This window comes from Tachysurus fulvidraco, chromosome 15 (assembly GCF_022655615.1).
Source record: "Tachysurus fulvidraco isolate hzauxx_2018 chromosome 15, HZAU_PFXX_2.0, whole genome shotgun sequence".
Taxonomy (NCBI): Eukaryota; Metazoa; Chordata; class Actinopteri; order Siluriformes; family Bagridae; genus Tachysurus; species Tachysurus fulvidraco.
The window spans coordinates 10,582,074-10,654,162 of NC_062532.1; the positions used below are offsets into that span (position 1 = coordinate 10,582,074).

The 72,089-nt window shown below is 36.9% G+C and overlaps 3 protein-coding genes and 1 long non-coding RNA gene across 6 annotated transcripts; all 4 read left to right on the forward strand.

Annotated features, from left to right (window-relative positions):
• The first annotated feature begins 9,445 nt into the window (after positions 1–9,445).
• On the forward strand, positions 9,446–14,600 carry fscn2a (fascin actin-bundling protein 2a, retinal). The gene is made up of 5 exons (XM_027141611.2): positions 9,446–10,508; positions 12,838–12,994; positions 13,338–13,459; positions 13,586–13,753; positions 13,900–14,600. Exons 1-5 carry the CDS (start codon positions 9,686–9,688, stop codon positions 14,103–14,105), a joined length of 1,476 nt encoding a protein of 491 aa, XP_026997412.1. The 5' UTR covers positions 9,446–9,685; the 3' UTR covers positions 14,106–14,600.
• Positions 14,601–21,571: 6,971 nt separating this feature from the next.
• Positions 21,572–25,951, forward strand: LOC113639481. The gene is made up of 2 exons (XR_003439843.2): positions 21,572–21,834; positions 25,624–25,951. It is a non-coding gene; the product is annotated as an uncharacterized LOC113639481 (long non-coding RNA).
• A 2,983-nt stretch (positions 25,952–28,934) lies between these two features.
• Positions 28,935–42,933, forward strand: LOC113639462 (baculoviral IAP repeat-containing protein 5-like). 2 transcript variants are annotated; one of them, XM_047801271.1, is made up of 4 exons: positions 28,935–29,192; positions 29,882–29,991; positions 32,950–33,067; positions 39,023–39,179. In XM_047801271.1, the coding sequence occupies exons 1-4, from the start codon at positions 29,088–29,090 to the stop codon at positions 39,047–39,049; spliced, it is 360 nt and encodes a 119-aa protein (XP_047657227.1). In that variant the 5' UTR covers positions 28,935–29,087; the 3' UTR covers positions 39,050–39,179. The 2 variants fall into 2 exon arrangements, with proteins under 2 accessions (XP_047657227.1, XP_026997100.1); XM_027141299.2 differs by lacking the exon at positions 39,023–39,179 and adding an exon at positions 41,728–42,933 and having other exon boundaries at positions 28,944–29,192.
• A 771-nt stretch (positions 42,934–43,704) lies between these two features.
• On the forward strand, positions 43,705–54,873 carry LOC113639647 (transmembrane protein 235). Of its 2 annotated transcripts, XM_027141666.2 has the most exons (5): positions 43,706–44,051; positions 45,206–45,283; positions 45,871–46,008; positions 51,597–51,889; positions 54,528–54,873. In XM_027141666.2, the coding sequence occupies exons 1-4, from the start codon at positions 43,877–43,879 to the stop codon at positions 51,839–51,841; spliced, it is 636 nt and encodes a 211-aa protein (XP_026997467.1). In that variant the 5' UTR covers positions 43,706–43,876; the 3' UTR covers positions 51,842–51,889; positions 54,528–54,873. The 2 variants fall into 2 exon arrangements, with proteins under 2 accessions (XP_047656505.1, XP_026997467.1); XM_047800549.1 differs by having other exon boundaries at positions 43,705–44,051; positions 51,597–54,873.
• The last annotated feature ends 17,216 nt before the right edge of the window (positions 54,874–72,089 follow it).

Here is a 72,089-nt window from a genome sequence, read left to right on the forward strand (position 1 = left end):
ACACACACACACACACACACACACACACACACACACACACACACACACACACACACAATGAGACATTCCTTTTACTTATAAAACCCGAAGATAAGATACTCTAAGGTTCTCATTCTTATAACCCTTTTGTAATGGTTTCTTCTTTTAAGGAAGGCTTGCCTGACTTAAAATTATTTGCTCCTTACTTTCCTGACAAGGGTGTATTTTATTCATGTGTCAGAAAACAACATTTTATTTAACATCAGTTGTACTCTAATTACTGATCATGGCATGTTAATGTATACCTGTTCATTTTTCAAACAATGGTGTATTTTAATTGAGCACGAAAGGCGCCATACCGTCTTAATACACCATGGATAAAACTTTATCAAACTTTACATCTAAAAGTTTGATAGCTAAACCACGCCCACAGACACCTGAAACAAAGGGAGTTTTTTCCCTCCAAAATCCAAGGCCATAGCATTGGCCATTTCCCCAAAGATGGGTGGAGTTCGTGACCTTTAAATTGTCACAACCACCAATCCGTGGTCAGACTTTCGGAACAGCTTCAAGACGACTCCATCTTCCTTCAAAGAAGTTCCAGCAAGCTTCACTTCCAAGAACAACAACTGCTCTGATCTTCAGGAGAACTTGGAAGAACGTCTGACCCCACCCTAACTGACTCTTCAGAAATTTCTCTGTTGCATCCGGACTCTTGTGCAGTAAGCCAATGCAAGTAACCATTCCCTTTACCAATCAATTTAGATGCGTAATTTTAAGTAGGAATCTTTCATTGAATCATAAGGTGAATTTAAGTTTCCGGTGACGATTTCCCAGTTAGGGTGTGATTAATTTTTGAGTCTAAGCTTGCCATTCCTTTCCTTCCTTGCTCTAATTTCTTCTTTCCAGTCTCTTCCTCCCTTTCCCCAATTTTAATTTCTTTTGTTTTATTTTATTTTCATCTTCGTTTTCCCAATTTCTTTTGTTTGTTTGTGTAGTTAGTTTTATGTTGTGTTTGTCTCATTCATTTTTGTGCCAAATAAGTGATTGTCTCTGAGTATCGCTCACAAATTAAGGTACCTGCAACATCTGGTCTGAACTACATGCTCTATTAAGTTAATTTAATTTAAATTACGGTATAAAGTAAAAGGGAAGCGAATCTTTCTTGGCCGGGAAGATACCACCTTCATAGAATTAATAAAGGTTACACGGACTGTTCGCCGGACGAACAGACCAAATAAGTGTAACGTTAATAGCATTACCGTTAATTTCAACTTAGGTTAAAATATTTAGAGTCACTATAACGTGTTATAATTACTCATAAATATTTACCTTGCTTTGCGAGCCAAAATCGCTACACATATCAGATTTTTATGACTAACATCAGAAAGTGAGTCACAAATGCAGAAATTCTCTGCAGAAGTAGAGCATCAGGTTGAAACAGGTAGGTCTGAAGGGCAGGAGGAGCCACAATAGGCAAGCCAGAGCTAGTTTTACTCTATTGACTGTAGATATGGTAAAAATTTACATCCACTAAACTTCTGTCTATAAAATAACTGAAAATAAGCTTGTTAAATTACTTTGCACATGATGGAAATGAGTAACAATAATACAATTTTCAACATACAACACGATTTGAACTTTTATTTCCAAATCCTACACTGAGCTCAGACTCAAACGTAACGCTGGTGTTTTGCAACAGACACATTACAACTGCACTATGATACCATACATGCCTTAATTGCTTAGTTATAATTCTCCTCAGTTGAACATCCTCATGGAATTTCACAGTGTAAGTGATTTATGTTATTACTACATTAATTGACCAACTTCACTCTACATCCTTCAAAAGTAATTAGAAACTTCAAAATAAGTTTAGTATAAAAATGAAATCAAGTTTTGCTGAGAAACATAATATTTTTATGTAGCCATTTATTTTCAGTGCAGAATCTCTCTCTAATTTTGTATATCTTGATGCATTTTTTTAAACCTATAAGAAAAAGAGGTAGGTAATCTGCAGAGGATATAAAGGTAAGACAAAATAAATTAAGTCAAGTATATGTGCATGTTTTATGGACCTCTAATTTGCCTCGTCCGCAGTCAAGCTGTTTCATTAAATAAAATGGAGATCGGAACAGACAGAAAAGTGGAAAGAAGAAATGAATATTTTAGGAATAGTGTGTGAGTGACAAAGCAGAGTGCTTGGCCTTGGCTGAACCAGCAAATGACAGTATTTCCACCCTGATAGTGCACAGTATTGCAATCAGAAGAAAGAAGTTTAAGAGATTTCTAAGGCAGTCCACAATCGCACTCTAAGTTACAGACAAGAACATTCTACCTATGCAAGAAGTGACAGCAGAAGAGTTCCTGATATGTGATGATAAGGAATTAACATTATTACAGGAACAACCAGAACTGAAGAAATCTAAATAGACTAAAAACACTACCTGTTTCATTAGTGGTAATTAAGCATCACAAATTGTTAATATTATTTCTGTGCCAATGTAGTCAACATGGCTTCTGCCTCTTAATTGTTCATTATTTAAATAATTAACTTGCAATGCAATTAAACTTGAAAAAAAAAAAACTTTTATGTTTTTCTGTATAATTTTCTCTTTTCCCTTAATGCTATATATGTAAAATTGATTTATGCTAAATTGTTATTCTTATTCTTATTATTGATTGTAGCAAGTATTGATTCTTAATACTGTTACTTAAACCCGTACAATTCTTTAATTTTTTTGTATATTTTAATTGCATTTTAAGTATTTGCTTGGAACATGCTAGCTTTTAATTTTGGCTAACATAATTGAAACATCAGCTATAAATTAGCTAGTTTTATATACAGTCAAGATGAACTTGGCTTAATAATGTACCTGCATCACCTGAAAGTGCAGCATGGTGTAAGGTTTGAAAAATCATCCATATAAGTATATATAAGTCAACAGGCTACTGTTTTTGTGCTAGATTAATTACATTTTTATTCTAGATACTAGACACCTAGTTAGCTACATTAATCCAGTTCAATTACATCAATAAGTGGAACCAAGAAAGTGGACAAATTGACTAAATCTAATTCATTACCATTCATTTCGTATCATTGTTTTAAGTCTAATTTTCCTCTTTTAATTTTTGATTAAATAGATATGAAAAGACATGATTGCACATTGCTTCATCATAAATAGCATTAGATGGCCTTCTAAAAAAAAAATCCTGGACACTCCAGCTATAGCTTATACCTGTATTTCTTTTAGTTTAGAAAGTTTATCTGATTTGCTTAGATTTCTTTTGTCTAATTTCTTTTTCTTTTCTTATTTTTGATGATGTTTTGGCCCACACAGCAGGTAACATCTTGCCCTAAATATTCTGACTTGCTGAGTACTGACAACAGTATTGTAGTAAATGAAACGTTACATGAGTGTGTGTACTTATAGTTGAACTTCTACCAAAAGATATCTTCACCTGAATACTGTACTGTACAGACTATTGGATAAGGTTAATATAAGCAGAATAAATAAAGCCTTGTTCACCAAAATCTGAAACATTGTGAAACAGTAATAGTGATTATAATGTAATTACTCATTAAAAGTAAAGCAATTTAATTGAGCACTTCAGATCATCCATGATGGCATTACTGACCAATGTGTTAGTAAGTCAGTAAATACAGTGTCGGTAGTCAGGATTATGCCTAGGCCAAGTTTTGAATTTAAGGAAAATAGGCGAAACCTTTAAGCAACGCTGCTACTTTGCAATTCAAGTAGCTCCATCTGCATTAATTATCCACTCCTTTTCACACTTGTGTCTCCTTCAGAAATGCATGCACACACATACACATACACACACATGTATACACACCAACAAACACACACATGTATGCACAAACACAGACATGAACACATACAGTACACATGCACAAATGCACACACAACCACACACATGTACGTATCCACACATGCACACACAAATACAAACACATACATATGCAAGCATACATTTACATTTACAGCATTTTGCAGACGCCCTTATCCAGAGCGCATTTTTATCTCATACACAAACACATACACACACATGAACATGCACACACATATATGCACATACACACACTCGATACAGAGTCAAGTACTATAAAATGCCTTTTTTTGTTGCTGAAAACAAAAACATATATTGTGAAGCATTTACTCAAAATCATTTATAGCTGTCTTTATGACTTTAGAGCTACTGTGAAATGCCAAAATTCTTTTTACACTAACAGTAATAGTGATTATAATGTAATTACTCATTAACAGTAAAGCAATTTAATTGAGAACTTCAGAACATCTGGGATAGAAATATTGACTAAAGAATTCGTATGTCAGAAATTACAGTGTCAGTAGTCAAAATTATACCTAGTCAAATTTTGTAACTTAAGAAAAATAGGCGAGACCCTTGAGCAACGACGCTACTTTGCAATTCAAGTAGCTCCATCTGCATTAATTTTCCACTACTTTTCACAGTTGTGTCTCCTTCAGAAACATACACATGCACACACGTACACATACACACATACACATACACACACATACACACACACACAGACACCCACACTCACACATACATGCACATGCACACAAACGCACACTCAAACACACACAATGCATGTACGCACACACACACACACACACACACACACACACACACACACACACACACACACAAACACACGCGTACATTCACACACACACAATTACACACGCATACACAAACATGTGTACACATACAAACACACACACACATATTTATGCACACAGACACATACATATAAGCACATACACACAAACACGCAATATAACAAGTAATATAACAAGTAATATAAAAATATAACAATAGTAATAATAATAATATAACATATAATATAACAATAGTAATATAACAAGTGTCAAGTAATATAACACCCTTTTTTTTGTTGCAGTAAATAGAAATTTATTGGATACTTTTCCAAAATCAGCTATACCTGTCTTTAAGATTTGCCAAAACTTCTTTCCATATGTGTAGTCATGCAGTTACAAACTATAAACACAAAACAGGTTCAAGTCATGGTTAAGAAAGTGCTGACATGGCAACAATGAGGAAATTTTAGCTGAAGTAAGTCGAAAGCAATTAATCAGTTACAGTAAGTTGTAATCAAGATAAATTCGATGAATAACTACTATTACTGTAAGTAATACAGTTCTGACAACATGAGACATGAAGCAAATCCCAATGTCAAGACACCAAGCCTTTGGAGTTGTAATTTGCACTGCAATTTACATTCCAAACTAATTATTTTTCTTTAGACTCAATATTACCCTAAAGATTTCCTTCAATAAGAATGTTGTTATGATATTGTTTAGCTAGACACAAAATCTAACTCGAAAATCTACTCTGTGTTTACATTAATCTTTGTTTACATTGCTGCTATATGTTAGAAGGAAATTTGAAATTATATGCATAGAATGTTTATAGAATAACATTTTAGATTTTTAGCTTGTCATAGCTTTTTTCTTTGAATATTATCAAATACTTGATATGGTGAAAAGCCATCCCAGTAACTGGTATTAACTGTAAATAATATAAACATATTAACTGGGATAAAAATAATAAATACTAAACAGTGACTCATTAAACTCATTAGCAATCATAGCAAAATAAATAAAGAAATAAATCATGGAGTCTAAAATTCTGGATTTATGAAATAGATTTATGAAAATGGTTTTCTTTTATCGCTGGTTTCCCTTTAAGATGCAAACACGGTAGTTGCTTTGTAAATAAGAATGTAAATTTTCTCTCTTTTTTTGAATTCCAGCGATGGGACACACTCAGCATCCACAGTCAGCAGATTAGCCTAAATTTGTTTGCCACCTTTCCTTTGAAAGTCCGATAATATTAACTTAAGCCCTTAAAAGGATTTATTGTCCTTATAGACCATGTCTGTTAGTGCTGAGGGAGGATTATGTATAGATTCGTTGTGAAGCATTGGTTGGTGTTAGATTTAGGCTAATATGGTGTCTTTTTATACAATTTAGTTGTATTGTATATTATATCACGTACAACCTTTCCTTAATATGTTGTTAAAGAGGGTTTAATTTGCGATTTCACCCGTTCTAACCACCAGGGGCCGTAAGAATCACCCAGATATCTGCTTGTGTACTTGTGCACAAGCCAACACCTTGACAGAGAGTGACTGTAGCAGCTAAGAGGCCATGTTCAGTGTGATGTTATGATTTGGAGGATGATCCAAACGTTTAATGGATAATGAGGCATTTTTTCCATTAAGGTATTCATTGAGGTATTTTACATGTTCAATTTTTTACATGTATTTTACATGTTATGTTACTCTTTCAAAGCAAAGTGTGTGCTCCTGGTGCAGAGTAGCAGAAAGAGAGAGTTTGTTCATTACGCAATCTGTCCAACGTAGCTATAAATGCAAGCCAGGTAAATAAAAGTTCAGGTTCAAAGCAAATTCAAATTCAAATTTTACATGTCACATGCACAATCATACACAGAACATGTAGTTAAATGTTTATTACGACTGTCCTTGATATAAAACTAGACATTTACACTAAGGTAGAGAATAAAAATAAAGTAAAGGGATAAGATAAGATTAGATACAAAGTATAAAAAATATAGGTAGTAACTGAATATGGTAGAGTGATGCTTGTGAATATGAACATCATATCATATGTAGTTAAAGTGCAATATGTGCATGTAATTGTGTGAAAGTTCAGATAAGGTAGTGGGTGTTGTGGCAAGTTCCAAAAAGTCCAGAATGGAGCCAGGGTCTAGTTGTTCTCCTGGATGAGAGGTCCGAGGGAATGGTCTGAGGGAAGAAGCTCCTCATTCTCTCTGTGTACCCCTACATGGTGCAGAAGAGCTTCCCTGAACGCAACAGATAAAATAGTCCATCATTGAGTATGGCTGAGGATTTTCATTATCTTCCTTGCTTTGGTCCAGCACCACCTTCTGCTCCACTCTCTGGAGAGCTCATCTGTCCTGTCTGGTGACAGGATGCTGTCATTTACATTTACATTTACAGCATTTGGCAGACGCCCTTATCCAGAGTGACGTACATAAGTGCTTAAATCTCTAACACTGAATACATTAATGCTGGTTCACTAGGTTACATACTTAAGATACCATGAGTTTAAAACATTTGTTCAAAGTTACAATGAAAAAGTCTGTTTTTTTTTTTAATTGCAAAAGATAAGGAAAGAAGTGCTAGTTGAAGTGTTTCCTGAATAAGTAGGTCTTCAACCGCCGCTTGAAAATAGCCAGTGACTCAGCTGTCCGGACCTCTAGGGGAAGTTCATTCCACCACCTTGGTGCCAGAACAGAGAAGAGTCTTGTAGTATGCTTGCCTCTTACCCTGAGAGATGGTGGAACCAGTCGAGCAGTGCTGGTAGATCGGAGGGTGCGAGGTGCAGTGCGAGGAATGATGAGGGCTTTGAGTTAAGAGGGAGCTGGTCCATTTTTGGCTTTGTAGGCCAGCATCAGTGTTTTGGATCAGATGCGTGCAGCTACCGGAAGCCAGTGGAGGGATCGCAGCAGCGGGGTGGTATGCGAGAACTTTGGCAGGTTGAAAACAAGCCGGGCAGCTGCATTTTGGATCATTTGCAGAGGACGGATTGCGTTCCTGTCAATAGTGTAGGTGTAAGATGTCTTTAGCACCTGAGAGCGTAGTTTAAAGGCCTTTAAGCATCTGAGAGGGAATAAATGCTACTGGGCCTTCTTTACCAATGTGATCATGTGCCAGGACGTGGCTCTGAGTGCTGGTCATGAGTTATTGGTAGTTCCTCGCTTGATTTGTGCAGATATCCACTATTAACTCTTTTTTCATGCTGACCTTCAGAAGGAGATTGTCCTCCTGTAACTAAATCTCCAGGTTTTTAATCTCATCTAGGTAGGCCATTTGTTTGTTGTTAGAGATCAGGCCCACCACAACAGTGTCGTCAGCAACCTCTATGATGGTGGTGGAGCTGGAAGTGGCCATGCAGTTTTATGCGTACAGTGAGTACAGCAGGGGGCTCAGAGAACAACCCTGGATGATGCCAGTGCTGAGGGAGTTTAAGGATGAGAGATGTTTGCCCACTTATACTGTTTGTGGCCTGTTCATCAGAAAGTTGAAGATCCATCAATATATGGTTCAGCTAAGTCCCAGGACCCCTAAATTAAAAGTAACTATAGAGATAATTATGGTCTACAAACAGCATTTTAACATAATTCCAGATGAATATGGGCTGTGTAATGGAGGTGTGCAATGGTATCCTCGGTAGTGAGGTTGGGACAGCAGATAGTGAAGAAGTGATAAAGTCTTTGACCAGTATTTTGAAGCACATCATTTGTAAGGAGGACTACTGGGTGATAGTCATTGAGGCAGGTGCGCTGGGGTTTCTTCAGGACAGGAACTATGGTGCTCTGTCACTCTACGCATACATGCTGCTTGTAGCGCTATTAGCCAGCATAGAAGGTGTTTAGCTTGTGTGCCTGAGAGGTGTCCACATTCACCATATTGGTGGATGGTGTTTTGCACTTTGTTATAGCTCTTAGGCCCTGTCACACGCTTCTAGAACTAACGCGCTAGATTCCTCCTGTAGCGGAACTGCATAGGTGAAGTGTTTCCTTCAGTAGAATATAGACTGTGATGGCCCTTTAAATGATTATATAGAAGAGCATGAAAAAAGCACATTTAACCTGAAGGACATATGTATCTCTATGTATGTCAACCACCAAAACAAGCAAAGTTTTTTCAGTTTTCTTACTGTGCCATTAATGACGTACTAACACAGTAGGTTTAGTAATGCTCTTAAACAAGCAAAGTCAAGAGGTGACATAGTTCTTATTATTGTTATTTGTGTCTTAGATACTTGACTGGTAAATTAGGGGGTGGAAAATGGTGTCGGTTTTTAGTCATGATGCTGGCATATATGGAAGAAAAGTTGATCTCGCAGGACAGTCAAACAAGATGTAAATGGCAAGAATTTACATAGGAACAAACATAAGGCAGAAAGGCATGACTCTTCCTTTATTTGTAAAGAAATCCTACCCAAACTCACAAAGTCTCGCAAACACATTTTCTTCTTTCAAAAAAATGTATTTTATATAATGAAATTTATGCTGGGGTGAGGGTGTTGGGGGTAGGGGGTGGGGGTATGAAATGGTAGGAAAAGTGTTTTTCCTTAAGAAAGTAAGCAAAGGATCAGACATCCTGATCCACTCATTTAATCACCTAGTAAAAATCTTATATTTGTATAAGATTGGTGAGCAGACAATACATTTCAAAATTAAAATTAGAAGTACAGTTTTTCAAAGAAATTTAGTAAAGTAAAGTAAAAAACGAAATTAAGAAGTGGCATGGGTTTGTGGAGTACGAGTTTGTGCAGAAAGGGTGGAGTCAGAGGTGTGAGGAGTGTCCTCCTGCAGAGACTAATCCAGACTGATTAGGGAGAAGAAAGCAGGCACCTGTACAACTGCAGTGCGGATAGAGAGACATTAGCTAGTGAATTGAGGAGCAAAAAAACAACCTTACTTGTACTGAATGACAAGAAAGGAACAAGAAAGAAAGACTGAGTAAATCCGGAACCAAATGATTGGAGAAATTTTTAAAAGGGACTCAGTTTAAAGGACCAATTTACTAAAATTTCCTTTGATTTTAAACATCTAATAGCGAACAAACTGTTGTTATCTGATCGAAATGGCTATCAATGGAATAAGCAAATCTTTAAAGCTTAATTTTGGGCTCATCAACTTCGAGAACCGCTATCTCACAGCTGAGACTTTTGGCTTTAAGGTAAATGCATCTGGCACGAGTATGAAGAAAAAACAACTCTGGAGCCTGGAGCAGGATGACCAGGATGGTCAGGTGGTTTTCCTTCGGAGTCACCTTGGCCGTTACCTTTCCACCGATAAAAATGGGAAAGTAAATTGTGAATCTGAGGTACCAGACTCTGATTGTCGTTTTTTGATTGTAGCTCAGTCTGACGGCCGCTGGGCCTTGCAGTCCGAGCCTCAGCAACGATACTTTGGAGGCACGGAAGATTTCCTGACCTGCTTTAGCCAGACCATAGGAGAACCTGAGTTGTGGTCTGTCCACTTGGCTCACCACCCCCAGGTTAGCGTTTTGAGCTTAGCCCGCAAACGCTATGCACATTTATCAGATTCAATGAGTGAGATTTCTTTTGATAGTGATATCCCATGGGGTGTGGATTCTCTGATTACACTGGTCTTCAAGGATGGAAAATACAGTGTGAAAACCTGTGACAACCGCTTTCTCACTAGCAGTGGAAAGCTGGTAAATGATTATGGTCCAGATACAGCTTTCACATTGGATCTCAGGGCAGATAAGCTGGCTTTCAAAGATGACGATGGAAAATATCTAACCCCGACGGGTCCTTCGGGCACCTTGAAATCTGGAAAAGCTACAAAGCCGGGTAAAGATGAGCTTTTTGATCTGGAGGAGAGTCATCCACAAGTGGTTTTTCTGGCAGCCAACAAAAGATACCTATCTATCCGTCAAGGTACAGTAACTGCAATACGTTTTCCACTTTAAACAGATGTATATTGTTTATTGATAGTCTATAAATAAAAAGTAAGGCAATTTAATGTGACGTAATGAATTCTGTTAAGTGATTATTGTTTTTAGCTGACTCAGATGAACACTTCAAATTCATGCAATTCCTGTTAATGTGCAATATGATTTATCTGTAGCAAATTTATTTGCAGACTGATTAGGAAAACAATGTTCTGCAATCTAATACTGTGTAAAATTATGAACTAGCTGAAGTCTGAGACGTTGCTAAGCTACAATGTAAAAATAAAAGTGCCGGGAAGAACCTAGTGCCAGTCAAAAACAAATTTTGTGCAATGAACAAAAAACATTCCATAGATGTTCACGTTTATTCACAAAAACATACACCCTGACAAAGAGTCATTTAAGAACAATGTTAGTGCAAAACCATTTTAAACGATATATTTTTTGCTGCATATTTTCACTTATAATCTTCTTTTTTTTTTGCTATAAACTTTGTAAACTATCGCCCACCAAACAGTACACCTTGAGGCCACCACAGAGAAGTATATTTACTGAGAGCACAGGGAGACATTTGGTACAATCTAGTTGCTTTTTTTAGACACATCTATCTGTAGACCTAGTTCACAAAGGTCTGCAGTTTTATATTGACCCCTAACAAATGATAGGCCAGCAGCACTCATATTAACAACAATAATGGGATAATGGGCTAGTAGTGTAACCCTGTAGGGCAAAATAAGCTATTGAATGGCCTTTTTGTTGAATAACAGTGACAGAGAATGGAAAGGAAAGAGCTCAGTGTGAGGTTTGATGTGTAAACAGAGAAAAGAAATCAAGATGCTTCCCAATACAAATTTCATTTGCAATATGTGATCACGGTTGTGCTTAACCTTGAGAATTATTAGATAATCAAATCATGATTTGTACCGGATTCTGCTAGCATAGCGATGAATCTGCAACACACAGCAAATCATCAGCTATCTAGTCTTAGGCAAGACATTTATGGCCTTTGTAGAAAGCATCCACTGTGGATTTTAGCTGCATATTAGTTTATTCCTGTTAACAAGCAAAGGATTTTTTATATATATATTTTTTTTACAACAAACCCTAGATAGAGTAGAAAGTTTAAAAAAGCTTTGCTCGATTGTTGATCGAGGAGGTGGCATGACAGAGCAAATAGTTCTAAGATGCAGTACTTAATTCAGCTATGCTTTCATTAGGCTTTGTGGAGAAAATGCAGAGGCAGATTGATTGCTTTTAATCATAGTAATTTTGCTGGAATGGCTCCAGAAATAAGTAATATCAATAAAACTGCATTCATCTGCGATAAATCTGACGATATTCATTAGTATTTAATCAGACATCGTTCAGAATTTACATTTAACAAATGCCCTGCACATGAGGACATCTTCGGTTAAAAAACTGGTAGCCTCTTCATAATCTGGCAGAACTCTTACAGAATAAGAAGTAAAGTTTCCATTGCAAGAGTTTAAGTAAATATATGTTTTAGAAATGTAAAGAAATTTGGAGTTTACTGTGAAGAATTTTACAGTGGTTTACATTCGTTTTTTCACAACTTTCCTTAAGCTCCCCTGTGTTTTTTTTTTTGTTGGTTAGAGGAAGGCGGATACAGCAAAGCTGCTTAGATAGCCCTTCACGGCACATTTGCATTGCACCAAAGACAGATATACTGCACCAAGCAAATGAACAGGCTGGGAGGAGGGTATACTGTAGAGGTGCAGGATTATTCTAGTAACAAGCTTACAATAAGAGTTAGTAGGGAATTCTCAGACATGCCATGATGTAATGCATGTTGTAATGAATTTTTACTTTATCTAAATGCATTTATTGATTGCTAAGGTTTTTGTGTGATATCTACATTTTTTATTTTAAAATAAATTCTTAAATAACATTAAGTAGAATCAACATTTGATATATTGGTTTTCATAATACTATTGTATTGTTATAGGTTTATTTTAGTAAGTTTGCTAATAGTGAATAAATGCCAGCAGTGGGCACAAATCTACAATGAGATCATGTTAACTAGTCTGTGATGTTCATCTATGATTACATCTGATTTAGAATGATTAATACTAACTTTTTGCTTAGTATGCCATTAAATTCCCAGAAAACCTCTAGAATATAAGTAACTCTATAATATATGCTGCTTTCAAACTCTCTAATTGATTTTTTTTTACCTCCTAGGGGTTATAATTATTAGCAGAACCCTGTGGAAGAATTCAAGCTTGTTTTGTGTGTTTTTTTTAAATCAGCCATTTAAACCACTGAACACCCTTACAAATGCATCCTTTTTCCAGGTGTCAGCATATCAGCCAATCAAGATGAGGAAACAGATCTGGAGACATTTCAGATGGAAATTGACCAGAATACTAATAAATGCATGTTCAGAACTAATTCAGGGAATTACTGGACACTCGTCGTTCATGCAGGGATCCATACTACAGGCACAGAAATGTAAGGGAATGTCTGTGTGCATATTTTTACCATTTCTAGAATTTGGATTACTTTGTCGTTAAGACATTGTAGGAAGCTGAATTCATAAACCACAGTAAAACAACAACAACAACAAATAAAAATGGCAAATAAAAATAATGTTAGGACATGCTGGATCAAGTGCTATTTGATAAGCAGTGATTAATGTGATAACAATATTCATGCAGCCATATAGTGGCAATATACTAGACACCTTGCATTAATTTATTTGAATGAACTCATTTAAATCTACATTTGTTTAATGAATTTATTTAAATATATTATGTATATGCTTAGACTTTATTGTCTATTCGCTCACCAACAGTGAACCCAATACAATGTTTGACATTGAATGGCTTGGAGCAAGAGTTGCTCTAAAAGCTAACAATGGAAAATACGTCTGCAACAGGAAAAATGGACAGCTTGCTGCAGTCAGTGATACAGTGGGTGAGTTTGTTTAGGTAATAAGATAATCGGTCAGCTACCTGGCCTTATTAACTTGTTTAAATGCTATTGGTGCTATAACACCTGCTAAAGGGAGCAAAGAAAATACTTTCTCTCATGTGCCTTTAGGTCCTGATGAGCAGTTCTCAATGAAGCTGATCAACCGTCCAATCCTAATATTGAGAGGGGTGAACGGCTTTGTTTGCCACCACAAGAGCGCCAATACGCTGAACGTCAACCGCTCTGTTTATGACATCTTCTCATTAATCTACAACGATGGTGCATATCACATTAAATGTAAGTCTATACATTAAACTTACAGTTGTCTTGCATAGCGTCTTGAGCTATTTTCTGCAGATAATCTACAATATCTGACAAAGTCTGACTTTCAGTTATTAAAAAAACAAAATCATACACAACTTACAGTCTGGGTTCCTTCGTAGGTGGAAGTGGAAAGTTCTGGTATGTCACTAGCACTGACTTGGTGTGTGCAGATGGTGAAGAGCCAGACAACTTCTTTCTAGAGTTTCTAGAGCATGGAAAAACAGCCATCAAGAGCAAAGATAACAAATACTTGCATGCTGACCAAGGAGGCACCCTCAAATGTGACATCATTACAATGAACAGCTGCTGTCTATGGGAGTACTGAGGCTTTCAATAATGGTTCACAAATGCAAAGAGTAGCACAGACTGATGAATAAGTAATAGTCATATTAGTTGTTGTTAATGAATGGCTTATTTTATGAATTTCTTTTATCTCTCAAATATTACAAATACTTGGGTGAAGTCTGCAGTTCTGTCATTATCTTTGTATTTTCAAATGTTAAATATTATTATTGTGTAGCTTAACTTGCATGAGAAGTTCCTAATATTGTTATTTTATTTTTGGTACTTCCTCCTCACATTACCCGGCCTTTCATATTTATATATATAAAACACTTAAAATGTAATATGAGGTTCTCAGAGTACTGTTGGTGTGTCCTTTCATTATGGACTTATTTAAGCTTTATTGCCTGACATGTCACTGCTTCGATCATCAAAGGGTTCTTGTTTTGCACGACTGTGAGTGCTTAATGAACTAGTAGTTCACATGCTAACATGTTGTACTTATTATGAATGTAACCTTTTGCCTCTGTTTCATTAAAACACAAATTTTATTCAATTTCCACTGTTTCTTATCATAAAGGCCATGGCTTGGCAACATCACTCGAAACTGAGATTAAATTTTGTTAAGATTGAAGGAACGATCGACATTCTTCACATTTAGGATGCCATTTAAAGCTATAACAACCCAATGATAGCTACACAGCCCAATGTCACAGCTTGTGATATATGAAAGTTTAACAAGCAAAATAAAAATAATCAAACATGTAATAAATAACTATATATATATATAAAGGTTGTAGGAAGACACAGTGTAAAATCACTTCCAGATAATTATTAACCACAGAAACAAAGTAAATGGACATAGACAAACAATGGACATCTCGGAAGATGTGTCCAGAAACATTCACCAATGCAGGGTTAGGTAAATTAGAACAAGTAGGAAGAAGTCAAGATATAGTATGAGTTTTATATATACCACATTTCCATTATCAATTCCATTTAATTGATTACAAACAGACAAAATGGTGGATAGATAAACAGCATCAGCTTAAGGAACTGGTTTGAAAGAGTCCTTGCATTTGGCAAGTACAGTAGAGATGGTAAGCATACTATGACTTCATCTCCCAGTGCAAACTCTCTCACTTGGAATCACCTACAATAGAACGTTTAACTCAATGTCTGGCGTTTGGCTTGCAGGTCCAGAATATACTTAAATTAATTTTTACCGCCCGTTTCATTAATCACATTTTTAATCACAATGGTAAAAACGCCTGGGGCGAATAATAGGGCTTCCAATCATTTATCTCAGTTTCAGCTCTTCTCTTGTGCAAACTTTTGAATCATGTTTTTAATGAATAACTCCATTGACCTGTCCATTTGAAATACACCAGTGTAGATTGCTTTACTTCTCAATAAATCAAGTGCACTGATCAGTTAGGCTCTCTTTTGGAATCGTAAGTCAGGAGGTTACTCAAAACAGTTGGTCAGCCATGCTTTTTGCAGTAAACATTTCCAGAGGCACTGCATCACATAGTTCAGAAGAACTAATAGAAAGCAATATCTTCATGCTGGCCAATCTATTGGCCTGATGAGATTTATTTATTTTGTGTATACAATTGTGAATTTTTGGCCAGTACTAGATCCTACAGATCTGGAACGCCAGTGTCACATACATCTATGGGCACTGGGTGCACTGTAGGTACCCTAGGGTGAAGGGGAAAAAATAATATGGCTTGAGCCTTTAAATCGTGTTTTGTGCATGACCAATGATGTGGCTTTTGAAAAAATGTGACTTGCGATATGAATTGGTTGTGACTTGCGATATTTTCTAGTTATGATGGGGTCATCAGAACGTATCTTCGTAACTCAGGGATTAGCCGTACTTAAAAAAAAGTGGGGAAGAGGGAAGCGGAAGAGGACGGGTTTAGCAGGCTGGATGGTGGCTTGGATTGCTTTCTCTTTTATAATTTCTGTTGCTAGTGTAGACTCATTAGATCCTGATTTTGTCACTCTTGCAGTGTGACAAATGACAGTTGACAGCTTAAGAGACTCAGAGAACTAGGCTTGAGAACACGCTCTAGTTGAGAATTACTTGTGCCACAGCATATTATTTAACAGGGAAATAAGAAAGCAGGCAAACTAGGCTTGTTCTACTGTAACTCCCCTTTCAGTTTTACACTCTGTAAGGAGATTGTCTCAAAACCAGAACAAACAGACTGAAAAATAGCTTCTTTCCCGTGGCTGTTTCTGCACTGAACAGCTGATATGGCGTTAACAATCACCATTGTACTGTCACTTTTTCTTGTGTTTTGCACCATTTTGCACCCCTTTACAATCATGCATCCTTGCACCACCCAAAAACTATCATTACACTTCTGTATGTCCATCCATATTTATTCTGTTTATTCTGTGTATATGTATATATGTGTATATATATAAATGTATATATGCATAATGACATTCCTTTTGTACAGCTATCTGTCATACCACTTCATACTGTAACATACTTGTATAAAAAACACACTATATTTACCCTTATTCAGTTACATGTACATATTACTACACCTTCTGTATAACCTTATACGCTTATTTATAACACTGCCACTTGTACAGTAAATAAGCCATCTATGCACTTCTGGTTAGATGCTAACTGCATTTCATTGGCTCTGTACATGTACCGTGCACAATGACAATAAAGTTGAATCTAATCTAATCTAATCTAATCTAATCTAATCTAATCTAATCTAATCTATACATATAGCCCACATATACATCAGCTTAACTCAGAGAGGGAGAGAAAGCTAAATACCAACAAATTAGCAAATTAGTGCTATATTAAATTCAGTAACCCACGTCTCCACCTGCCACAAGCTATAAATCACTGATTCAGCCGTAGCTGCTGTTGAAGTAAAATAACCCTGTGAAACATACTTCCTGCAGCAAAAACACAGAAGTGTGACAAGGGCCACTTGTTTTGTGAACAAATTCTTCTCTCTCTTAATCATAGACAGAGAGCTAGCTGCACAAACAGATCATGTCCAGACATGCCATTTTTTCATTAGCTACCTTTTTCCTGAATATTAACGCGGTTTTTTTTCTTTTGGTTTAAGCTATCTATCTTCTGTGAGCTCTTGTAATATTTTTATATTTATATGTGTTGTTTGGAAATTTTATAGTTTTGTTTGATAATATAAACATTGACAACAGACAAAAAAATGTTTAAAAACCTTTTTTTAAAGGAGCTAATACTTAATCAGTGATTCTTTGGCAACCAGTATTCAGTATCATGTTGAGAGCATAGAACCAAAATTTAAAACTTCCTGGAAATCTCATTTCAAAATGTTTTATATAATATTGTAATAATAATAATAATAATAATAATAATAATAATAATAATAATAATAATAATAATAATAATAATAAAATAATAAAAATAAAAATAATAAAAAATAATAAAAAATAATAATAATATATAATAATAATAATTTATTATTATTATTTTCAAATATATTCAAATATATTTCTATATTATTATTATTATTATTATTATTATTATTATTATTATTATTATTATTATTATTATAAAAATGTATATTCTCAAAAAGCCCATAGCTATAAGAAAACCAAATCATTGAGAAGTTTACTGTTGTGTTTGGAATTTCTATGTGTTCATTTTGATGTAGGATTTTGGCATAAATATCCTTGCTTGGATATAATATTTATCTTTAATTTTTTATGTATTCATCTTTATTAATATAATAACCTTTTGTTCTATGTTTAATGTTCTGTTAAGCCGCTTTGAGTCAATGTCAATTGTAAAAAAGGCTACCCAAATAAATTTTAATTGAATTGAATATAATCAAACCTAATCTATAGTACACAAAATGTAAAATAAAAAAAATAAATAAAATTAATATACATTTTACATATATACTTTGTTTGTATAGAAATATATGATTGTAAAGATAGTGCTAAGTAGCTATTAACCATTATACCGTTTTGGAAGATAAAATGACATAAAAACAACATAAAAACAAATTAAAAAAGTCTGCTTCTTCCCATCCCCAACATCATGGCTTTGTTAATTCCTTTGCAAGGGATAGAGCTTTCCAAATCCTCTTCTTAAAAAACATAAGCAACACGATTTGCTGGTATGTCGTGTTTTGAGCATAGGGAACGTATGTAACGTGTCCTTATTCATGTTTAATTCTCATATAAAATTGCAATTATTTATGTAGTATATAGTATAAATAAGGAAGACTGCCATTTTAAGCATTAATTCATGTGTGGAGTGAGAAAAAAGTGTCTATTCAAACACAATGACATGATAGTTATTGTGCATGCAGGTTGCCAAGCTTGTCCCAGACATCTATTGTCCTGGGTTTTTATACATAATCATTCCAATGGTTTGAAAAGAATGGTGCAAAAAGGATAAGCAACCACTGATTGGTGATTCTGTATCTGAAAAAAATATATTATGACCCAAAATCATCTACATGCTGAAAAAAAATCATGTTTACAAAAAGAAAGAAAACATAAGTGGTTATGTGTGACAGATACGTCAGCTTCAAATTCTACTTTATAACAATCTGTTCTAAGTGAAACAGAATTGTATTGCCATGAAGGCCAAGGTAGGCACATCACTCCACTCCTTGTGTTCCTAATCATCTGGCAAGTGGTAAACATGACTAAAATAAAATATGTAATGTAAACCAATTTCCTGGTGTGAAACATCCCCTACATGAACAGAAAACTGTTGTGGAGAGGTGCTTGTGGATGCTGCATATTTAAAGTTGGTGTCAACCTCTAGGCTGTGCTGTTTGTGTATGGTGGCTTTCAAAAAATAATTTTATCTGCTAGTGCTCAAGGAACACAGAGAGCAGAGCTCAGGAAGGAAAATGTCTTCAGGTTAAAAAAGAAGAGGAAGAAATAAAATTAGTGTCACACCAGGAAACCTCTCAATTGCCTAGGTTACATTTGAGTACCTTCTCAGAAGAGTATAAGTGAGTCATCAGGCTCTTTTAGCTGCTTTTACTAAGAAGCAAAAATGGGCTTCTTAGAAATTGTAGCATTTTGAGCAGTAAGCTTCTCTTGGTTTACAGCAGTAAAGAATCTACTGTAGGTAATTTGCATTTATATAGTTTGCACTGGGATGATCGCACAATTGTCAGTAGCATGAATTATGCAATGCTACACTGTGTGTCATAAAGACCTGTCTCAGCAGCTGCACTAATATCATATAAACATTTGGCACATTTACTTACGTGCTCCTCTGTTTCTTTTGCTTTTTGCTGTACATAATGGTCAAATATAGCACAAAGATTTTTTGGGGAGTTAAATCATCACAGCACATTATAGGCACTGAGATCCTAAACCTGGACACTGTGAATGCTAGCCGACTGCAAACAAAGGACAACAGGACTCCATTCACCAAGGGCACAGATTGTTTGTTACCTTACCATCTGGAAAGCGGTACAAAGCCATTTCCCATAGATGCATCTACTACCACCCCCCTCCCCTCTACAAACACCCCTTTACAGCTATTGAAGACTAAAGACCATTTGTTGCTTCACTACATTTGAATACCTACCATTTCCTGCTACATGCACTACAGTGCACTTTGTCATTCATCACTTTTTAAAACGAGAATCACTTTTTTATACTATGTACAATATACACATCTTAGTACACATTCCTACTTTTTACTATGTGCAATATATACATCTCAGTATACATTCCATTAATCAAGACATTTCACTTATGTGTAATCTGGCAATTTTTTATTACAGTGGACTCTGGTTATTTATTCTTAATATACAAAGTCTGTTGTAAATAAATAAATAAAATAAAATAAAATAAAATCCTTTTTCTGTTATAGCCATCTCAAAGAGCATCAGAATTGTGTGAAACTTTATTTAAGTTGAGAATTTCAAACTGTCAATCACCAAAAATTGGTTAAAATTGAAAATAGAAAATTAAAGACCTATAAAGATGTCTGAATGCAGTCACAACAACTTGGAGCTCAGTATGCTCAAAACTGTGGGGATGATTGTGGACTTCAGGAGAAACCCACCTGCACTCTGCCACTCACCATCATGGACACTGTGGCTGCAGTAAAGGCATTCAAGTTCCTGGTCTCCACCATCTCCCAGGACCCGAAGTGGGACACTCACATTGACACCACTGTAAAAAGATCCTAACAAAGGGTGTACTTCCTTATCCACTTGAGGAAGTTTAACCTGCCACAGGAGCTGCTGATACAGTTCTACTCAGCCGTCATTGAGTCTGTTCTGTGCACACCAATAACTGTCTGGTATGGCTCAGCAACAATATCAGACATCAGAAGACTACAGAGAATGGTTCGGACTGCGAAAGGATTATTTATGTTCCCCTACCCACCCTCCAAGAACTGTATTTATTCAGAGTGAGGAAAAGGGCTCAGAAAATCACTCTGGATCCAAGTCATCTGCTTTTTGAACATTTACCATCTGGCAAGCGATACAGAACCCCAAATACCAGCACAACCAGGCACAAGAACAGTTTCTTCCCCCAGGCAATCTACCTCATGAACAGTTAAATGTTCCAACCATTATGCAATAAGAATGTGCAAATAACCTTGCATTTAATTGTTACCAACTCCTTCCTAGTTCATCCCTGTAACTCATTCTACTCTATTTCATTTTACCATCTATAGCACAGCTGTACATACAATTTATTTATTTTTCAATTTAGTTGTTAATTTTTTACATACAGTATGTGTATTTTTTCAGGGTTATGGACTGGAGTTAATCCTAGTAACAATGGGCTTCTACATTATCTAGCCTCTTTGTTGACTCTAGATAATCTTGTGGCTGATCAAAGCAAATACAACATTTTTTAAAATATATTTTGATGTCTATCTGCTCTAGATGTATAAGTATGAATGCCTTTACCATAGGACCAGTTCTAAGACTACTTCAAGTCTATTTCATTTACTGGCCAGTGATTTAAGTTATTAAGTCTGGCTTGGAGTATCTGGCCTCATACTATGAAACTCACCTATAAGGTCTCACTATCAATCCCTTGCCTTTAATAAACACAAGCTTATAAAAGCCTTTGTAAACTTCCAGGAGCAGATCTGCTCTCTGCATGGTAAATTGCTGGAGTCTTAGAGTCCCACTGTAAGGCAACATGTCTGCATGCTGTGAATAATGGACTAAAACAAGGTGCATGATATTGTTTCAGTAGTGACCAAAGGCAGATTCTTACAAGGTGCTTAGTTACAGTGGAACCCCCCCCCCCCCCCCAGGAACTAACAGTAAAACCTCACTGTTATCAATTGTATTTTATATCTGTTTGGTTCATTAAACCTAATATATCTACTCTAGCAATGTCTGACAACAACACCAGATTAGCACAGAACCGTTTTTAACTTTTTACAGGAATAAAGAAAATACAGCACCAGTCAATTTAATAGCTATTTAATAAGTAATCATGTTACTGAATATAAATATTCATTATGAAACGGGTTAAAATCATTTTCACTTCACAAAAGTAAAAGTAGATTTAATTAAGTTCTTTTTTTTTTTTTTTTTTTTTTACTTTTCCGTTTTCTTATTGACGAGTCTAAACGTAATTGTTCAACCTTTCCATTAGGGGGCGTGTATTATTTACACTGCCACGTGCTCTAGGTTACGCTACTAACTAGGCGTGATACTGCGCATGCGCTTGATAATAGGCGCTCGCTTCAACGGTCTATTGTAAAGAAGATGGCTTGCAATACAAAAGGCAGGGTATGTAGCCTGGTAACACACGCTAACCTAGTGCAAGACTTCTTTCTATCCTTGTACTAGTTATTCATAATTTATTTAGAGTTTATTTCGAGATCTGAATTCCGTATATAGCTTTTTAGCAGTAATTATTCACGCATTGCTCTAACATTTACGGGTCTAGGCCACTTTAATGACAAGCATCAGGTGTGTTAGACTGGGGTTGGAAATCACTCTAGATTATAATTACTCGGCTGAATAGACACCACCTGGCATATCTACGTGTTTTGTGTGATTATAGATGTTTTTCGCTGGTCTCAGTTGGAAGCCATTAAGAATCTATGACAGACTGTGATCTATGACAGACTGTGATCTATAACAGACTGTGATCTATAACAGACTGTGATCTATAACAGACTGTGATGTGTGACAGGTTGTGATCTATATCAAGGACCGTGATGTGTGACAGGTTGTCATGTGTGACAGGTTGTTATGTGTGACAGGTTGTTATGTGTGACAGGTTGTTATGTGTGACAGGTTGTGATCTATATCAGACTGTGATTCATACCAGACTGTCATCTACATCAGACTGTGATGTGTGACAGGTTGTGATCTATATCAGTCTGTGATCTATATCAGTCTGAGATTTATACCAGACTGTGATCTATGTCAGGCTGTGATGAGTGACAGGTTGTGATCTATATCAGACCGTGATCTATATCAGTCTGTGATGTGTGACAGGTTGTGATCTATATCAGACTGTGATCTATATCAGTCTGTGATGTGTGACAGGTTGTGATCTATATCAGACTGTGATCTATATCAGTCTGTGATGTGTGACAGGTTGTGATCTATATCAGACTGTGATGTGTGACAGGTTGTGATCTGTATCAGACTGTGATCTATATCAGTCTGTGATGTGTGACAGTTTGTGATCTATATCAGACTGTGATCTATAACAGACTGTGATTTATATCGGTCTGTGACATGTGACAGGTTGTGATCTAGATCAGTCTGTGATGTGTGACAGGTTGTGATCTATATCAGACTGTGATCTATATCAGTCTGTGACGAGTGACAGGTTGTAATCTATATCAGACTGTGATCTATATCAGACAGTGATCTATTACAGACTGTGATGTGTGACAGACTGTGATCTATAACAGACAGTGGTCTACAGTATGTCAGACTGTGATCTATAACAGGCTGTGATTATCAGACTGTCGTGTGACAGGTAGTGATCTATATCAGACTGTGATCTGTATCAGACTGTGATTTATATCAGTCTGTGAAGTGTGACAGGTTGTGATCTATATCAGACTGTGATCTATAGCAGACTGTGATCTATATCAGACTGTGATGTGTGACAGGTTTTGATCTGTATTGTATTAAATCTATACGGGACTGTGGTCTAAGCATACGTAGCAATAATCTTTATCTATAATCTAATAATTTCTTTCTGATTCTCATTCTGATTCTGAATTGAACAAACATTAGAACCCACATCTATGTTCAATTATACATTCCACAATAAAGTACTGAATTCTAAATATTTGTCACAGAATAATATAGTTTGAGCTTAAAAACTGCATGGTAACCTAGATAAGATAAATAATATGGGAGTTTGAGGGGATATTTAATAGATTAAGTTGCTAAACTGCCTCAATAGGAGGTTTAGAAATACTGTTTATTATATTGTAGCCATCTCACAAGATGTGACGTTTTTGCTTTTACAAAAAAAAAAAAAATCAACACATGGAAAAGGTTTTCGGTGTTAAAATGTTTAGCCACCCTCAATGCAATGGTAAAAGCAGATACCCATTCATTAATTCCCTCCTCCCACCCATCCATCTATTCATCCATCCATCAATTCATTCATTCATCCATTCAGATTTGTCATCAGTCCATCACAGGGCTGCTTTGTTGCTTTGAGGCTGATTTAGTTTAGTTAGTCGGGCCGGCCACGACTGAGGTGCCCTTGAGCAAGGCACCGAACCCCCAACTGCTCCCCGGGCGCCGCAGCATAAATGGCTGCCCACTACTCCGGGTGTGTGTTCACGGTGTGTGTGTGTGTTCACTGCTGTGTGTGCACTTTGGATGGGTCAAATGCAGAGAACAAATTCTGAGTATGGTTCACCGTACTTAGCCGTATGTCACGTCACTTCATTTAGATGTCTACCTGCTGTAGATGTATAAGTATGTCTTTACCATAGGACCAGTTCTAAGACTACTTCAAGTCTATTTCAGTTACTGGTCAGATATTTAATCTAAGTCTGGCATGGAGTACTGTATCTGGCCTCATACTATGAAACTCGCATATAAGGTCTATAGAGTCCCACTGTAAGGCAACATATCTCTGCATGCTGTGAATAATGGACTAAAACAAGGTGCATGTTGTGACAGTTGTGACCAGGGGCAGAAAAACACATTCTTACAATTTGCTTAGTTACTGTACAGTACAGTGGACTAAAGAAACTGGCCAGAATCCCTGATGTGGATGTAGACGCAAGCCCCAAAGGCGAATTTTATGGCTTGCCGATATTCACTATAACCACAGGATCGAATGTGACCTTGCTTTTATATAATAGTTAATAGTTAATATAATATCAAACACAAAACTCACATAAACTAAGTGACATTTTGGACAATATATTCGCAAATGTTCTGTATATTTTTGCTCTGCCAGTGGTAATAGTTCCCAAAGAAGCTGAATCAACTCTACAACACAAATATTGTACGCTTGTTACCGGCACTTCTGGTAAAATTAGCATTCTTTTTTTTTAGCGTTCTTATACGTCTGAAATAGCTACCGACAATGCCGCTAACACTACTGAGTGAAATGCCCGAGTGCAGTTAAAGTAAATTTCAGCTCCGTCGGGATGCTGCTCGACCAAACAAATTAGTGGCTTACATACTTTGACGCTGATCAACTGAGAGTTTCGATTTTTCAAAATGATGGGATTTACATGCCTACCAAACTTGCGTAAACACTTCTACATGATTTATGAGTAAAGCTGTTGTGAAAATCATGAGTGATGGAGAACAATACGGAATAATCATTCTTCAACGTTAACCTGCGTTAATCAGGTTATTTTTCTTTTCAGTAGCTAGTGTGATAGCTTTACAACTCGCTGTGTAAAAGGCTGTGTACAGTTCTATGCATTCACATGTGCAAGTTGCACAAACATGATTTTGCATCACCAGTGGCATATACATAGAAAGATAGATAGATATCACATACATTGCATGGTTTTCCTCTGGGTAGATACTGTAAATCAGGCTGAGAAAATGGACAGTGTAAACTAAAAACTACCAAAAGGAGGATGATGTAGAATTTGAAGGACGGCTACAAATACTCTAGTAGCGAAATGCAAGCGAAACATGCTAATGGAGAGAAAATATCCTTTTTTTTAATCCCCAAACTCATTGTTTCCACCCATAACAGAAATGACACCATTTTCTGATTAATGACATTAGCAGACCATTGGAAATGTAATATTGCAATTCTTTATTCACCAATCAGAATCTTTATTGTTTAATCTGAAATGTTATTGCACAATGTGTTAAAATTCAAACAGGGTTTTATTTATAATATGTGTGAAAATTAATAATCTTAAAAGTTTATAGTTTAGACCGGTGATTACGTGTCTCACTGTACTTAAAACAGAAGGATCAGTGAAATGTTCTCCTTAGACAAGTTTTTAAAAGGCAAGAAAACTCGTTGACAGTTCATGTGGATGTTAATAATAATAATAATAATAATAAAAACACATACAGGATACAGAAGTTTCTTTTTCTGCTTATTTTTTACAGGAACAAAGGCTGATGGACTCACTAAGTACAGCTGTACAGTGGTGCAAAGAAAACGAGCATCGCTTTTTGCAAAAGGTCGACATGCCTGCTGTCCTGTCAATGCCAGCTGAAGAAGCAGCTAATGCCATCAAGGCGATTTTAGAGATGCAGAAAGGCAGTGAGGAAGAAAGAGATGAAGCAATCGCTCCTTTCTTGTTTTCCTTCCATACATTTGCTGATATGGACTTTTTTCTTACTGAAATAGCAGATAGAAGAAAACTCATGGTGTTCACTTTTTTAAAACCAAACACTTGTGAAAGGGAATAATAAAAAAGAGAGAATAATAAGAGGATTATGACTTCTGAAAGTTGTCACTAGCTCACTTTTAAGATTGAGAGGTGTGCTTATGATCAGAAAGTTACAAAAGAGAAGCAGGGAAATGCTGCATTCACACATGCAATGACATTCAGTTTTTTTAAGGAGAGTCGCTGAATTCAAGCGACAAGTGACAGCCACTGTTGGTGACTAGGTGTGGACGTGGCAAGAAACGTGGCAAAGTGGAGGAAAGTTTAACTTTAGCAAACATGAAGTATCTTCTTGTAGCAAATATCATTTGGGGTGAGGACAGTAGAGCTGCTTCTCCATCATCTGATATGATATGATGCATATCTCCACTGCTGAATTTTAGCTACAAACACTATCCTTACAGTATGTTTCATTTCAAAAGCAAGAAAATTGACTTCTTGTCAATTGGAATGCTAGTTTTGCCACCCAACTGAGAAATGCTGTTACTATGGCAACCAGTAGTAGGAATGCCTATTAGTGACTCTCAGCTTTAAATTCACTGGAATCATGAACGTACTGTAGCACAGTGGGCCATCTCTGACCCTGGTGTGTTCTGAGAGTCTTCTTCGACAAAGGAGAGAGAAATAAAGAATATTCAGCGTATATGATGGCGATATATGGTGTCAGGAACGGTCGTGTGTCAGTGAAAGTGATAAGAAGCAAATACCTAAAGGCAAATATTTCCTTCAATTTCTCCTTGAATCTGTCATATTGGAGTATTCCAAAGCAAACTACAGAATGTTAGAAAGTCAGACCACTGAGATTATATCTGGATTGATGTATTTTGGGAATATCCAATCAAAAACACTCTCTTAGATTTGTGGGAGAATTATTTAACCTCATATATTAGTGCTGTGTGTTTTATGAAAATCTTTATTTAATTTCTGTAAGCCTTTGTATTCATTTAATTAAATATTTACAATATGAATAAATATTAAAAGAATATTTAGAATAGTAATATTTCCAATCTGCCATTGGTGAAGGTGTTGATGACAGAAGGGTTGAAGGACATTCTGAAGTGTTTTGTCATACAACACAGTGAGGTGAGACGCCCACTGCTGCTGCTTCTCTGCCCAGTCAGGTAGTTATAATAGGGATTATCTGTATTATCCAGGATGGCCTTCACCTTATTCAGTGCACATCTCTCCACAACAGCCTCCAGCGAGTCCAGACTCCTTCTAAGCATTGAGCCAGCATATTTCACCAGTTTGTCTAGCCGTCTTGCAGCTTTGTATTTTGTTCTTCCTGCCCAGCAGACTGCAGCATAGAAAAGCACACTTATCAATAATAAGCAGATATTAACAGAAAATTTAAAAAATGGGTAAAAATAGCCAGCTCTGATATACACCTATCAGCTATAACATTAAAACCACTGGCCTAATATTGGGTAGCTACCCTTTTACCACCAAAACATCTATGGACTCCTGTTAAGGTGTGCTGTGATATCTGGCACAAAGACTAACAGCAGATCCTTAAATTCGTAAAAGCTGCGAGTTGGGGCTCTGTGGATGAGACTTGTTTGTCCAACATCCAACCGATGCTTAATGGGACTGAGATCTGGGGAATTTGGAGGCAACAATTTGAACTCATCGTTATACATGTCATGTCGTATACCATTTGTCATCCTGATTTTGCCTGAAGTAGGCATGAGAACTTCTTGTTAAAAATCCTGCAGCATTAATATAGCTTGCAAGTGAAGTATTTCAGTAAAATTCTTACTTTATTATGCTTATTACTTAATGGCTACAAGATAGAGAAGCTTTCTTGGGTCACTCTGAATGTGTTTGAAAAATGTATTTGTAAGTGCATCTTCAAATTAATTAGAGCACGGGGTCATTTTTAGAATGTAGAATGAATTATTATTGGCTCTCAATGGTCCATATTTTTGTTGCAGACAGGGGCGGTTTTAGACCTTTTTTAGGGTGGCCTCAGCCCCGTCTGTGATCTCAGCCACCCTAAAATTATAAGTATAATTTTTACCTTCAAAAATAAAAATTACGTTAAAATGCAGGACATGTCGTCGATGGGAAAGAAAAGTATTTATCAATTGGATCCAAGAGCGAATTTTTTTACTTTGCTTTTACGCGCGTGTGTTGTAGTCTTTCAAAAGTGCATCATCAGCTGTCTGCTTTGTTTGATCGGAGAAGCACAGGTACGCGCAGCGTGCACGCGCAGTCAGAGCTGGAGGCGTTTATCTATAACGTTAATTAGCGGAAAACCGCAAATACAGCAACCAAAAGCACTATTCTTATTACCAGAGTTGTAGCACAAACAAAATATTAATGCAAACAATCCATTCAAGACTAAATAAAAATAACATTTATTGATTTGGTCTTTGTCTTGTGAATATTTTTATATTATTGACCGCATTAATTGGACACACTGTTTGTAGAGAATACACACGAACTGATTTTATTCAAGACTGGCATCATTACATCATGCATAACATTTTGGTGTCCACTTTTGCCATTTAAATAATAGCATAACTTTTGGCTCACTATGTAGTCATATAATATATAATATAAATTTCTTCTTTTAAATTCTCACTGAGTCCTAAAACCCCTAAAGATGAAATCCTAGAACCGCCCCTGATTGCAGATGCGGAAATCATAAACTACAGTTACCATTGTTTCTCTAATTATTATCATGTGTTTAGTTAGTAGTCTTACCTGTATTGAATGTGTGTAATACTAAAAAAAAAGTTTCAGGAATAAAAGGCTCTAAGGCCCAAAAAAGCAGTGTTTTGTTGAATAATTATAAAAAGTACATTTATAACCCTAATAAACGATCCATAGAATCATAAAAACATCAACAATATAATTTTTTAATTAAATTTAATGGGAAATAATGAATTTATTAAATTAATTAATTTTGTAATTTATTAATTTGATTTATTTTTAAACTATACAATAATTTCTTGTTTCATTTGATTTCTAACACCATATTTAAGACTCTTATGCTTTGGTGACGTTCAGCAGCGGGCTTACGTGATGACGTTTCATCCAATCAGAGTAGACTTCACTCCTGCACCCAATATTCAAAAGTGTTAGCTGTTGACGTTAGCTGTCCGTTGTGCTAACTTCGTTAGTATCGTGAAGGAGCTTCTAACTTCTTTGTTTGTTTGTTTGTTTTTTCAAAATATGCAGCTCATGCAAGAGGATTTAAAAATGTACTTTTACGAGAACAGGAAAGCTACTTATTCCGGGTGGCCGTTTGACGAGGACTGCGCCTGCACGTCGGAAAATGTAAGTCGCCTTAAAGTAGCGTTACTTTACATGGACGACGCTGTGTGTTAATGATAATGTTCAGGGTATAAATAATTGTCACAAATGTAAGCGATATGCTGTAGTAGGTTGAGTCCAGAAGCTTGTATAGTCATTTTACAGCTAGGTGTAAATAAGACAAGTTAACGGTATTCTGGTTTAAATCTAGGTATCTAACTATATTTACATTACATTTACATCATTTAGCAGATGCATTTTTAAATTTTTATCTCATTCTATATACAACTGAGCAATTGAGGGTTAAGGGCCTTGCTCAGGGGCCAAGCAGTGGCAGCTTGGTGGACATGGGACTCCAACTCATAACCTTCTGATTGGTGGTCGGACACCTTAACCATTGGGCTACCGCATCACATCACACAGCATCACATCACATCACATCACACAGCATCACATCACACTGCACCCTATCACATCGCATTGCATCACATCACATCACACCGCATCACATCACACTGCACCATATCACATTGCATTGCATCGCATCACATCACATCACATCGCACCGTATCACATCACACCGCATCGCACTGTATCCCATTGCATCATATCCCATTGCAGCACATCGCATCACACCGCATCACATCACACCACACCGCACCACATCACATCCAAAAAAAAACTAATTTTCTGTGTGTAATTGCACTTTTCAGATGGCTAAAGCTGGTTTTATCCACACACCGACTGAGAACAGTCCTGATGTGGCCCAGTGCTTCTTCTGCTACAAAGAGCTGGAGGGCTGGGAGCCTGACGATGATCCTCTGTAAGAAACTCAGACGTAAAACTCTTGACGTAGTCTTTCTGCGTTGCATGTAGATTTTTTGTTGTTGTGGTCGTCACAATGTCTGTGTAAAATTGGAGCGGTTCTATCACAGTACTTCAAAACGACACAACTTGATGGGCATCTGTTGCTTTCACAAGATTCACCGTGATTCTCTGTGAACATACAAAAAGTAAATTCTTCTTGTTCGCAGACTGTGAATCAGGGAACCAAAAATTCCATTATTATATTAGGCATATGTGGTCCTTTCTTGTATTTGCGTTATTTAATTACATAATGTTATTGTTACAAGTTACAGAGCGTGACCTTGATGATCTTGGGGTAGTAAATAAGCTCTAAAACACTAAAATGTGTTTTAGGAATATAAGGGTGGAGTCATATTTTCATCATTATAGTGTACAGATTTCTCAAACCTCATCATGCTATCATAGTCACAAAATATGTCCGACTATTGTGTGAGGGACAACCAAGCAGGTAGAGCATGAGAGTGTAACCCACACAGAGGTAGTGCTGTCTCGTACTACAAGAGGATTTTGGATTGGAAGAGTATCTGCATTAGAGTGTTTCCATCTCTAAAGCAGCTACACAAGAGTTTATATAGCAGCACACTCTAGAAGCTTTCACAGTGAGAGTCTAGTCTGAAATGAAGCACGATTTTCCTGAATAATTGGTACTGTAAAAGCTGTCATGTGGACTGGGAGCCTCACCATTATATCAAACCTGAGACTGAATGTAGGAGGTGGTGTGAATTTTGTAGCACCAGAACTGTGCCTGGTGTTCTAGCAGATGACAAAATCCCACATCACACTTGTACCATGAGTGGCAGGGGAACGGTGGGAGACACAGAACAGGAGAGATATCCTATTCAAATATGAGAAGAAGAAAATATACAGGAGCAGTTAAACAAAACTCATTTAGACCGCAATGAAGTTCTAAAGCTCCACCATCAAAAATATATTTCTGTACAAGCATTAGAGATATGTTTTAATACTTTGCATGTTTTAACTACAGTGCATGTGGTTCAGGAGTTATCATTTCAACCCATATATAGCTGACACAGTACATAGTGAAATAAAGCAACGTTTCACCAGGACCACAGTGATAAATAAAACAACACAGAGCTAAGGACTTAAAGTAAGTTGTCTTAGCCACATAAAGTGCATCGTGTGCAAACAGTGTGAGACAAAAGACAATACAAAACATTACAGGACAAGCACAAAATATAGCACCAACTAGTGTGCATTCTCATATACAGTACATTGTACAAAAATAGAGGGTTTTAAACAAAGGTTCTAGTAAACATACACTCCTATACAAAATCTTAAAACCAGGGGAAACATTCCAAGTATTTGCATTTCGAGCTGGTGGATCATAACCAGGTTGTAAGAACTGCTTTAATATGTCAAAAGAAGAAAAAGGAGCAAGAGCCAAAAGAAAAAAACGAGAATTGTCAATTTATTGAAAACTGCATTTAAACTCAAACAGGCTGTTCATCAGCTGTTCAAACGTTTAAGACTATAGCCCAAAAATACCCACAACAGAAGTAAGTGTCAGAAAAGGACTCTGTAGTGAGTAGCCCCACCGTTTTTGTTGATATCTTCAAACACTTGTTTCGGCATGCTTGATGTATCTGTTTCCAGTGGGAAACGTTGGTGGGAACGTTGCTCAATATGGTGAAGATGGCTTCAGGAAGGGCATCCACAGTCTGGACCTGACATCCATTTTTGTAAATGTTCCTTGCCGTCCATCTCCAGACATTCTCAAGTGGATTTAGATCAGGGGAACACGCAAGATGGTCCAGAAGTGCAATGTTATTGTCCTGGAAGAAGTCCTTCAAGCGGTCATTGTGAATTGCAGCGTTGTCCTGCTGCAAGACCCAGTCATTACCACACAGACGAGGGCCCTCCGTCAAAAGCACCCCAGGTCACGATGGAGCCTCCTCCATTGTGCCGGGTAGAAAACATCTCCAGTGGGATCTCCTTGTCATGCCAGTATCTTTGGAAGACATCTGTCCCATGTTTGGTGCTACCTTGAAAATTCTAAACAAGCAAGTTTGTGGTGTGAGAGGAGACGTGGCTCTCGAAGACGTTTTTTGTTCTTTAAGCCCTTCTTTTGCAGATGCTTTCTTATGGTTATTGGGCAGCAGTCAGCATCAGTAATGGCCTTAATTTGGGTTCAGGTTCCTCGTCGGATCTTTGGGCTCAGTGCAGGTGAAATTTTTTTGGGGTTGACCACTTGATTTTTTTTATTTTTTTTTTGGTCCCATATCTGTCAGGATTTTACTGTGTCCAACCCCGGGAGTAATGGCACGTTGTGAGAGCTCTTGCAGATCACCAATCCTGATATGTTTAAAAACAGAAAGCCTTTTTGCTTTTTAGGAGATCATAACAGTGTGACTGTCTGAAGGACAATGACATTAAAGCCATAGTTTTTGATTCCGATTTTAACTTTTAAAGGCTATAGTCTTAAACTGTTGATCCACTGATCACCAGCCTTTTTAAGTTTAAATGCAGTTTACAATAAGTTGCCTACTCTTTCTTTTTTCTTTTTTCTTCTTTTGGCATTTTGAAGAAGTTCTTACAACCTGTTTTCTTCCCCGGTCTTAAGATTTTGTTCAGGAGCGTATATACACTTATGTAATAGCAGCTAAGTGAATATGCAGATGTATCACGATTTGAAAATGGTTTCTTTTTCCAACAGTTCTCGTTGTCTTACTTTGTCTGAATCCTGACACTGACAATATCTTGTGCATTTGATCTCATTGTAGAGTTCATGGGTCACAGAGTGTACATGGTGCATCATGTCCTTTTTAACACATGGGGAAACTGAAACGTGGCCAAACATTACAAGAACGTAACAGCGATTGTGTGTGCACGTAAAACGTAACATTAAGCAAAAGCAAACAGTCGGTCACATAGTGATGGGTTTTTCTTCTTTCAGCAAGGAGCACAAGTCTCACTCTCCAGCATGCAATTTCATCCTGCTGAAACATGCGGTGGAGGAGCTCACAGTAGAGGAGATGCTGAAGCTGCAGAAAGAGAGGCAGAAGTTCTACATTGTGAGTAATATTTTTGTTTTTGTACAGCATGTGACCCTGTACAGAATGTTGCACATATGTATATTGTAGCATATTCTTATTGTTAGCTGTGTTGAGTGCACGTGTGTGTTTTCTTTATTTATGTTTCTAATTCAACGCCTGCACAATATATTCATAACAACAGGCTCAATATTGATTGTTCCTTTCACTGAATCAGGGAATTGAGAATCCTGAACCGAATTGCATGAGCTTTAATCGAGAAGGGTTTCGGATGTGGATTATTGTTTAACAGGACGGCATTCTCAGTACTCTACAATGCGCCTTTCTGTTTTAGAATAGAATAGAATCCTTTATTTGTCTCACAGAATTTCGCTGTGCTTTAATGTCCCAAGAGCACAGGATCAGCCATGATACAGCAGCCCTGGGGCAATGAGGGTTAAGGGCCTTGCATAAGGTTGGCAGTGCTGCTACCAACGATGTGAACACTTTACACATTAAGAAGCAGTCCCTCTTTTATTTTTTGATTGTTGCAGCCAAAAATACTCAGATGCAGATTTTTTCAAACTTTGTGATGCAGGAAAGTTCTTGAATTCTTCTTATTTTAAAGCACTACTCATAAAGACGCATATATAATTGCTTTCTGTCACAGCAAACTCCTCCAACTACCTCGCAGGCTGCTTGCTTTTCCGTTTACTTCTGTGAAATCCTAGAGGGACTGAGAAAGGTAGATGTAGCTTTGGTTAAATTCACACTACAGGCAAGAAACAACCAAATATCTCTTTCCTCATCTGTGGCACATTTACCTTTTTCATGACTATGCACCAGTGATCTGGAAGCTAAACTCTTCTATTCTGGTTCGGGCTGCCGTCATGTGTGTTGATGAAATCCCAAAATTCCAGACGGAATACTGATGAGCGTTTCAGGCAAAATTATTATTCAAATTTCCAATCTGTTGTGCCTAATGCGGCACTGTGCGTTGGGAGATAAAATGCATGAAGCAAGCATAATTTCTCATATTTGATTTCCTTTCCCTAGTTTATATTAATGCATCTGCCTGTTTGGGTGGGAGATGCACACAAGCGCTCACACTGGAATATACTTTCATGTTTGTGTGTAATGTGAATATATTCTGTAGGGGGGCAGAAAATAAACATCCGAATGAGTCTTACAGAATCAATGCAGCTGTTAAAGTGGAGCAAATCCGAAGGCATACAAAGAACAATATGGACAAACTGAGATATTTGTAGCAGAATATTATGACAGAATATTAGATTATCTATCTCCATCTATCTATCTATCTATCTATCTATCTATCTATCTCTATCTAATGATTTATTTATCTTTAGATGTTATTAAATCATTCATATTTTTTTAAATGATTTATTTTAACAGCTCATTTCAATTCTCAGCAACGGTTTTTCTTCAACAGTGCTGCACTAAACAATGAAAATTAAGAGGTAGAAATAATTAATGCTCTAATCAGAGTCAAACATTTTAATAGGCTAATCAATGTATACATGGAGAAATATTGCAACTCTTTTTAAAACAAAAATAGCTTGCCTGTAGGTTGAAATGTGCTAAAATATTTCTAAAGAAATATTTAGAAATAAATAGCTAAATGCTTACAGGTGTTTTGGAGACAAAATGGTTCTGCAAATACACACACACACACACACTTATTCTCTCTTTCTACAAATGTATTGATGCGCAATACACCACCATTAGTATAGTCACATGCTCTGCATTAATGTTGCCTCTTTTCTTGGAAGCTTTACTTTCTGCAGCAGAGAACAGGTGCTCAGTCGGTGTGTTCAGGTGCCAGGAGACAGAAGTTTTCTGACTTTTCATGGTGGGATATCTGTCCTCATTAGATTTCTGCCAGTGGAGTTGAATTTCCATCTTGACAAGCATCTCCAAACCTTTTCTGCACTTTATTCCTAGCTTGGAATTAGAGATCATTCATAGCTTTCTGCTCCATTCTATTTTTCACTGCAAGCTCCAGGAGATTTATGTTTAGCAGCTGATGTAATGGTTTAAGGTGGCACTGGTTTGTGCACTGCCATGCTCCGGCTGATCCCCTTTTTGTTTTCCCGTCAAGTGCCTGTTTATACTCTAGCTTGCTATTCTATGCCCAAAAAACTTCAGTCTCCTGAACGTCAGGTTCAGTTCAGAGGAAGAATCCATTACGTTTCTTTTTCTTTTTTGGCTTTCTATCCATTAAAATAGTTTCCTTCTTCCACTGCTGTTGACTTGATCTGTAACAGTCCCATGGGAAGCCTGCACATGTGTCGATTCATAGACTCTTCTCAAGTTAAGAGACGGATGCACTTTTCACTACTCATTAATACGGTGGCAACTTCAATGGCTGTGGAAACCGCTAAAATGATCAGGTTTTAAATCAAGACCACTTTTGCCCCTCTGGGTGATTGATGAGTCAAATAGCATCTCGGTTATAGGCAACTCAATTCAATCAGCCTGCTAATCATGGAGAATGTGCTGGTCAATCTTGTGGCTACATCTTAAGCAAGCCTGTGCAGAGAAATGTTGCTGTTTGTCTCTCAGCTTGTTCTTCCAATACTCAGGTGCCTCATTGTGTTACTCATCATTCCAGTTACAAGTTGTGGCAAGTGCAATGGGTATTTGTTCACCCAAGCTTCTTTTAAACAGTGCCACAATGTTTGATCCATTATCATGCACGATGGTGCTAATTTACGAGGAGTCATTTTAAAACTGGCTGCTACCTCCTCCAACCATTCAGCAAAGTTGGATGCTTGCGCCTTTCTTACAGTGGCATTTTATCATCAGACAGCATGGCTTCATGTTCCAGTCATGTCTCGTGTAATGCCAATGTACACGTCTGTGGCGACGCACAAATAGTAGTCACTGATCTCTCCCTCCATTGCCAGGGTGGGTAGTTTTGAAAGAAGAATTTACTCAGGGTGGAAAATGTTGTATAAAGGTGACTATTATAGTTAGTACAGGCCAGACAAAATTTTATATATATATATATATATGATATATATTGATATATATATATATGATATATATTTGATATATAATATTTTTTTTTAACAAAGGATACATGTTTTAATTATAACCACAATCAAACCACCTGCCCACAATGTGCCCTCCCACAGCAGTCTCATTTGCAAACACTGTCGCACTCGCAATCATGTCGTTATACTGAATATTAACACAGCTGCGATTAGCAATGGCACTCAGGCTTTGAATTCTGTGCATGTATCCCATTCACAACCATTGTTTTTTCAGCATGAATACATTTTTGCTTGATCGATTTTGCTTCAGTTTGAACTAGTTAGCTGTAAGAATGGTAAAGAAGTGTTGGTTAAAGTAATAGTAGTGATTCAGCTGCTCTTTGTAATCATTCAGCATCGAAAAACACTTCTGCAGTGTGTGTGTGTGTGTGTGCGTGTGTGTGTGGGGTGATCATGATGCTGCCCTACAAATGCACCTCGTGTATGATCTGTTCACTTTGTGTGCGTGTTTTTTTGTTTTTTTTTTTAAAAATCTATCAGCTGTCTATTGTAACGGGCTTTGTTTTGAATGGGAAGAGAGGCTTGCTGTTCAGCTGATTTTTTAGGTTACTCAGATCAGTGTGCCCTTTTTGCATATGATGACACAGGGCAGTAATATTTTCAGCCTTTAGTAACACCTCTCTAGTGAACTTTACAAATTACTGAGCCCATACAATCAAATTTATTTTCTCTTTGTTTTGTTTTTGTTTGTTTGTTTGTTTTTTTTTCCCCACCAATTTCCTCCTCCAGTCCATAGACATACGTTGGCATCTCTAAATTGTACATAGTGTGTGTGCTGTGCAACCTTGTACTGCTATGTCACCAGGATGTTCCATGCCTTCTGCCCCATGCCACTGCGATAGGCTAAAAGTTCCCTGTGACTCTGTGTATGTTAATTGCTACAGAAAATGGACGGATGGATGCACCTGATTAACTTGTCTAACAGATCTACACATGCTTTATAATGGACATCCGTCTAATCATTAATATAATGCTATTATCCATCCCCATCAAATAATAATACACACAATCAGTTTTAATCAATTAGTTGTTACCCTTACTGATCACACACTCTATCTACTTATGTTTGAGCATTTCATGCCCACACTGATCAGCAGAAGTCTCGCTCTCGCCCTTTCCCTTGCTCTCTCCCTCTCGCTCTCTCTCGAATATCTTGCTGCACGTCAGTGCTTTCCGAATGGTTTGTGCTCATTATTGTGCTGCACCAGAGCAATGTCATGATTGTTTTCAGACTAAAGAATAATTCAGGCAAGATTACTTTGAAACACTCGAGTAAACCCAATGGAAGAAGGATCAGCATGTCTGGTCTGTTTCTGCATAAACAGTATGAGGTTGCTCCCTTCCTCAATCAGTGATGACCTGAAAGCTGGATAATGCACAGCACCCTGTAGACACAGTGGCCATCTTGCATATGCAAACGTGTGGTGATCGTGTCCACTAGATTTTATAATTTGTGCTCATTCAGATACAAGTGTGTTAATGAGGTTGTGATGTTTCGCGTGGAGGTCTGGATCGTAGTCGACGGTCTATTTCATCCCAAAGGTTTGCAGTGGAGATGAGGTCGGGGCTTTGTGAAGGCCAAGTCTTACGTACCGAGCTTGGTGCACCATATCTGTATGAAGCTTGCTCAGGCGCATCGGCAGGAGAGGATTTCTGGCCATACACAACAAAATAAATAAATGCTTTTAGTCTTTAGTCATTACCATCTTTTAGTAAACGAGGCCAACTTCAGGATGACTGGTGGAGAAAAACGAGGAGTGGCAGAGAGAGGAATAAAAAGTGAAAGTGACGTGACCTACGGCTAAGTATGGTGAACCATACTCAGAATTCGTTCTCTGCATTTGACCCATCCAAAGTGCGCGCACACAGCAGTGAACATACACACACCGTAAACACACACCCGGAGCAGTGGGCAGCCATTTATGCTGCGGCGCCCGGGGAGCAGTTGGGGGTTCGGTGCCTTGCTCAAGGGCACCTCAGTCGTGGCCGGCCTAAGACTCGAATCCACAACCTTAGGATTACGAGTCAGACTCTCTAACCATTAGGCCACGACTTGCCCCACAATAATGATGATGATGATGATGATGATAATAATAATGATGATGTATTTCTATAAAAACAAATAGAAATTAGACTTTGAACATGCTACAGTACATATATACTTTGCTACAGTCAATTAAGTGAAACTGTGGCATTCTCATTCTATAATGAAATATAGATTTACCGTTCAAGCTTCAAAGAAGTTCAATGTTTCTGTGTCATTATTTGGAGGTCCGTGTGTTTTGAGAAGTGTGAACAGTGTAATTTGGAGACGTGTATGAGGTGGTGTGCCGGTTTGATGGCGAGTATTGGAGATGAGTTTAACTGCCAAGATTTCTGTTGTTAATGTAGACTATATGAGGCGTTTTGAAAAAGTGCTTATTAGCCTCCTAAATATAGTCTTTCATTTAATTTCCAGATCTAATTAACATAGTTCTGTGTTGTGATTTAGCATTGCTAACTGAAATTGATATTTACTACATTCAAAAATATTCTTGTGCTCTTCCAGGTATAAGTGCCATTGTCTCTCGTTTAAACCGGATAATATGAAAAACGAATTATTATTTAAACATCTGATTTGGACAATTTATTTCGAGTTAAGCTTTTAGGCTCGCACTCTGAGTTTCACCTAATAGACTTATTAACTTGATTAATAGCACTGACTGAAGCTGTGTAACCAAGCTTCATTATTTAATGACCTGAAATGGAGAACTATTCAAAACTGGAATTTGAGAGAGTTTGTGACGCTTGTATGTACACAGCCTTTGGGTTTTTAATGGCATCTGCAATCAGTGTATCAAGATTCTCATGTAGTACTTCATTGTTTACCAAATATGTCTTCAGAGTACATAACATTCTGAATTTCTCTTTCTGTACTCAGCTGTACTGTAGCAGTTTGGGTCCATGAATTCATGCTGTCGATGCCAAATTCTGACCCTACCATCTGTGTGCCTCAACAGAACTCCTCAGAGATTGGCTGCGTTTTTTCCAGTTTAGAACACAAACAAAATAAGTAAATAAATAAATGGTTAAGTCTGTGCCTGTCTTCTACTCTTTTAGCCCATTCACCTCAAGTCTCGATGTTGTTCATTCTGAGATGCTTTTCTCCTCACAAGAGTGTGATTTTCTGAGTAACTGTAGTCTTTCTGTCAACTAGAACCAGTCTGGCCATTCTCATTTTCATCAACAAGCCACTTCCATCCACAAAACTGCTGCTAATTGGATGTTTTTCCTTTTTGCCTAAGGGCTGTTCAGTGTAAAAATCCCTGCAGATAATTCTGCAATCCCAGCAACATGATTGGGTGATTTTAGATAAGTGGAGGAATGCACATCTTAATCTTTCCAAGCTCAAATTAGAGGCTCAGAAAAATAATGAGAATAAAGTAAAATAAATCGTATGTTTCCATCATAAAGATAATTTATGGTTAGAATTAGCAGTTGCAAATAAAAATAGCTGTAAGTTTAATGGTGCAGACGATTAAAAAAGGTTGTTGATTTTATAATTATCCCTAATTTTTATTAAATGAAACTGAAAATATTGAAGATCGTCTTTCATTTCTATTTAATTTAATACTCCATTGCTTATGGTACAACATGGTAAATGATTTTAAAGTAAACAGTTGAGGTTAATTCTATTAACTACAACTAAGCAACATTTTTTAGGTTGGAGAAGATGCACAATGATATCAGTGGTTGGTTTACTTCTTTTTTTTGGTAGGGAACCGGGTAAACCATGCTAAGACAATGTATTTTAAACTTTTTTAACATTTGTTTAAGATTAGTGTAAAGAACAGGAAAAGGGTCTTTTATTGGCGTTTCAGTCTCTCTCAATCTTTAATGCTTCATGAAATTCATTGTGCCATTGTTTCATACAAAAAAATGCCAATCTTCACCCTGACTAGCTGTTGATCCATTGCTCTCACATCTGAAAATGCTACTTCTGAAGTGCCTGAAAATGCTAGTCATGCAATTCATACAAGGCCATCGCTTCATTGTTCTTGAGCCATTTCAGCTCTCCCACCACTTGGTAGATAAACCTGCACTTGACCCTGATGCGTTTGGACAAGAAAGACATATGTCAAGATGCTGGTGGTTGTTTTTTGTTTGTTTTTATTTATTTATTTTGAACTACATTTGTTAAAACTGATGTTAGAGCTACGTATTCTGATCCTTTGCCGCTCTACCTGCAACTAGGTATTGGACTTTCTGTATTACAAACCTGGCGTTAAGAACTGGCAGCATGAGAATATCCACATTTGACAGTTACAAGAATTTAACTTAATTTCTCAATTTCATTCACGTTTACACTTACGGCATTTGGCAGATGCCCTTATGCACAGCGACTTACATTTAACTCATTTCTACAACCGAGCAATTGAGGGTCATGGGCCTTGCTTAGGGGCTCAGTGGTGGCAGCTTGGTGAAGGACACAAAACTGGCTATTTCACTGTCTATTTTCAAATGGCGGTTGAAGACCTACTTTATTCAGGAAACACTTCAACTAGCACTTCTTTCACTATTTTTTTTTTTTTTTTGCATTTGTTAACAAAACAAAAAAAAACTTTTTAATTGTAACTTTGAACAATGTTTTAAACTCATGGTCTGTAACCTAGTGAACCAGCATTACCGTATCCAATGATGGAGATTAAAGCACTTATGTACGTCGCTCTGGATAAGGGCGTCTGCCAAATGCTGTAAATATGTAAATGTAAATATGTAAATCCTGACTGGGTGCATCACATGACCAAAACCTTCATTGGACAGTGAGAACTGCATCCCAAAATCTAATGGCACTGATCTCCAACAGTGTGACTGAAAACGTTATAGTATCAATGACTCAAGGACAGCTACTTCCTTCAAACCATAAGCATTCTCAAGATCCAGAATGTGTAACTGCATTTTTTTTTTCTTTTAATCATTTCTTCAAGTTATAAAAAGTACTAGGACCAAAACTTTCGTTCATAAATCTTTCTAAACTTTGCCATATCCGTGACTCTACATTTTTTTTAAATGAAATAACACGTTTTATTCCAGCCATCCATTTATTATTAGCCTTAGATTACTGGGGCTCAACCAATATGCAAGTCCCCTTGTAACAGTTGTTACTATAGCAACAATAACATTAGAACTAGCTCATTTGCAGCCGGCGCTGTTGGCTAAGCCATTTCGTTCTAGATAATTAATCAACATCTTCCGAGAATTCAGATTTCAAGTATTCGACATCGCTGTGGTTATCAGCAGTGTTATCCAAGACAAAACGAACATGTTGCCCAAGGCAGTGACCACTCATCAGAGTGTAATTTTCCTGAGCTCACGTTTTTCCTTCTCCATTCGGCAATTCCATCCAGTTTCAGTGTTTTAGGGTCCCCTCCTGAACTATTTATTTCTCTCATGTCTCTAAATATTTTGTGACTTCGTTTTCAAGAAAACTACCTGCCTCCTGTTAGCTGCCTTTTAAATTACAAGGTCATTTTATAGCATTATGCTTCTTGTATTATGTACAGTACATTTTGTGTATTGATGTGTGGTGTTTTACTCTGCTTCTTTGATTCATTCCCTCTCCTGTCATTCTCTGTTCTTTTTCAGAAAAAGTTCTGCAAACAAGCCATTGAAAAGTTTGAAGAAGCAGCAAAACTGAGAAGAGGAGACATCATCAAACTAGCCATGGACAGCTAAATGACGTTTCTGTGACTTTCCTATTAACATGTTTTCCTGAGTACTTTTCATATTGGTCCACTGAAATATCAAGTAGATCAGACACAGAGAGTTTTCAGCACATTTTCCTTCGTGACCATCGACCTTGACTGGCTTCAGTTCCAAAAACGAACACACCCCATAGTATACACTGTGTTTTCTGTGCAAGGCTTCAGACATGGAAATGCAAAACGATTTGCGATTTTCATTTGAATTTTGCTGCACCGTGGAAGTGAAATGCTAAACTATGTAACTGCTATTTCGAAGGTCATAACTTGTCGGACACGGGCAATTGCAAATGGCCTTTGTGTTTCCATTTGAAATTTGGCAGACTATGTTGGTCCATGTAACCAAAAAATGCAAAAATACAGAATTTTCATGTTTGTTTAAAATATGACACAATTTCAGTTTTAAATATTTACTTGAAAATACTTCCTTTTGTTGTCAGTCAAGGTCGTGGTCCAAAGCTAACATTATTCTTTACAACTTCTTTTAATGCAGTTTTATATTAAAATCCCCATCATCACAGAGGTGGACTTATAAAATTTGGCTGTATGTATAAAACGACTAGATACTCTAATTGGAGCTGAACAACCCTTTGAATTCGGTTAAGTTTTAATGTGTTGTCTATTGATAGTCTATATAACTCCATTTTTCCATGTTTCTCTAGGTCAGTAATACAGCTATTACACCATTATGATTTTGTTCTGCTGTACCAATTACAGGTTTTGTTTATAACTAAATACAATTATAAATAAATAAATAATAGGCTTTTAAGATTTGCACTACTTATTTTTTTGTTTGTTTTGTATTCTTTTTATGTGATTGCTCTTTGTGCTTTGCAGCAGTGTACTTTTTGTATGTTTTTTTTTTTTTTTTTTTTTAAACCCTTTTTGTTTTTATACTTTATGGCTCTCTATACTTTCAGGCTTTAGGCTACTAGAACTACTAGAATTTGATTTAGACAGTCATCTTTGCAGACGTTGGCCATTAATAAAACTGCAATGCATGAAATAAGATATTGTTGTACCAGAAATGTATATAACCATTAATGTAGTCAGTGCATGTGAAATAAAGAAGCATTATGTGTATCTCCTACAACTTGTCATGAATTTACTTAGACAAAAGTTACACAGTTTCATAAACTTTTACCATGTAATGATAATTTATTCTTCCACGTTAAGACAAATCTGCATAAAACCTCCCATATCATCTGACTTTATCAATAATTCGGAGGTTATGGTGATGCTCATAATGTGCTCAAAAGCCTCCTGGTTACACGATTGCAGTAGACTTTGCAGTGTAGTGTTATAGAAAGGAAATAAACTTATAATGACACTATCAGGTGTAGCACACATGAGGAGGGGTTTTCTGTTGCATCTGGTTCCTCTCCAGGTTTCTTCCTTGTCGTATCGTATCATGGAGTTATTTCTTGCCACCGTCACCTCTGTCTTATCCATTAGAGATGTACGTTAATTAACATGTAAAATTATATATTCTGAATTTTCATATTCCTTTAAAGCTGCTATGTGACAATGTTTATTGTTTAAAAAAGAGCTATAGAAATTCAATCCAATTCAATTCAATTGACCAGTCAAGCAAATTAATAAGTAGAAGAACCCAGTAATAAATCTAACATTTGCTAATAATGATAGATTATGGTTTTATATACAGGAGAATATATATATATATATATACACACACACATACACACATACATATACAGTATATACAGTACAATATATACACACAGTATATACAGTCCCTCCATCCTAATGATTCACTCTGAAGGAGGATATATGAGGAGTTGTGTACGTAGGAGTAGTAGAGCTGAGCTACAGATCTCCTGATCAGATGAAAGCTATCAGAGATCCTGCGCTTTAATCAACGTGGAGGGGTTTGGCTTGTAGAAGAGCGCGTGTCTGAGAGGGGGATCTCACACACACACACACACACACACACACACACACACACTCGCACGCACACGCACGCGCGCACTCAGAAGCGTCAAGAAGTGAACGCGGTACTGAAGCTTGTGGCTATGATGAGCTTCGGCAGGGTGGTGATCTCGGCTGGTTTATTGGGTCTGCTCAGTTTCACTCTGCTTGCACTTGCTGTTGGCACTGAATACTGGTACATCATAGACGCGGATAAAGTGATCAACTCCAGCTGGCACTTTGCGAGCTCGCACTCAGGCTTGTGGAGGATCTATGAAGGTGTGTGAGCTGATCTATAACCACCTGCTAACAACTTTCCTTCTCATGAATTATCATTGTGTATCTTTGCGTGTTTCAAACCCTCTCAGGGTTTGCTATGATTTGTGTTAAATGACTGCTTTTTTTTTCTTCCTTACCTGAAATTTTATTCCATGACTGCATTAAATATCTTGGGGAATGTAAGATACATTGCAATTAATCATTTTAAAGTATGCAGCAATAACATAGATTAGAACTTTACGCATGACCAAAGATGCACGTGCTTTAAAAAAGAAGAAACAAATATTGAATAGATAGATCATTTGAATTCATTTAAGATGCATAAGGACAAATGGGTCTCCTTTATAAAATCTCCTTTAAGGTACAGCATGTACTGTACAGCTTTACATATACTGTAAGATGTACAATTTAAAGGTAAACCCGATCCATCTACCCTGGCAACAAGGTCAGTGTATGATAGGGTTTTTCTGAGGGTGTATGTAAAACCCTACAGCAGAATGATGAACTAATAGAAATATTTCCCTTGAATTGAAACTTTGCACCTTTACATGCTGTTGAAAATAGACAATCTGTGTTCTTTTTTTTAATTCTTCTATAAAATGTATGCTTCGAAATACTGACCTGAAAAAAAAAGACCACTTATATATTTCCACAATGTATGGTACTGCATGCAGTTTCGGGCTGTAATTGTCTTTTATAAACTGAAAAAAATAAGGAAAGAAAAGCACCCATTGATTTATAGTGAGGTTTCTATGGTCCCGTGTCCTAAGAAGACGTTCACGTTTCATGTCTGTAGGTCATTTTCTCATACTAGACAATGTAAACAATCTACGCATTATGCACAGTATATGGTGTTGAATGCATTTGCATTTTTATTTGATAATCTCATTTTTAAATGTTGGGGACATTTCTAAACATACCGCAGTATATGAATTTCATATGTGTTTCAATAGGAACTGATCTTCAGTCAGGTATTTGTTAAGTGTAATGAGTGTAATGAAACCCTGCGTATTATTGGTAGACTGACAGCCTCGATTCACAAATTAATCACATTATAGAGAACCTCACAGATATTTATGTAGACATGCTGTCGATATGAGTTCTCCATGTAAATGTCTTAGTCTATCTAATGTCTGTTTTACTGTCACCCATAGGAAAAAATGGCAGTTTTCATGACATCTCCTTCTACACAGATACTTCAGAGTTCAGTGAGCAGGAAAAGCACCTCTTAAGTGAGTCTGAGGAAGACACATTACCTTTAATGTGGGAAATGGAGTGAAATGAATACAAAGTCTAGGCATCGTCTACAGTAACTAGATGTGCTCTAGCTGCACTCACAGCAGAGAGACAAAAAAGGGTGATCTGCTTTTATTAACCTACTGCATAAATTGCACACTTTCTTGAATAGTAGTTATGGAAGTTATTTCAGCTCTCAAGTGGATGTTGGCATTATTATACTAACTCACCCACTTTAATTCACTGTACTATAGACTGTACAAAATCAGTGAATCGGACATGAACTATTTTTCTTGCTGTTACATTTTCTTCCCTTTCTATATTAGAATTTTTGAAGTTGAAGTGATTTGTTGATTATATAGGGATAAATGTAAATAAAAAGCTTTAATATCCCGAATTTATATGTTTCTGTAAAGCTAATTTGTGACTACTGTCAAATCAAATACACGAAACAAAAAAGAAAAAAAACAAATCATTTGTTATATTAGAAATCATTAAAGGTAAAACTCAATTAAATTGGAAAAAAAATAATAATAAATAAATAAAAATTCCTGATAAGAAACTTTTTTCTGTTCCTCTATAGACCTACACAGGATTATTGTCATCTTGCTGCCTCTCAGCCTGGTGCTGCTGATTTTCGGGGGCATCTTTGGGCTGGTGGGCTCTCTTGCCCGCAGTTATACAATCCTTACTGGTGTGGCTGTGTACTTCCTCATCTGCAGTAAGTCAACCAGGATTTATCTGTGAGGTTCTCTAGCTAAGACCATATGATGTATAGATTTAGAGAGCGTATCTAAAACATTAAGGCTTCGATTAAAACCAGGCAGAAAGCAGGTACAACAAAATGAGGACTTCACTGCTAAAATTAACTGGGAACACTTTACCTTAACAATGCATTAATAATCATAAACTAATGCCTGAATTAATACTTACTTAAATATGAACTAATAATGATTTGAGGCATGAACTAATCACAAACTAATGAAGTGCTAACCTCGAGTGAGTCTTATGAATTCATGCATTATTAACGATCACCTCAAGAATGTTAGACTTAAACGTGTTTGTTAGTTAATGTATTAATTAACACATAGAGATAAAGTAAATTGCTATAAGAGAAACTTATAATAGAAAGAATCATGATTTCAGATTGTTTATATAATTTGCCATAAGAACTCCTTACACATACACACAATGATGTATGGTGCTGGATTACATTCATCACTTACACTGACTCACTAATAATAAACACCAATCTTTTCCTCTCAGCCCATTTTGCATTATTTTTCAGCCATTCCTCTTCCAACCCTACTGTAGTACTTGCAGTACCTGTTCTCGTTGGCTCGGACCTGGGGCTTTGCTTCCTCACCCACAAAGATGAAATAATAATAAATCATACATTAATATTTATTCATTTAACAGTTGCTAAACCTATTATCAGTGCTCTATTAGATTATTTTCTGGTGTCAATCACATCTCCCAGTTTTAAATCGTTAAACCCATTTCTCTCTTGTGCTTGTTTTTGGGTCACCACAGTATCTCAAAATATTTGGGCTCAGTCATATTACAGATCATTTTTGATTTTGTTATGTGTTGTAAGCTGCTCTGTTTACTATTCTGAATATGATCGCAGTGTGTAATACTTTTTAGCAGATAGTGTTTGATAGGTAGTGGGTTGATCTATTATATGCACTTACGCTAGTTAGGTGTTTCTATACTGTACATTGGTAGTTGACGGAGGGACCTAGGAGTCTCTCGGAATGAAGAGTTAGTTAAGAGTGAGGTCTCACAATATAGTTCCAGCCTGTTTCAGCCTGTAGCATGGTCAAATTTGTGTTCTTGATGTTTTTGACTGTATAGCTCTAATAATTAATAATTAATATTAATAATAATAACTCCCAATCCGTTAGTGAGTAGTGCATGAGGCATCATGAGGCATCAATACCTAACAAACATGTACTAAAATGTATTCAAGGTGCTCAAGACTTACATTGTTAGGTAAGATATACCTTTATTCATCCCACAATGGGGAAATTTCTCTGTTAAAGCAGCATAAATATATAAAAAGAATAAAGACAAAATATAATATACAGTATATACAAACACAAAAATGTATAAAGGGTAGTGGTTACACTGAAGACATATTGCACATAGGTAATATTGCACTTTTTTCAAAATTTCTGTTATTGCACATGTTTAAAATACTTTGTTATTGTTTATTATTGCAGTTAAATTGTAATAACAGTGTGTATTATTGTGACTGGTTCACTGGGAGCAGCTTTGATTGTAAAGTCTAATAGCAGCAGTACTAATAGTATCGCTCTTTCAGACACTTAACCGTCTGTCACTGAAGGAGCTGCTCAGAGCTGAAACCTTTTCATACAGAGGAGTCATTTTCCAGCAATGATGAAAGTTTTGCTACCATCCTCCTTTCTCCCACCTCCTGTAGAGTGTCCAGAGGAATCCCCAGGACTGAGCTGGCCTTCCTGATCAGCTTGTCCAGTCTCTTCCTTTCTGCAGTAGAGATGCTGCTGCACCAGCAAACCACACCATAGAATATGGCTGAGGCCACCACAGAATCAAAAAAGGTCTTCAGTAGCTCTAAATGATGATCGTTGGGGTCAGTCCCACCTCCCGTCTAAGATAAAAGTCTTTGTATTGTCATTGCTAGGAGTTGCTCTGAGATTGCTCCTGAATCACTCTTAAGCAAATATTGCTAGTTTGAACATTTTAAGATAAATTAAGAGCTCCCTGAGATCATTCTTAAAAGCTTTAAGAATACAGGCCCTTAGTAACTGCCTGGTCTGTATATATTAGGTTTGTTTACATTTTGGAAAATAACCAAATAAATCTGATGGAAACCACCATAGCAGATTTTTTTAAATAAAAATACCCTGTCACATCTCAGTTTGAATCTAATTTGAAGTCATGCAGCTGAGCATGGAGTGTTAAGTGGCCACCAAGCTGCCTGTCATTTGGAGTTCGTAATTTATTGAAGGTTGAAGGGTTGAAGGTGTGTGCCTGGAAAATGTTAGCCTTCATGCTCACAACATCTGAGACAAGTAAGCTATGTAATAAACTGTAGCTATGTAATTAAAACTGTAAAAAGACTTTTACTTTGTGAAATGCTATGGAGGTTTAGTGTACATGGTGTTATACTGTGACGCCAGGAAAGCTAATAAGCTCATTTGAGCTGCATTACATATTTTGATCTTCTGTATACAAGTATTTTGGTTGATTTAAGTCAGTTAATGTAGTTATGTAACATAGTTATGTATAGTGCAGTTAATGTAATATATTTGCATGCAAACATAAATATTACAATGTCAAAATTGCTGAACTTGGAATATTTGCATGTTGTGCTTATATTTTCTGATTTTTAGTATCAGGGTGCTTGGTGACACATGCTGAAGACATAAATGCAAAATAATTAAGAAGTTCAGCTCATATTACTGGGCTTATAAGGGGTGCTACATGGAGAAATAACACATTTGAGTGTTCAGTGCCATCATTTCTACCTCTGGGTTATTTTTTTGCATTCAAAGTAATATGTTTTATTTTAAATGAAGGTATGTTTGGAGCACTAATTACACAGTTATTGTCATTGGGTACAATTCTAGCTTGATTACAGCAGAGTGCATGCATACAGTAGATTTGTGATTTCTTACACATTTTAAACCTCATTGTTAAGCATCTGCAGTTTTCTTAAACTTTATTTTAACCTTCTTCCAATTTTACAGATTTGTTTGAGTTTCATTCCAACACGGAAAAAGGCCTGGATTTTTGAGAGTGGAAAACTATTTGCAACCTAATTGTATAGTGATTGTTTTGTTCATTTGGGTTTTCAACACAATACGGCAATTAAAACATTCCGGAAACAAAATTTCCCTAAGGATGCATCTTCAGAGCATCTTAAAGAACAAGCTACAAAGACTATAAAAGACACGTTTGTTTAGAAACATTACAAGGAATATGAACATCTGTAAAAAAAAAAAAAAAAAAAAAAAAAAAGAATGATTTCTGTGGATTATACACATTTTCTTATTCTACTTGGAATTATACCTTTGCTTTATACTGTAAATTTCTATAAAATGAGAGTAAGACGTTTGTAAAGAAACACAACTACTTAAAGCTTGATATCTAGTTATAGGTTTAATAATCTTAGATTTGGCTTATTGTAATCTTAGAGTAGAGCATGCGTAATAATGTGACTCTATTCAGGATCTTTTTTTTTTTGCCTGAATATTGCAGGACGTTAGACAAGACTAAACAAGATTAGACAAGATGTTTTTTAATTCTGAGGTGTCTGAATGTGCTGTTATGGTTATTACCCATCATCACCAGCACATTACATGTCCCAGTGATCAGTCCTGCATGCCTCATGTTACTTACCATTAGTACTGTTTAATTTCTGGTTTCTGTGTCTTTCTCTGTTAAGCTTTTTGTTGTTGTCGTGTTGGTGTGTCATTTTCATTAACAATGTTCTATTGTTTTGCTTATAGTCTGGAGATCGCTATAAGCAAAATAAATAAAAAACTGTTTTGGACTGAATTTTTAACGGAATGTAGCTTCAGCAAAAAGGTTTTCCCAGATTACCAGACATTCAATGTGATTTCTTTAGAAGAAGTCATCTGAATTATGTAAACTAGTTTGTCAGCTGATATCTGAGTAAAATCTGAGACTAATTGTACCTTATTACAATCTCAGTCACTGGAAGTTTAATACATATTTAACCATTAACCAACCATCTAATTATGAGCTCAAAAATGTAACATCCAGCATCCAGCTGCTCAGAGGTTTCAATCACCCCGGTCCTCATATTAATGATAAAGTGGCCAAATGTTATTCTATGAGAGAAATGAAGAATAATTTTTATTAACATGAGTTATGGTTGTTCAGTAAGTCTTGTAAAGGTTGACATGTTTGTAATTTGTTCTGTGAAACTGTTGGAAAGAAGTTGTAACTTAATAGCAGGCTGCTTTTTACACTTCTTAGATTAAAACTGCGCTCGGATGTTTAATTAGTCACAAGTTGGCTGCACGTAATAAGATGACCGACAGTAGCAGAATTTCCATTACCATCTGTTTTCTGACCTGTAGGATATTTCTGCTCAGCATGAGACTCATCATCATCATCATGGTGATGTGCACTTTCAGTTTCTTCTTCCTCCTATCTCGTTTCAGTCTCAGAAAAACAAGGCTCACTCCAGCTCCCCTTTACCTTTCGAACATACTGCAATGCAACATAAGATTGTTTTGTCTGCAGCTGTTTTCACCTCGCTGCTGTGCAGTCACTTACGGTCGATGGAGGAGCTCACAGCAACAAGAAGTGCTTAATTATTTGGCCTGTGCAGAACTCCACACTCTCATGTAATCAGTAGCACATGAACCACGAGGAGACCCAAATCAATGCTATAATTTCTCTGTGATTATAATCTGTTTTTCTGTTCAGTTCAATATAGGACCGATTGAACACCTTGTGTCTATTGAAAAGCTTTACCTGATAGAACAATATATATATATATATATATATATAGTTATATATATATTTATATATATATATATATATATATATATATATATATATATATATATATATATATATATATATAGTTATATATATATATATATTGTTCTCTCACTAAATGCATGTCAACATCAACAAATTTATATATATATATATATATATGCATTTAGTGAGAGTCAGATGGATATGTTTAAATTTTTTTTATTACTATCTTATATAAATGAAATCACACATTAATCTCATCACATCTCTCTCTCTCGCTCTCTCTCTCTCTCTTTTGCTCTGTCTCTCTCTCACAAGTACTGCAGATGTTCTCTTTTCTCATACTATTATTAGGCTCATAATTGCTTCCTTCTCTTTAGGAACAAAATAGACAATATCCTTGTTTTCTTTATGACATTACAAATGATACTTTATGTCCTATTTATACCTTATAGGCTTCTTTTCTTCTGATAATCTGTATCTACATACTGTACATACATACACTGTACTGATAAATACAGTATAAATTATAGCAATATGAATCAACATCAGTTGGCTTAATGTTAGAGTAAAACCTCTTGTAAGCATACAACATACAAAATAATGTATCCTTTCGTGTTGTAGAATAATTTATATTGTAATATTTTCTAGGTTTTTTACTTTTTTTTTTTATCAGTAATTAATGTTTTCGCAAAATTAGCCCATGGTGCCCTTTGTCCGTGAATGATGTGTCTAATTATCGAACATCATTTCCCTATTGCTGAAAGAAAAGAATTTCTGAAGTCATGTCTTTTCTCTCCACAGGCCTTTTTACACTCTCCGGTGTGTGTATCTATGTTAGCTACTCTCAGCAGGCCTTGGACGAGCTGCGGCAGCTGCTAAGTGCCGAGTTGCTCGCCCACATACACATGTCCTTCGGCTGGTCCCTGGCCTCAGCTTGTCTCTCTTATACACTGGAGGTGGCCTGTGGCATCCTGCTCTTACTCGCAGCGCGTCTCGCTTATCATCAGCTACACCATGAGTCTACCGCCTCTTTCTCCATGTCCTAGAGACACCGCAGTCAAAGCACATTTAGTTTATCACTGACGAATGTAGAGGTAAGCAAAAATACATGACAAATCATTTAATTTAATGAATGTGCACCTGTGTTCATATTTCAGAATATTTAGCCATGAAGTTTTGGAGGTTAATGCATATTTTATTCATTTTGAAGCTGCTGGATGCTGGCAATTTGCAGATTAATGTCTCTAACTGGTAGCAAATTTCTATTTTAAGCTGCATTCATAAAGAGCATCTTGTAATGATTATGTCCCTCTGCTATGCATGGATTAATCTTACAGCTGTGAGAGCCAATTCAGTAAATTTCAGAGAGAATTAAAGCCTGTATCCATAACTGTATTTGACACACTAGATAACTTACATAGTACTGATACCTGTCGTGTTCGGACATTCTGTGTAAAAGTGTTGTATGATGTTTAAGTCACAGCCCAGGTTTTCATGACTCTGAGGTTATGATCTGTAATAATCCAGCTCCTCAGTATTATTAAGGTGTTTTAGTATTGCCAACAACTTATAACTATAACACACTTCAGTCTCTCCAGGATTTCAGATTTATTTATTTTTTTATGAATGTTGTACCCACTTTTAGAGTTTTTGGGGCTTTTTTTTTCACTAAAAGTGAAAAGTCTTTCTATATAGTCTTTCTGTATGGAGCTTAGAAGCAAACAAAATGTATCTAAATGTGAATTTCATTGATTTGTCCCTAATATGAAATTACAAGGTATCCAAAATACAAGTACAGTAAGACCACTCAAGGAACTGTTGACCCTTTTAACCATCATAAGGGATTTTCATACTTTATTGATAAGTAGAAGAGAGAAGTGAGAAGTAGTTACTCCTGGGTGATTATAAACAGAATACTGTATTGTTTCACACTGTAGAAATTTGGCACAACAATGCGAGGTTAACATACATAAATCATTGCTAATGCTGCTTCAGAGCAAGGTGTGAAACATTTCTTTTTTCAGGGGGGGAAAAAGCAGGTTTTAGAACGACAAGAACACAGGATTAAGCGCAATGTGAAAAACCCTTTAGTCATCTGCCACATTTTTTTCTGTGGCTATCAATTTCCAGCAAGCTGAAATGATTATAGACAGAAGATTTCCTAATTAGTTATCCCAAGCTGTACTAAACATCAGGGCCTATATTTATAAAGCTTGTAAGATGGTCTTAGAAAGCTCTTAATTTAGCTTAAAAATTTTGAATTAGGAATCTCATCATAAAAGTGATTCAAGTGATCAATGATGGCAAGCTGTCCTGGCCCAGATGCAGCAATACAATACAGGCCCACAGTATTATACGACCACCACCATGTTTCACTGATGGATTAAGGTTCTTATGCAGGAATTTTACTTTTTTTTTCTCCAAAAATAACACTTCTCATTTTAAAATAAAAAGATTTATTTTGGTTCCATTCCTCCACAAATTATTTCTCCACAAGTCCTCGTGCTTGTCCACGTGATCTTTAGTTAACTCTATGGGCAACAGTGTTCTTTTTGGAGAGTAGTGGCTTTCTCTTTGTATCCCTGCCATGCACACCGAGGTTGTTCAGTGTTCACTTTCTTGACTCATGAAAATGAACATAAGCCAAAGTAAAAGAGGCCTTTATTTACTTAGAAGTTATCCTGTATTCCTTTATGACGCAACAGACTATTACATGCCTTGATTTAGGAGTGATCTTTGTTGGTTGAACACTTCTGGGGATGGTAGCAAAGGTCTTAAACATCCTCGCTTTGTACAGAATCTGTCTAAATACAGATTTGTCGAGTCCAAATCCTTAAGAGAGGATGTCGTAAGCTTCTCCAGCTTGATGAGCAACAATAACTCTTTTCCAGAAGTCCTCAGAAATCTCTCTTGTTTTCACAACGACCCACTTGAACAAACACACGTCATGACCATCAGACTTTGATACATCACTGTTCCTTAAATACATCAGGAGGCTCACAGTGCCCTGATTGTCATCTCATTGTCTGAAATCAGACGGACTCTAATTTGACCTTGATATTAAATACCACTCATAGATATATTATAGTGGAACTGTTTCCTGAATAAAAACAATACCACGTATAATATACTTGCCTGATCTGTTTAATTTGGGTTCACTTTATTTTTTGGGACTTGTGTGAGAATCTGATGATGTTTTGGTTCATATTTATGCAGAAATATAGAAATTTGCAAAGGGTTCATTGCATTTCTGTGCTATGTTTCTATTTTTGAGATTTGTATGTATCGTTCGTTTTTCTTCGAAAATTGTAAACCATTTTAAATAAGTTCAAATAGATGAATTATTTTAATTCAAATATACAAAATTATCATTTATATTTCCACACTGTTGTCAGCTTCTAAGGTCTGGCTTTTTTGCAGTGTAACTGTGGAATCGGAGCACAGTGAAAAAAGCCTGCTGACCAAAACATCAGTCATTCGTGAAGGAGAAAGCGTTGCTCTGCATTAATATCTCAGAATGTTGTTCCCTCAGGGTCATAGAGTGTGTTTACTTACTTTATCTCTCTGAGGCTGATGATAGCAATAATCTCCGGAGAGCAAAACGCTTGCACAATTTTTTTTTTTTAATTCTTTTTTTTGTGTTTTATAATTTTTTTATCGTTCATTCTGGGTTAGATATGTATATTGTTATTTGATCAGTGTATTTTGTCCTGTATTGTCCTTGTTTTCCAGCTCAGCCAGAGCTCACTTCTGGCTCCTGTGTAAAGCTGGACCTACTGGAAATAACGTTTGATGTATGAGTCTGAAAAACTCCTGCAAAATCCTACAGCTGTGATTGTAAATTACTGTGAATTACAGATTGCCAGGGCAACTCACAGCAGCTCAGGAGGTACAAGCTATATATTTTCTTTCTTTACTGATTTAATGCATTTTATTTATTTAAAACCATATGCAATTCACCTGAATCCAGTTTGAAAAACGATTCTCCTTGTAATAGCAGAAATAGCTCTACCTTATCAAAGAAAATGTGTTTATGTGTGTAAAATCCATGTGGTGAATAAGAATTACATATCGATCATCCAACGTTACATGAATAAACTTGAAGAAAAAAATAAAGATGTTTGGGTCCTTTAATACTTTCATCTGGCTTTTTGTGTCTATTTCAATTCATTGTAAAATATTTTATGATGTTAAGAACACACGAAATAAAAATGATCGTCAAATGTAGCGATAGGCAGGCTTAGTAAGATCACAAACTTACAAGAAGTAACCTTACTATCCAAAGAGTGAACTGAAACAAAGAGGCTTATGTGCAGAAATAAAACAACAGACTGTAAAAAAATATATTTATATATACACCAGAAATTTCTGTTTCAGTGGTTTTATGCAAAGATCGCACAGAAGATGACGAGCAACACGTTAGCACCTCTAGTGTATACCATCGTTTACATTGCGAATGGACTAAAAATTGAACAAACGGATTATATAAGACACAATAGTTGTAACATATCTCATACTCTGATTGTAATTTAAGTCTGAATGGTGTCAGAGCTTCTAGATTAAAAGTAAAGAAATGGGGTCTTTGTAAGAAATCTGTCGTTCTAAGACAGCTGCTGTTTTCTGTATAATTTTTTTTGATATATTGTAAAAGCAGACTTACGGGTGATGCTTGTGTTAGTTTTACATCCAATCCTTGTTTTTAATGAACGTTTCAATTATGGTGCTTTGGGAAGCGTTAAAGCTTGAAGGTTAAAGGAAGGGCATTTACTGTAGTAATTGTGGCAGGTGCAAATGTTTGGATTAATTCAGTACTGATTAGTAACACCACCACCTTTGGCAAATATCACAGCTTGCTTTTTTTTAGCCAGCTAATAGTCTTTCTGTTCTTGTTTAATGAAATTTCAGAATAATTCTATTTCGATCATTTGAAGACTTTGGCAGCAAGGAATGTGTTGGGTCTGTGGTGAACTCGGCAATTACGCTGATCTGTTATTTCCTCAGGAGCTCTTGGTTGCCTAATTCCATTCAACTACAGACTTTTGTAGAAAGGACATTATTTACTGTACCAAGTCACCCAAATGAGTTATGAGGTTCCATTCTGAGTCTGGTTCCACTCAAGGTTTCTTCCTCATATCATCTCAGGGAGTTTTTCCTTGCCACCATCACCTCAGGCTTGTTCATTAGGGATACATGCTAGAGATAAATAGAAACTTAAATTTAAACTTTAAACTTTTTATTCTGTTTCTATACTTTAGTAAAGCTGCTTTGAGACAATGTAAATTGTTAAAAGCGCTATACAAATAAATTGAATTGCATTGGCTTAGTGGTTAGCACGTTCGCCTCACACCTCCAGGGTTGGGGTTCGATTCCCGCCTCCGCCTTGTGTGTGTGGAGTTTGCATGTTCTCCCCGTGCCTCGGGGGTTTCCTCCGGGTACTCCGGTTTCCTCCCCCAGTCCAAAGACATGCATAGTATGATTGGCATCTCGGGAAAACTGTCCGTAGTGTGTGAGTGTGTGAGTGAATGAGAGTGTGTGTGTGCCCTGCGATGGGTTGGCACTCCGTCCAGGGTGTATCCTGCCTTGATGCCCGATGACGCCTGAGATAGGCACAGGCTCCCCGTGACCCGAGAAGTTCGGATAAGCGGTAGAAGATGAATGAATGAATGAATCAAATAGTTCTTGGATATTTTTTTGCTTTCTTGCACGCACACCATTTCAAGATATACTCCTGTATATTCATAATCTGATGTTTTACACTGTACATTCCTAAACCCTGGGTTAACATTCTTATTTTCATATTTGCAACCATGATCGGATAGCATGATTAAATAATCAGCTTCCTACTGTAACTGTATATAGTCAGTGGAATTGTGTAACCAGGAGCATAAATAAGAACCATATATGAGCATAAGCATTTTTTCTGAATTCATTATAGACTGAATGTAAACTCCTTCCTGCCGAAGCCATCAAATATTCAACGACTAGAGACCAGAGCGCAAGGCCGTCCACGACAACAGCAGTTCGAAGCCATCTCTGTGTATTCCAATGAAGAAGGTAGTAGACGTACACCATCCTCAGCCCCACTGAGCATTTCCAAGCGGAATAAGATCGAACACCCAACAATTCAAAAACCAAACCTTAAATACCTTTGAATCATGATTGCAAGCTTTAAATGTTAATGAGGTTGCGCTCTTTGTATTAATAAGCGTCTGAAACTAATTTAGTCTGTGGTGGTTCTGATGGACACTGCTGTTCCCGTACTATAATCAGTGTCATTTCTAGGTGATAAACCTTTAAGTGTAAAGGACTGGTCTGGTCAGTTGTTAATGTTGCCCTGAAACTTGGGCCAAGGTGAGTAGGTGCACATGAACAAAAGACCTGTACTGTAAGTTCTTACACTTCCTTCTCTGTCTTTAGATCCTCTTTTTTTTTTGGAGAGCTGAAATTGTGAGCTGGAATTCCTTTATGCTTATATGCTCTTGGATTCTTAGTAATGTTCAGTTCATTGCCAGCTTCAACTTTTGCATACACATGATGTAAATTTTGAGCTCTTAAGAGATTTACATGATTACATTTTAATCATCACAGGTAACTTTCAGTTGCTGCAAAAATACCTGAAAGTCATTTAAACACCAGAACACAGTTTACATTGCTCTACGAATGTCCAAAAAGTCAATCAGTTTATGACTGTTAATGACATAAGGCACCATAATAAACAAAATACTGCTAGCTTTATGGTACCATTGTATTACATGGCTTTTCACATCAATTATTTATTTCCATGTTGTTGTTTTTTTGTTGTTGTTGTTGCATTATTTTAAGAAAGCAAAGTAGCATTATGCTTTGCATTTTTAATCACACAATTAAATCCAGCTCCCTAAAGGCGTGTGTTTGTTTAGCCTGGATGTCCTGTGCTTGCATTGGCACCGGTGAATCATCAATTTGTCTGAAATGAGCTGATAATAAAAAGCAGAGGTGTGGCATCACTGCTAAAAAATAACATGGATGTGTTAATATTTATTCATTCATCATTAGTCATCGTTAGTAACCGCTGTATCCTGAAAGGGCAGGACATCAAACCCAGAGTAATGAGTGCTGGATTGAAATATATAATATTAAATAATAAACAAATATAGAAAATATTTACATTTTATAGTCATGTGCATTAAGAGGGTTTCATCTATATACAATGAAAATTCTACATTTCTACATATAAAAAACAAAACAAAACCGTGTGCAGTCATAAAGTGGCAAGATTAGAAGTATTGCACATATTCAATACTATTTTTAATTTTTAAACATTATAGGGGAGCTAATTCATATATAATACAGGGATATTCAGTACAGTAAGTGAATAAAACTCAGCAATGTCTCCAAAGAGCTAGTCTCCCCAGAATCATTCTGAGAAGAGCTAGCCTCAGAGTGTTATATTTATGTGCATTATTCTTTTTTACATCAGTGCCTGCAGACCTCATGCTTTCCTGATGTATTGACGTATGAAATCCCACAGGTTTCCTACAGGGTTAAAGCTCATTTTATTAGCATGTGCCATTTCGACATGGTGCAATAAGACCTTACATTGAAAAATCAGCATAAGTGATTGAAGGAAGTGATGATATATTCAGAATGTCATATAGAATCTCTAATAAAACACAACAGTTTACTTTTGTGGTCCGTAGTGGTTTAAGAGTGGGCTAGATGTTCCCTGTTACACAGTCACCGATAACAGAATACAATAAAATAGTTTCAGACACAGCATTGAATTGTGATCTGTATAGTTAGCAAGGATGAAGGACCCATCCTACAACCTTCCCTCTTCAACCTATTATTAGGACACTCAGAATACTATTGACTTCACTCCATTCATTAGTCTCGTTATACGCACTGGGGGGAAAAACGGTTTAAAGGTGACAAGATCCAACTGTACCTCATGTATCCTCATTAAAGTAAAAGTCATCCAGTGACCTTTAATGTTATCGGCAATTTTCTTGGTTCTTTATAGATTTTAAAATAGATCACTGCTTTTTTTTTTGTATGTGTGCACCACCTGTAAAAATTCAGTATTTTGTATTTCAAATATTTGGCCAGCTGTGAAAAATCTGAAATAAATTTACCTTTAAAACTGAAAAGGAGATTTCTGTGTGTACATATATTACTGCACATTCCAACAGATCTATCTGGAAAGATAGATTCAAAATGTGAGAGATTTTAATTGATCAATATCAACTTATTTTATTCTGTTTCCACCAAAATATTAAAGGTTCTGGTAAAAAAAAATGCTGGATGTACATGAAATAAAAAGAGCTTCATCTCAGGTCACCTCGCACACACTCATTCACCTAGATGCATTGGATGCAATGTAGCCAGTATGCCTACTTGCATGTTTTTGGTTAGTGTGAGGGATCCTGGAAGAGATCCTGGAGGAAAACCATGCAACCATGGGCAGAACATGCAAAACAACAAACAGATCCAAGCTGCATTTATTGATAGAGATGGAATGTAGGTAGGTTTGGTAATGGCAGTTAGATCTGTTACACTGCTTCTGCTATTGTCGTTGTTGCTGCTGGGCGAGTGTTGCGACTGCCTGTGGTACCTGCTGAAACACAGGATACTGAGATACATGTTGCTGCTGAGGGTTAAGCACAAGGAACCTTGTAGCAGATCTAATAAGGTGGTGCTAGAGAAGAGGGGGTGAGAAGTGAATTCTCTTGCTGCATGCTGGGGCTTAGAATGGGTGTTAGCCCAGATAATAAAGAGTTACAGTACATACGTGTGGAAGCGTGGAAATAGGCTGCGGCAAAGTCGTTTGGGGAACCAGTCAGCCCAGGAGTAATAGTTCCATGGCTGAACATTTGTGTGAACAACAATGTCAGCCTTGAAACTTGTCAAAGTCCACCTTTACAGATACTAGGTTCTACCCCTGGGTATGTCAATATAATGTATAATATATAGCACCCTGTATATTATGTCTGTAGCAGCCAGCCTGTATATCTTGTCCATAACATTTTCATCCTGTTCATACTGTAAATACTGTATATCTTGCACTAGCTGCTTATCGCACACCTGGTTAGATGATAAACTGCATTTTGTTGCCTTGTACTTGTACATGTGTAATGACAGTAAAGTCTAATCTAGTATGCCTCATGCATAATATGCCTCATAACCACTTGGTCTGAGGATTGACACAAAAGGGGGAGGCATACCAGGATCCCATGCCTTGCTTTATCTAGAATGGTTTTATATGTTATGAACCCCCAAGGAGATGCTATCCATGATGGTATGATACAGTGCAATGGGGAAACACATACATCTTTAGTGTGGATGGGGACATGCTGTTACTTAGGGAGTAGTGCAGTGCACCAGGTCCACTCAGTGAGGTGAATGTTATTCACAGAACAGCTGCAGTCAAGGCCTGTGTTCTAGTGTTTACTGTATTATGGACAGTTTCCTAAACTGTCAATTCTCAGACATCATTTGGAGGCCAAAGCCACCAGCCAGGGACGGAGATCTCTTCATGTGTTTGGGACAGCAGACCTGGTAGGAGGCTACCAAGGTGTTTTCACCCTAGTGTAAGCTGAAGTGGAAACCAAAACTAGTTGCTGTCTTTCATGCAATATGGGTTACTGTCCCATACTTCTGTTATTAAATACTTCATATTAAAACAAGCTTCAAATTTTGAGCAATAATGATTAACAGTATAATAATATCATAATATAAATGTGTCAGCAATGCAGGGGTAAAAACAGACCCAAATGCAGGATAGCTAAAATAAACTGTATTTATTAACTAAAAACACAAAACAGGGACAAGGACTCGACAAATCATGACATGACAAAGGCGACAAATGACAACAAGGATTCTGCGCCGCCATAGGCAACGTGGCACGGCTAAATACATGAGACAATTAGACATAAGGAACAGGTGGGCAGAAGCAGGGAGGAAAACAAGGGTGGGACAGACATGTGACACAGAACATAAACAAACGCACATGCCCAAAGTCCAGGCTGGATCCTGACAAAATGTCTATAAATCATTCTAGAAACAAACCAACACATGGTGACATCTCAAACCTTCTGCTGATATATAGGCAAATGTAGGCTATAACGCATGACTGACTTTCACTAGGTTCCAATTATAATGGTTGGTGTATTTTATGTTCCAGACCCACTTATGATGAAGATCTGGGCAGTAAATAGGATTTACTGCCTGGACAGTTTTCAAATATTGGCTAATTCTCCTTTCATGATTATCCAATCTTTTATTTAATCAGCAGTTTAAAATTGGTTGGTTTTGCTCGTATATAATATGAAAATAAATGTTTGATAAACATTAGCTTACCTATCAAAGTGATGTGGTCTACTGTACACACGCTGTATATGCAGAGTGGGTCTTGGCTCAGTGAAATGAATGAACTTGTGATGAAGGCACTAGGCTGTGATAGATTGCTGGCTCTGGATTTGTCTGGACCCAAAACTCATTAAACTTTAATGGAGCGTAATATTTCAGACCTCTTCTACTGCAATGTGGGAGAGCTGCAAGGCCGGTGCTGTTGTTTGCTTTGCCTGGACCGTGACTGAGCATGGTAATGTTGGCCTTCTGAAGATTTTTCCCCCTCATTAAACCAAACAACTGTTAAAACTTTGGTCTTTTGTTCACGCTTGAGGACGTGAATAAGGAGGTGTCTGTCATTTCTGATACATGTGTTTGGAAAAAAAAATCTATAATTTGGAACCAGATGTCTTTGTTTTTTCCATCATCTTTATGCATTTTCTACTCGCTGTGCTGTAAGTGTGCAATGGTGGCTCAGCTTTTAAGGCTCTTTGTTACTGATCAGCAGATTTTTGGGCCCTTGTCCTAGGCCCTTAATCCTCTCTGCTCCAGGGGTGCTGTATTATGGCTGACACCATCTTCCTAACACAAATGCGCAAGTTCACATTTATGATGCATTAGAACTATAGGCACCAAAGACACAGCTGAAGTGTAGAACTAACGTGTAATCTAAAAAGATCTAGCATCTTCCAGAACTGTGCATTATTGCTGTAGCTGAATAAACTAAAACACTTAATAAGTATAGTTTATACATCAAGTTTTTATATATTAGAAACTATTTATAATTTAATTAGATATTATTAGTTTAATATAAATGTTATATCTTGTTGTATTTATACATGTTTTTTTAGTTATTTATTGTTAGTTTCTTAAAGTATACAGTATACAGATGCCAAATCTATAACATTGCTTTTTAATGAGATTGATATTGATTTTATAATGAGAATTCCACCCCCTGGGTTATACATTCGTTATAGAGAGGAAGCCTGTGACTCATTAAGCCCGTATTGCTTTCTGCCTCATTTGACAGCCTACTTAGCCGAATATTTTCTTTTCTCTTTTTTCTGTGTCTGTGAGTTCACGTGTGTGTTCATTCCACAATGCTCTGTGCTTCTGAATTTCACCCTGACCAGCTCATCCTGTGGAAGATTAATTCCTGCCAGATTTACTACCTGTCATACTGATGCCCAGACTATTAACTGTTACTTGTTCCTGTGATCTCATTATATCTGCTGAGTGGAAGAACTGCGCAGCTTTTTTGCTTTTAACTTAGGTTTTAGAAACAGAAAGAAGCCTAATGTCTACATGTACATTCTTGTCGAATATCAACACAGATACAAGTGATTTGAAATGGCTGCAAAAAACTATAGCAGTAACTATGGTTCAGGTATATAAGGTACATTAGGTACATTGGGTATATTAAGCTCCTACTTCCTGAGCTGGTCAGCACTCTTTGAGTTGCCCTAAATACAGTATAAGCTATAACTATACTTAGCTATAACTTTACTTATAACTAACAGTGTGCTATAACTATCTAATTCACTGTTTAATTTGGAAGCTTATTTGATTTAACTTTTCAGCCAGCTATAGGGGATTTTTAGTACTAGGAATTTTAACCAACTTTTCCTTGAACAACTCTTCCATTCTTGGCACAGCATGTTTCACTACATATATTCAACGATATTTACGATACCAGACTGTCAAATAGCTCAAGTGTATTTCAAATCCTTGTATAATGTGGGCACAAAATTTTATCATTATCTCATCAGTCCACGACACTTGCTAATAAAATGCCACATATGTCACAGATCCTGACATTGTTTTGCATACATCAGACAGTCACTTTTGTGATGACTCAGATCAAGTTTTGTTTGCGTTAGCTAAACCTTCTTTGACACTCCTTGCTGTCATTCAGGGATTTTGCTTTGCCTTTCTACCCACCATACAGGCAATTTTATCTAAGTGCTCTGGGTCTTTCAGGTATTGCGTTGACTTCAACAGTCCCCTTGTTCTTAATAACATTTTAGAAAGTGAAAATTGCAAGCTAGAAGCACTTTGATATCTTTTTTTATATCTTTCCTCTGCTTTGTAGGCATCAATTATCTTCATTTTTAGATCCCCACTCAGCAGCTTAAAGGTGCCCATGGTTGTTAAATGTTCACATAAGGTTTAAAAAATCTAGTACACCCCGGAACTGATTTTCCTAATGACATTTCTTGACCTGCCTAATCAGGTTTAATACGTCAATTTAGGAAAAATAAGTTAATTAAGTTAATCTTAGACTTTACAGATGAAACGTGAACATTTTGCAAAAAAAATTTTTTTAAATAGCATTTCATCAGCTGTAACTGTGCATTTTTTTTTCACTAAATACAGTATATTTGAACTCATTGCCATTTTACACAATTAAAATAATATGTAATCTGGCTGGTGTGCCTAAACATTTGCAGATAACTATGAAAAATTACCTGCTTTAAGGTAGGCTGACTTTTCTTATGAAACTAATTAGTGAACAAAAGTCAGAGCAAATACATTTACTTTTGAGCAGTTTACATCTCCCAAGTGAATGTGTACAGCTTTTAATCAAAATTTAACAAGTTTGAATCTCCAAAATTGTAATTTTAGGGTAGCTTCTGTAATTAGGGTAGCTTTTGTAATTTTTTTTATTTTTTTTAAATGCAAAAGATAAGGAAAGAAGTGCTAGTTGAAGTGTTTCCTGAATAAGTAGGTCTTCAACCGCGCTTGAAAATAGCCAGTCACTCAGCTGTTCGGACCTCCAGTTCATTCCACCACCTTGGTGCCAGAACAGAGAAGAGTCTTGTAGTATACTTGCCTCTTACCCTGAGAGATGGTGGAACCAGTCGAGCAGTGCTGGTAGATCGGAGGTTGCGGGGTGCAGTGTTGAAGAATGATGAGGGCTTTGAGGTAAGAGGGAGCTGGTCCATTTTTGGCTTTGTAGGCCAGCATCAGTGTTTTGAATCTGATGCATGCAGCTACCGGAAGCCAGTGGAGGGATCGCAGCAGCGGGGTGGTATGCGAGAACTTTGGCAGGTGTAAAACAAGCCGGGCAGCTGCATTTTGGATCATTTGCAGAGGATGGATTGTGTTCAGTAATCCAGTCTAGAATTGACAAGAGACTGAACAAGTACCTGAGCAGTCTGTGTGGACAAAAATGGCCGAATCCTTCTAATGTTGCAGAGAAGAAACCGACATGAGCGAGTCACATTTGCAACATGAGAGGAAAAGGACAGTTGATTGTCCATGGTTACCCCAAGGTTGCGAGCTGTGGCTGAAGGGGAGATCAGATCATTGTGCAAGGATATAGCAAGATCATGACCTGGGGATGAATCACCTGTGGATGAACAGCAGTTCAGTTTTGCTAGGATTGAGCTTTATCTGATGAGCAGTCATCCATGATGAAATTTCTGCCAGACATGCTGAGATCCGGTCAGAAGCTGTGGTATCTGAGGGTGGGAAAGAGAAGATAAGTTGTGTATCATCAGCACAGCAGTGGTAAGAGAACCCATGTGATGAAATAACTTCACCAAGAGAGTGAGTATACAGGGAGAAAAGAAGAGGACAGAGTACTGAGCCTTGTGGGATGCCAGTGGAGAGTCTGCGTGGAGCAGATGTCACTCCCCTCCATGTTACCTGATAGGAGCGTCCTTCCAGATAGGAAGCAAACCATTCCCAAGCTGATCCGCAAATCCCAAGACTCTTGAGGGTGGATAAGAGAGTCTTGTGGTTGACCGTATCAAACGCTGCTGAAAGGTCAAGGAGGATAAGGATGGATGACAGTTTGGCTGATCTAGCAGCATGTAGCTTCTCAGAGACATCCAAGCAGGTTTCTTTAGGATGTGAATAACCCTTGCTCTCTTGAAAGTAGTTGGTACCTGACCAGATGCTATGGATCTATTGACGATAGTGTAAATGAAGGGCAAAAGGTCTTGCGAGATGGTCTGGAGCATAGTGGTAGGGAGTGGATCCAATGGGCAGGTTGTAGGATTGCAGGACTGGATGAGTTGTAAAATCTCTTCTGCTGCCACAGTTGAGAAATGTGACAACAAAGGTGTAGGGGAATCCATACTCTGAGATGTAAGTGCAGTCGGGGCTGAAGTGAAGGTCCGGCAGATTTCCTCAATCTTCTCCTGGTAGAAAGAAGTAAAGTCTTCTGCAGTCAGGGAGGATGAAGAAAGTGGAGCCGGGGGGTTGAACAGAGAAGAGATGATGTTGTGGAATTTCCGAGGGTCATGTGAGGAAGCTTCAAGCTTTTCCTTGTAGAAGGAAGTCTTGGCAGAAGTCACATCTGAGGAGAACTTGACAAGAAGTGTTTGGTAAAAATCAAGATCTGCATCAAGTCGTGATTTCTTCCACTTTCTCTATGATGATCTTAGCTCTCTTCGATTGTTGCGCAGCACATCTGAAAGCCAAGGAGCAGAACAAGAAGTTTTCTTGGGTTTAGTGAACAGAGAAGTCCATAGTTGAGGAAAGAGATGAGAGGAAAGTATCTGTGGCTGAGTCCAAAGGTAGTGAGGAAAAAGACTCAGGATCAGGAAGGGAAGAAAGAGTGCCAGAAGCTACAGATGAAGGGGAGACAGAGTGAAGGTTGCGGCGGGTAAGAGCGAGGGGGTGAGATGTAGTTTTAGGTAGGATAGGTAGAGTGATGGTGAAGGATACCAGGTGATGATCAGAGACGTGTAGCGGGGTAGCAGTCACGTCTGTAGCAGGAGAAGGACGGGTGAAAACCAGGTCCAGGACATTGCCTCCTTTGTGTGTAGGGATGCAGGTGTTGAGTGTGAGGGTGAATGAGTCGAGAAGAGACAGGAGGGAAGAAGAATGTAGCTTGTCAGAAGGGAGGTTGAAGTCACCGAGCACTGTCAGGGGGGAGCTATCGGAAGGGAAAGCACTAAGCAGTGAGTCCATTTCTTCCAGGAAGTCTCCTAGGGGACCAGGAGGGCGGTAGACAACAATGATAACAAGGTTGATTGGAGAGGTAACCGAAATGGCATGGAATTCAACAGAAGAGATGGTTAAATGAGAGAAGAGGAGAGGTGTAAAGCACCATTTCTTTGACAACAATAAACCTGTACCACCACACCTGCCTGTTTCTCGTGGTGAGTGAGAGAAAGCATAGGCAGAGGATAAAGCAGCTGGTGTAGCAGTGTTCTGTGGGGATATCCAGGTCTCTGTTAGCACAAGGAAATCAAAGGAGTAATGGGAAGTTAAAGCAGAGATAAAATCAGCTTTCTTTACAGCAGACCGACAATTCCAGAGCCCACCTACCACCACTGTTTGAGACTTAGAGGAGGGTAGATGAGGTTACTGGGATTGTGACCTCTGCTCTGTGGATGATAGCGTCTGCGAGAGTAGGCCTTGAGTACAGAGATGGGTTTAAGGCACATATTTGTAGTCAAACAAGAGTGAGAATTAAGGAATGGTAGAATATATCAAAACAGTACTAGACACTAATGTTAGAGAGAGAGATACTGACAAACCCCTACAGACGCTAGCGGAGAACCTTCAATTTAAATAGGTAAGCCCTGCCCACAATTCACACCTTAAGGGAGACTGAAACTACTCCTGATTAATCAGCTGAGAGAACAATAAAGACCAACACTATAAAATCAACAATGGTATAGAATATAACACAATTCAAATCACACTACTCTAGAACAAAGTGAGTTAAGCAGATAGTATACAAAAGTCAGGAACCTACTTTACCAGAAGTAATATAATCAAATGTAGAGAGTTAAAGCACACTGAAGAGTAGGCTGGTTCACCTTCAATTTAAATAGGTAAGCCCTGCCCACAATTCAGTGTGTACAGTATATTAGTACTGTATCTGGAACTCATAGTGTCATCATCTTGATATACTATACAAATGTGTTCAATAATATTATTAAAAACATTCAATTGATTCTAAAAATTGTCATATAAACCTAAAACCATACAAAGCTACTTGAAGCATTGACGCATTCTTGAAACTCATTGGATATTTAAGAGTTCTTAGTTTCCAAAAACAGAGCTGTATCTGAGATGCTTTATAAAGATTCTCTGTAGTTGTTTCCGAATAGACATTCAAAGAACTCCAAATCTGATGGTGGCTTAGTGGTTAGCATGTTTGCCTCACACCCCCAAGGTTGGGGGTTCGATTCCCGCCTCTGCCTTGTGTGTGTGGAGTTTGCATGTTCTCCCTCTGCCTCTGGGGTTTCCTCCGGGTACTCCGGTAGAAAAATTGTCCGTAGTGTGTGAGTGTATGAGTGAATGAGAGTGTGTGTGCCCTGCGATGGGTTGGCACTCCATCCAGGGCATATCCTGCCTTGATGGCCAATGACGCCTGAGATAGGCACAGGATCCCCATGACCCGAGAAGTTCGGATAAAGCGTTAGTAAATTAATGAATGAATGATTATATACTAATATGCCTTAATAAATTGTTGGGCCACCGTAATCTGCAAGACCCATTTCAGTGTATATGTGGAGATTTGTGTTGTGTAGAGTGAACTGAGTTCTTGTCACTCCTTGTACTGCACCTCGCTCCCTCATATCTATAGCACTGCTTGAGTGGTCCCACCATCTCTCAGGGTAAGAGGTAGGTACTGTATACAGCTCGACTGTTTTTTGCACCGAGGTGGTATTTCCACTAGTTATCCAAACAACTGAGTGACTGACTATCAAACAAGACCCACCTCTTTCTGAAACACTTGAACTAGCACTTTTCTGAACGGAGTTTTAGGTTGATGGTATACTAAGTCTGTAACCTAGTGAACCAATGTTAATGTATTCATCTATCTATCTATCTATCTATCTATCTATCTATCTATCTATCTATCTATCTATCTATCTATCTATCTATCTATCTATCTATCTATCTATCTATCTATCTATCTATCTACACAAAGCATGATTGAGGTGCACATTTTGATTGTGAACGAAATATTTTATCTACGAATAAACTACTACACTTAAAGAAATCTAGTACACTTAGAGGTCTATTATTCCTCTGAGAAAACCCTAACATCATAGCCGATCCTCTTTATGGATGCATCGCTGCTTTGCTTTTCAATTCAGTGCATCCTGGATTTTACAAAATCCTCCTCATTGCAGAGGGAATTGCTTCAGACTAAAGCTTCTTCAAGCATGCATCCTAATTCCTCATTCCACTTGTACACCCTGGAGTGATTCACAAAGTGGAGACTACGGACTGAGTACACACACATGCAAAGGGATAATATATCATATTCTAAAGTAGACATGACCAGAAATGGATATTTTTCAGACATGTTTGGTAAATTGGGTAATATCTTCCCCTTGCCTTAGGCTTTTACTTTCATCCTCAGAGACAGTTTTAAAACATTATTTATTTATAGCATATTTATTTATGGCATCAATAAATTAAATTTCAATAAAAGGATTTAATAAAACATCAAGTTCATCATCCACATATCCTACTATTTTATTATTTTTTTTAGGAACACATAAAATAATAATAATTTTTTCTGAATGATTTTTTATATATATTTACTGTAGATGTTGTGACATTCTATAATTAATCTCTTAGAGCAACATCAACCATAAAAGGGATGTCAATATTTTCCGAACTCATAATCAAACTTTATTATTCAATATGAAATTTGATTGTTGAAGTAAAAATCACTATAGAAACAACCAAATTCATTTTATTTAGTAATTCGTTTCAGTAACAGTGAAATTTACAATGTAATTTAGTGTTTGCACTGGTTCCCTTTTATACATTATTATACAGTTAATATTTCTTTTTGTTTAAATGTCTCCAATTTTCTTTTATATTTTTAGCTTTATTCTCAAAGTTTTCATAGCTTCTTTATGTTTATGCTCCCCTGCTGTACATTACATTACTATGCACCAATACACCAAGGCAAATTCCTTGCACATGTAAACCCACAGTACGTGGCAATAAAGTTGATCCTGATTCTGATTCCGAAAAGTAAAATAAGTAGTAATAAGTTGTACATGCACTATATTTCTCAGTCTACATTATTTTTCCTGCTTCTTGTGCTTACAAAGCACAATTTTGCACATATAAAATCAATCAACGCATCAGTTAGATATAATCCATGTATAGAGCATTATATGTTGTCATTTTCTTTTTCCACATGCTTTATTTTTAATCTGTTACAATAAATTCTATGGGTCACCATACTTAGCCTTATGTCACGTCACTTTCACTTTAATAATAATATTGTCTTAAATTTCAAAACCATAATTGAAAATTACATAATAAACATATTTACATGATTTAAGCCAACTTTATATTGTAACAATTATACAGCTTATGTATCTACAGTATGCAGCAGAATATGTGGTAATGTTTCAAAAAAAAAAAAAATCAATAAAAATTGTAAATAAAAAGTGGGGAAGAATTCTAGGGAAAATTACACACCAAAATTCTGATAAATTTTATTTTACTTGTTAGGAAAATTTTAATTTTTAAAAGGAATTTGCAGCAAATAATATAGAAAATACATATAGCATATATAGCAGCACTGTTTAAAAATATATAATCATTCATTCATTCATTTTCTACCACTTATCCGAACTTCTCGGGTCATGGGGATCCTGTGCCTATCTCAGGCGTCATTGGGCATCAAGGCAGGATACACCCTGGACGGAGTGCCAACCCATCACAGGGCACACACACTCTCATTCACTCACACACACACTACGGACCATTTTTCCAGAGATGCCAATCAACCTACCATGCATGTCTTTGGACCGGGGGAGGAAACCGGAGTACCCGGAAGAAACCCCCGAGGCAGAGGGAGAACATGCAAACTCCACACACACAAGGCGGAGGCAGGAATCGAACCCACAACCCTGGAAGTCACAACCCTGGAACTGTGAGGCAAACATGCTAACCACTAAGCCACCATGCCCCCCAATATATAATCAAGTTCTATAAAATCAATATAGAAGACAATACTGTAACTTCCATTTTACTGAAATGTAAACATTTAAATCTGTTAAATTGTTTTTTTTTAAAATACAATCTGAATATTAAAACAATTAAATTTTGCACAACACACCTTTACTCAAATCAAATAATTTGCTTCCATTTGAAATACTAAAATTGTGCAAACTTCCTCAAAATAATGTCTCATCTTTCTCTATTTTATTAGTAAAATGCCTTCCTATTTTTGAATACAGTGTGGAATCATGATTGTCTTATTGTCTTACACAAAGTATTTGGTGTTTTAAAATATGACTTCATCTGCTCCTTTTTAACTTTGAGCTGCCCCTCAAAATGCCGTTGCATGGCCCTGGCTGAGAATGGATGCTCAGCATATGACATGTGTAGACAAGTTTCATACAGTAATTTATCTGGAAGAAATGTCACCCTGTGAGAATGTGCCTACTTCAGTGTGTTTCATCTGTGCTGAGTAAGTCACATTATAACTCATTCCAGACTCGTCTGATTGGTGTCCAGCTGCGTGTGGCAATCGTGTAGATGTCACAGCAATTACTTTCCAGTTGCCTTTTTATGGGTGCAGTTTTGCCTGAAAACAACAGGTTATTTTTTGAGTACATAAAAGCTACAATGGGCCACTGTAATACAGAGAAATACTTCACAATCACATTTTTGGCAACGATGAGGAAGTTTTACTTATATATAAAAAAAAGCTGCTTTAATCACTCTGTATAATCCTTTTGCAAAGATAGTTTAACTTTTTTTTTTTAGCAGGGGCCGGAAAATATACGCCTGTTTTGGGGTAAACACTAATGGCTCATATGAAACTTCAAGAATCTCAAGCAGTTCTGTTTTTATCTAGGGGCAAAAAAATTCATAAAAAAGTTCCAAAAACAAAAATGTTTCGTTTTTTCTGACACAAATGAAAATATCTTTAAAGTAAATGATGTTTCTGCCCTCGGAATGAACATTATGTTCAATTATGTTTGTAGAATTCTGCTAATACTAGAATTATTCACACTAAAAAAACAGCGTCCTGAATAATTATTTATTACCATACTTTCGACAATGAAATAATTCATTTATTCATACTGATTGAAAATGTCTTAGTGGAATGGAACAGCAACCCTGGTAAAAAGGGCTAACATATGTGGTTCTTGTATATGGTTATTTAAAACACACACAATTTTTGTTATGCTATCTAAAGTTGTATTGATAATAAAAAATAAACCGAATTGAAAAAATAATTAAGAGCCTTGTTTCTATGACAGAGACATTGTTCTCCACAGGCTTCCACTTGATTCAACCCAATTTCAGTTCTTATGGCAATGATTTAGTATTTGACAAAACCACTGAATCTGCTATAATACTACACAATTCAATTTTGTAGCCATCTAACTATTATGTGACTAATGTTGTTCAAAATCTGGGATAATCCTTTCATTAATATGCAAATAATGATGACATAGAGAAGGACTATTTTAAATATCAGCGATCCTGGCGAATCACATTACTCTCCTAAGAAATTATTTACACATCATTACTCGCTCCAGTGACCCTCTCATTTGCTTCTTCTGACATTCTATCAGTTATGGACTTCAGGAACTATTTATACAAGCTGTACTTTTATTGCTCTATAGTGCAAGCTTGTAGTTAAGGGCTTTTTAAAGGTGACATAAATTGACACTTCATCCTTGACCTCAGTAAGTAACGTGACATACTAATTAACAGTGTGCAATGCCTTTCACAATCTTTTGCAAAATTAAATGATGTATCTTGATAGATACAAAAAAAGGAGCTGCATATCTTTTTACATCCATAGATTTTAGCCTCTGCATTTAAATATGTTCTTGTATCTGTTGTGCCCACAGTCTTGCTATAGTTTATGCTATTTGTGGATCACCTGACCATGTTTAACCTTTCGTATTTGTCTGCCTGCATCGTTAATGTTATGTGTGTTTGCACCATTGTGCTAGACAAATTCAAATTTATGATGCTGGCAGCAACGTTCATGTCTAT

Bases quoted from the DNA above. Each gene is read 5' to 3' on its own strand.
- fscn2a (XM_027141611.2), top strand. From the start codon at position 9,686: ATGGCTATCAATGGAATAAGCAAATCTTTAAAGCTTAATTTTGGGCTC. The intron at 10,509-12,837 runs GTACAGTAACTG...TCCTTTTTCCAG, and splicing joins ATACCTATCTATCCGTCAAG to GTGTCAGCATATCAGCCAAT. The intron at 13,460-13,585 runs GTGAGTTTGTTT...ATGTGCCTTTAG, and splicing joins TGCAGTCAGTGATACAGTGG to GTCCTGATGAGCAGTTCTCA.
- LOC113639462 (XM_027141299.2), top strand. From the start codon at position 29,088: ATGCAGCTCATGCAAGAGGATTTAAAAATGTACTTTTACGAGAACAGG. The intron at 29,193-29,881 runs GTAAGTCGCCTT...TGCACTTTTCAG, and splicing joins GCGCCTGCACGTCGGAAAAT to ATGGCTAAAGCTGGTTTTAT. The intron at 29,992-32,949 runs GTAAGAAACTCA...TTCTTCTTTCAG, and splicing joins GAGCCTGACGATGATCCTCT to CAAGGAGCACAAGTCTCACT.
- LOC113639647 (XM_047800549.1), top strand. From the start codon at position 43,877: ATGATGAGCTTCGGCAGGGTGGTGATCTCGGCTGGTTTATTGGGTCTG. The intron at 44,052-45,205 runs GTGTGTGAGCTG...TGTCACCCATAG, and splicing joins CTTGTGGAGGATCTATGAAG to GAAAAAATGGCAGTTTTCAT. The intron at 45,284-45,870 runs GTGAGTCTGAGG...GTTCCTCTATAG, and splicing joins GCAGGAAAAGCACCTCTTAA to ACCTACACAGGATTATTGTC.